Source organism: Microtus pennsylvanicus, chromosome X (genome assembly GCF_037038515.1).
Source record: "Microtus pennsylvanicus isolate mMicPen1 chromosome X, mMicPen1.hap1, whole genome shotgun sequence".
NCBI lineage: Eukaryota > Metazoa > Chordata > Mammalia > Rodentia > Cricetidae > Microtus > Microtus pennsylvanicus.
In genome coordinates, this window is record NC_134601.1 from 54,532,767 (window position 1) to 54,604,855 (window position 72,089).

General features: G+C 42.6%; 1 protein-coding gene and 1 long non-coding RNA gene across 2 annotated transcripts; both read right to left on the reverse strand.

Moving 5' to 3' along the window:
- Positions 1 to 13,308: 13,308 nt before the first annotated feature.
- Positions 13,309 to 19,068, reverse strand: LOC142841760 (uncharacterized). Its single transcript, XR_012909090.1, has 3 exons — positions 19,014 to 19,068; positions 18,337 to 18,416; positions 13,309 to 13,700 (listed from the first exon to the last, which is right to left on the reverse strand). It is a non-coding gene; the product is annotated as an uncharacterized LOC142841760 (long non-coding RNA).
- Positions 19,069 to 28,365: 9,297 nt separating this feature from the next.
- Positions 28,366 to 38,730, reverse strand: LOC142841819 (rhox homeobox family member 1-like). The gene is made up of 3 exons (XM_075958937.1): positions 38,315 to 38,730; positions 37,733 to 37,778; positions 28,366 to 28,461 (listed from the first exon to the last, which is right to left on the reverse strand). Exons 1-3 carry the CDS (start codon positions 38,728 to 38,730, stop codon positions 28,366 to 28,368), a joined length of 558 nt encoding a protein of 185 aa, XP_075815052.1.
- Between the last annotated feature and the right edge of the window lie 33,359 nt (positions 38,731 to 72,089).

Below are 72,089 nucleotides of genomic sequence, written 5' to 3' on the forward strand. Positions count from 1 at the left end.
AAGTTTACACAACCACTCCTCATGTTGAAAGAGTGTTGTAAATGCTTCTTGTACTCTTCCCAACAGTTGATGTAATATATGGATCATGGAAGTTGGGAGCACAGTAGGAATCAAATGATGCTGAACCAAACCACTCAAGTAAAACTAGCATTTTCCCTTTCTGCACAATGGGGTGATTGGATCTTGCTATTTGGTCAAACATAGTCAGGCACTTTTTCTCTAAGCAAGACAGTTCAAAATGACCTCAGAAGTTTCCCCTCTGAATATAATGTGGGCTTCCCAAGCTATTCCTATTCTCAAGGCATCTCACACTGTGCCTTTTTGGTGACTGGTTATCAGAAGATCCCTTTGATTAAAGTAGCTGTCAGGCCTTTCTGTTATTATAAATAACACCCAAGGCCATCCCTCTTTGTTTAAGGAAATTCATAAGAATAACTGATTTTTTAACTAAAGTTATCTCAGAATTTCCATTTTTCTCAAGGTGACCAAGATCAAAGTATCCTCAGATCACCCCCTATAAGCATGTGTGCCTCAGAATTATCCCCCGAATGGAGATCTTTCCCCTCTTACTACATCCACTATGAAAATACATGTGTGACCAAAGGGACTTTATCTTGCTCTGCATTCAGGTGACAGAGCCTGAGACTTAGGTCATCTTTGCTTCATTAAAGTCACCAGAATGAAGAGGTCTCATCCTTGATACACACACCAATGTAGCTGATGAGAACTGGAGCCTGCCAATCATGACTGATAGATGATGCTCAGATTACTGCCAGGCCTGCCACAGTGTGCCTGAAGATGTGAATCTTCTAAACGGTGATGAAGTCCTTCCTCCACTGCACAAGGTAGACTAGGATACTCCCTTTTGCCTAAGTGGTTTGTGACTTTGCTTCTCTCTTTAAGTCTGCCAAAGTCTTCCATTCCTAACCACCATCTATTTCTGTCAATTAGACTTCAAATGCACACTCTGTAACCAAGAGTGCCTGATATCTATCCTGAATGACTGAGGGGGCCAGGGAAGAGCTATACCTGCCCAAGGCCCCAAAACTTTCAAATTCCAATCAAAAAGGCCTTCAAAACTTACCCTCACTTAGTAAGGATCCAATCATTCCCTTTTGATGAAGGAGGGCTCAGACCTTCTCCCCCTTTATTTAAATATGCTTCACCTACAATACATCATCTGAAAGGATCATCATTATCCTTTTTTTGTCAGGGTCCTCAAATTCCTCCCCTCTGGCCAAAAGGTCTGAAAATGTCTTTCTTTCATAGAGGAGATTCATAGCATCATATTATAGCATCAGACACTCTTTGGAAATACTTGGCCTTTCCCTTCTATCCAGGGGGAAGTAAAACTTTCTCCCAAAGCCCAAGATGGCTTGTAATATGTTCTCTTTTGCCCAAGGATGACTCAGGCCTACCATATCTACTATGGGGCTTATAGATCTTGTTCTCTTGACTATGTATGTCTGCTATATTTCCAACTGTCTAGGATTGCTTCAAACTTTCTTCCTGCTACATATATGGGATTATCTTATCTGACCAATAACTACTTAGACTGAAAATGACTATCTAACTACTTGGAAAACATGCAATGATTACTTCCCGGCCTTTCACAAGCCCACAAAGGTATGGATATTCTCAATTCTGGAAAAGATTTGGAAGCTGACTAGGCCAAACCAGACCTTCCTCTGCTCCACAAGGGGTTTGCTTTATGCTTAATGGAAAATTGTGATTCCTATTTTATTGAACATTGCCATATACTTTACACCCCTGACAAATAAGTGTAGACCTTCACTTGTGTACAAAATGTCTCAGAAATTCCAGTTATGACCAGAGTGCATTAATATTTCTCATTATTCCCATGAATTTTGCCACATAACATTTTTGATGAAGGGTATAATAGTCCTTCTATTTCTGTCCCAAGTACCAAGGCCCTACCCCATCTTACATAGTGGATTTAGACATTCACATCAATAGAGTGCCTCAGGCCTGCCTTGGGTAATCAAGGAAATTTCACAGTTGATTCCATACCTATAACTTCTAATTTGGGTGGCCTGGGAAGTACTGTTCTGACTAAAGAGAACTGAGATCTCTCTGCACTGAGGTCCCTGAACACAAGAACATCAAGATGGGGATAACTCATAATACTGCCTTCACTCTAGTCCCTTAGACAGAGAATTCCTGTCCTACATGAAGAGGAATTTGTGGATGGACCTACACCAGATAAAGAAACTGAGTCACAGACTTCTGTCATGCAGCCTCTTAGAAGACTTCTAAGACTGCTGATATGCCTGACATGGACATTCAGAAAATGTGTATTCTAGATTGTGATTTCAAGTTTGGTGCCGATGAAGAAGTGAGTGTCTGGGACTTTCTATAATTCTCAGGTTATCATTCAAGTTTCAGCTTCTGTCCAATAGGTACACAGACATATGACCAAGGGAGGCTGAGATTATTCCACCTAGTCCTATGGAGCTCCTGACTCCTCCTGCTAGGTTAGAGGATTTTAGATCTTTCACCTGCTCCCAAAGTGGTAGCAAGAATTCTTCTTCTGCCCACAAAGGCTTTCTCTGCCTACCTAAGAGCTGCCTTGCTATAGGTCCAAAACAGTATCTTATTTATTAATGGTGATCACAGCACACAGAGGTGACTCCCTCATCATGCATATGCTCCACCTACCCTGAGAAGTCTGAGAGTATCCTCTCTTTCTTACTGAAGTGGCTTTTAGACTATCCCCTCTCCCAAGTATACCCCCAAGTTTTGTCTTCTGACCAAAGGGTTTCAGACCTGCCTGCTCTACTAGAGAGGTACATACAAGGGTTCTCAGATCTTCTGAACATGACCCTGTGGGAGTACAATTACTAGGACCATATAATTGGGCCACATACCATTCTGATGTGACCAAAGGAGTTTCAGTTTACTGCCTATGATTTACCAGACAGCCTCAGATCTACTCATTCTGCAAGTTGTCTTCAAATAGGCCCTTCGGTCCAAGGAGAGCCTCACACTCTTCTCCTCTGATTCAGTGGCCTCAGACATTCCCCCACCCAAACCTGAGACCATAGAATACTTTTCTTCACACAATGACTTCTCCAGACATGCCAGGCTTAAAGACTCCAAGTCCATGTATAGGAAGTAGAGTCTAGAACTGAAGCCCACTGCCTCAAAGCCAAAATCAATATAATGTGGTCCCCATCATTCAAACTTAGATCTGAGCAGCTGAACATATGCTTGAGAAGGAGAACAAGCTTGGGACTCTGATGCAGACTTTTCAAAAATACTCAGACTGCTGCCTCACCTACCACACATTCTCTACAGTGGACAGATATCCAAGTATCTGATGAAGATCTGGAAGCTGATAAGGCAGTTCCTGGAATGTGTTCCATTGTATGAGGTGGGCTGGGACTTTGATCTCATGTCAAGAAGTGGGTATGCAGATTTCCAGCTTTACCCAATCCAACATGCTATTCAATGTCTATAATAACCCCCAGATTTCCACACTCCTCATAAGATACCATTAAACATTTCCCCTCTGACCCTGGGGTCCTTGTATTTCTCCAGGGCTCTTGTTTCCTCCCTTCTTCCCCATGCACCTTGGCAAGCTTCTGACCTCTCATCGCTGACCCTTTGATCCCTATTTGTATATCTCTGACTTATGTGGGGGGCATTCAGGGTGTGAATATGAGGCCTTCAATAGTGTTCACATTGACCAAGGGTGTCTCACACATACACTTTTCCTTTAATGGTATATTCAAACTCCACATCTGGCCAAGAGAATTTCAGATCTTCCATTTCTGTAATGTATGGTGTCTATACTAACATGCTTATCCAAAGGGCCTCTAATTTTACCTTCTGACCAAGCAAGTGTCTGACATTCCCACTCTGCTCAAAGCAGACGTACATGAGGTAGACAGAAGTCTTGGGCACACTCCTTCTAATCAATAACATTCTTCCCCTCAAGATTGAGGCCTCAGAGTGCAAGAGTAACAAGGAGAGTCTGGAAAACAGCCATCAGTCTTCAGGGCATTCATCTGAACATCAGAAGTGGACTTCTTCCAACTTTAGTGCCCTGAACAGGATGACTGAACACCAACCTGTGAGGCTTAAAAAGGGACAGACACCAGCCCCGCTCTTGCAATAATGTTCAAATTACTGCATCCTTCTGAAGATGCCACAGATGATACTGTTACTTTGTTGTTGTTTTGATTGTTGTTCTCTTCTTGGTGTTATTGTTTACTTTTAAGTTTAGAAGAGGACATCTTGATATTTTCTTGGTATGTTAATTATCTACTGGCATTAAAATCCGGCAACCAATTGCATAAATGTTTCACATGTTCTAATCTATTTGGAAACCACAAAGTATGCACATCTTCCACATTTTTGTATCAAAGACATATTGCTATGTAATACTATTTTACAAATGTAGTCATTTTAGCCAACATTCATATGTGTGTGTGTTTTCAAAACTGTTTCCTGTGCTATGATTTATTTTTTAAAAATTAAATTCATTTATTTATTTACTTTACATCCCAGATGCAACCTCCACCCTCCCCTCCTTGTCCTATTCCATCCCCTTTGGTTCCCACCTCCAATCCACTCCTCCTCTGTTTCTGTTCAAGAAAGGGCAGGTAACCTATGGAAATCAACAAAACATAGCAAACAAAGTTGCAGTAAGACTAAGCACCTCCCAGGCACCAAGGCAGTGCATGGTGACCCAGAATGAGGAGTAGGTTTCCAAAGCCTGTAATAGAGCTGGAGATAGTACCTGTTCCCATAGTCAGGAGGCCCACAGTCGGATCAAGCCACACAACTTTAACACATATGCAGAGAAAATCTCATTTGATGCCATTTGGAAGATCCTTTCTTACATGTGCTGGCCTCTCCTCCTGCAATTTCACAGTGATTAGAAGGATGTTATAAGTACCATATTCAGAAATAAGCCCAATATAACCCGTACAGCATCATCTGACTAAGAAAATCTTTCTGATAAATGTCAGTCCTTTCTTGTGAACTGAGAGCAGCTTTCCTGTCTGGATTCAAGCATGGCTTTGTGCAAGGAAATTTGTTTTATGGTGAAACTGGTTTAAGCCTTCATGGGGGCACAATGAGCTTGTCATCTCTGAGACCGAGTAGAACAATAGTGACATAGAAGCACTGAGCAGAACCAAAAGAGAGAGAGAGAGGGTGAGCAGGAGGAACATTGCGTGGAGTAGAAAACTCTTGGATGACAGAAAGAGCAGGTTTGACCAGGGTCTTAGAGGGAATAAGCAGAACTTGCTGGGGCAAAGATACTGTGTGTAGCTATCATGAGGAGAAACCAAAGTATGATTTGATAATGAAGGTCATGGGAGGAGAGGGGTGAAGTAGCTCTCCAGGGCTGAGGGACTACTGGATGCTGTCCAGAAGAAAGGCTAGGAAGACTTTGTACCTATGGGGCTTCATTTGCATCCTGTCCTACAAAGAGCTCTATTGAAGTAGGCTTTTTTAAAGAAGTAACTCTAAAAACTTGTGTTCCTAATAAAGGTGCGCTTAGAACCAATGGAACCTCAAACTTTCCCATGTTAATAAAGGGTGATACAGAAATTCCACCTCTGTGCAATATAGCCTCTGTGGTTATCTCTGTGGCTATAAGAGCCCCATAGATCCTCCCAGGAGGTGATGGTCCTCAGGCATTCCCATTCTGCCCTAGGAAGCTTATTTTTTGCCAAGCGAATTTAAAAAATAACCCTGATAGCCAAGATTCCACAGATATTTTCCAGCTTTGCCTGAAGTGTTGTATATAATCCCTATGGCCAAGAAGGTCTATGATTTTCTTCCTGTAACCACTGATTTGGAATATTTTCATTGGAAAACACATTTTGGATCACACTGGTTAGAGGTCTTGGGTGTCAAGCTTACTTTCTGTGAATAATGAGAAATACAATCACATAATGAATTGTTCAAGAGTCTCCTTATTTCTGTGAATCCATTCTATGACCCCAGAAGGCAATTGACAACACAGGTTTGAACCCTATTAGACACAATTCTCCAATACTTACATCCTGATGCTAAACTTTAACTAATGATGTTGGTGCAATAGATGATTAGCAGACACTAACAATCCATAGAAGAATTATATTGTAAAAACATAAAATAAAAACTGTTCTATGTCACCTATAAGTATTCATTTTAATACAGTTAATACTATATTTTGTGCTTCGGATAAACTGAAACATGAAATAGTTTTTCCAACATAATGAAGAAGAAAGAAACATTTTTATGGATCCTGTGTATATTTTCTGTATGCTGCTTTTTCCCTTAAAATATCTCTAAATATGGCTTATTAAAGAGTCATGTGGCCTTCTAGATGCAAGATGACATTAAAAGGAGATTCTGGAGTGACACTCTAAACATGCAAGTTTATCTTTGAAAATCCATGCCCCTTTGACTTATTCCCCCATTCCTTCTGATTGAGCTTCATTAAGTTGTATAGTTTTTTATATTTTAAAGGCAGTTAAGTAGAATCCTTTCCACGATAAAACAGAAAACAGTCTCTGCTCAGGTGAGATGCATTTAGAGGGGTGACAGCAGCAGATGAACATGAGTGTGTCCTCCTTGGCAACACACTAATAATATCACCGCCACAGACAGGAGCTTTCTGATTTGTTGAGCACATTTCTCATGGAGGCAATGGCAAAGTAGGAGCTATAGATATTGCGGAAGTTACAGGAAGTCTAAATGAATAAGGGATTGTTGATTCTTGATCTGCATGGCTCCCCTTTCCAGTCCCCATATCCATCATCACCACTTCCTGGAGATCTCCCATCAGCATTTTGAGACTTTAAATTTGCACATTTCCCCCTGCCTCCACTACTAGTGCAGTCCAAAGGCTAAGGAAAGTGGATCTCAAGACACATGAATTCAACCCTGTCCCTAGACCAGCATATCATACACAAAGACCAGTGCTTTGGTCAGTGTTTTACTGCTGTGAAGAGACACCATGACCATAGCAACTCTTGGAAAGCATTTAATTGGGGCTCGATTATTGCTTCAGAGATTTAGTCCATTGTCATCATGGCAAAGAAGGAGCATGCGATGCATAGGCAGACATGGTGGCTGAGAGTTTTACATCCAGATCCAAAGACAGCACGAAGAGAAACACCAGGTTTGGAATGGTATCGAAAGTCAGCAGAGTCCAGCTCTGCTGACTTCCTCCCAGGGTTCTGTCAGGTTGCCTCAGCATAATGAAAACCATCTTAGGATAGCTCTAATTTGAGAGAAAAGGCTCATGCTTTCAGCTCCAGTCATGTCTCTTTATTGTTCAGTATTACTTCTAATTTTCTTGCCCTAAGTATCAATAATTTCTTAGCTTCAATTCTCTCTCAGTTCTAATTCCAATTCTCTATTACAAATTTCTGTTCCAATTCATTATTGTTATAATTACTCTACATTCTTTCTTCTTTTTCTTCTTCATTTTTATTGCATTCTTTACTCTTTCAATCTTATTTTTTCTGCTGCTGCAAATTCCCAAATGTGTGTGTGAGTGTGTATCCACTCATTAGCAATTTGTTAGTAATAAAAAAACTACAAGGAAAATTCTTAGAGACACATTCATTCTTTGAAGATATGTAACAAAACTTACCAGCTAGTTTGTAGCTAACTGCAGCTGCAGCTGTGTACAGATCTTTGTCCTCTCTTAAAAGCAACCTCTATAGGTTACAAAGAAAGAGAGCTAAACCATTGAGAGATCTAAGAAAGAGAAAAAGAGTACATGTAATATTTTACATTTCTTTATTTTTAATTGAGCTATATATTTTTCTCTGTCTCCCTCCATTCACCCTTCCCTTCTATCTGCTCCCATTATCCCCATGTTCCCAATTTACTCACATGATCTTGTCTTTTTCTACTTTCCATGTAGATTAGATCCACATATGTCTCTCTTAGGGTACTCTTTGTTGTCTAGGTCCTCTGGGATTGTGTATTGTAGGCTTTTTTTTTTAAATTTGATTTATGTCTAAAAGTCACTTATGTCTGAATACATGATATTTATCTTTCTGGGTCTGGGTTACCTCACTCAATATGGTGTTTTCTAGATCTATCCATTGGCCCACAAATTTCAAGATGTCATTATTTTTTCCACTCTATAGTACTCCATTGTGTAAATGTACCACATCTTCTTTATCCATTCTTCAGTCAAAGGGCATTTAGGTTATTTCCAGGTTCTGGTTATGACAAATAATGCTGCTATTAACATAGTTGAGCACATGTCCTTGTGGTACGATTGAGCATCCTTTGGTTTTATACCCAAAAGTAGCATATCTGGGTGTTGAGGTTGGTTGTTTCCTAATTTTCTGAGAAGTCATCATACAGATTTCCAAAGTGACTATATCAGCTACCACTCCCATCAGCATTGGAGGAGTATTCTCTTTACCCCATGACCTCTCCAGCATAAGTAGCCATCAGTGTTTTTTTTTAAATATATTTATTTATTTATTAAGTATACAATATTCTGTCTGTGTGTATGGCCAGAAGAGGGCACCAGATCCCATTACAGATGGTTGTGAGCCACCATGTGGTTGCTGGGAATTGAACTCAGGACCTTTGGAAGAGCAGGCAATGCTCTTAAACTCTGAGCCATCTCTTCAGCCCAGTCATCACTATTTTTGATCTTAGCCACTCTGACAGGTTTAAGATGGAATCTTATAGTTGTTTGATTTTCATTTCTCTGATGGCTAAGGATGTTGAGCATTTCTTTAGTGGCTGAAAAGCCATTTTAGATTTATGTTTTGAGAGTTCTGTGTTTAGGTCTATACCCCATTTTTATTACATTATCTGTTCTTTTCATGACCAATTTCTTGAGTTCTTTATATATTTTGGCGTTCAGTCCTTGTCTGGTATGAGTTGGGGGAAGATTGTTCCCATTCTGTAGGCTGCTGTTTTGTCTTTTGCTTTACAGAAGCTTCTCAGTCTCCCATGTTCTTGGATAGGTAGAATAAACATAATAAAAATGGCAATCTTACCAAAAGCAATCTACAGATTCAATGCAATGCCCAGCAGAATTCTTCACGGACCACAAAAGAACAATACTCAACCTCCTATAGAAAAGCAAAAAAAAAAAAAAAACCCAGGATAGCCAAAACAAATCTGTACAATAAAGGAACTTCTGAAAGCATCACATTCCCTGACTTCAAACTCTACTCTAAAGCTACAGTACTGAAAACACCCTGGTATTGGCATAAAAACAGACAGGAGGCCAATGGAATTGAATAAAAAAACATGGATATCAATCCACACACCCACCAACTCCTGATTTTTCACAAAGAAGCAAAAATACAAAATTGAAAAAAGAAAGCGTAGTCAGAAAATGATGCTGGTATAACTGGATATTAACATATAAAATAATGAAAATAGATCTATATCTACCACCATACACAAACTGAAGTTCAAATGGATCAAAGACCTCAACATAAAACCAACAACACTGAATCTCATAGAAGAGAAAGTAGGAAGTACACTTGGACACATTGACATGGAAAAACCACTTCCTAAATATAACCCCAGTAGCACAGACACTGAAAGCAACAATTAATAAATTGGATCTTCTAAAACTGAGAAACTTCCATTTTACATTTCTTAAATGTGATTAATAATATCTGGACATGGTTAGTCAGGTAAGTGCTGTTGATCTTTTGGAGGACTAAGATATAGAAAGGACAGATACCTGCAATACAGTTCTAATTCATCATAAACCTTTGAATGACGTAGATCTAGCAAGGCCAGACACCTGCAGTTTCTCTTTGTGAAAATTCCTCCTGTAATCATTCCACAAGGACTTCTGTCTGGCCAAAAAATCATACTCTCAGGGAGTTAATTATAGAGAACAGGCTTCTAAGGCAATTTTTTCTTTTTCTTTCTTTCTTTCTTTCTTTCTTTCTTTCTTTCTTTCTTTCTTTCCTCTCTCTCTCTCTCTCTCTCTCTCTCTCTCTCTCTCTCTCTCTCTCTCTCTCTCTGCAGTTTAGGACTAAAGGTTTGGCTGTCTTATTTTATTTGCCAGAATACACAGTTTGGGGAAAAAGTTATCCTACTTCCAAAATACAGGAAGACTCTGCCTGACATATGAGGAATACAATGGTTTAGAGTCCCAAAGCTAAGTTAGAGTGGGGGCATGTTATCTATCACACAAGAGAATTTGTAGAGACAGTATTTTTCATGGGTCATGCCTAAGTGAATTTAACCTCCATCAAATATGTCAATCTCTGATGGATTGGTCTTCTAAATGCCAGATGATCTACTGTGTAACCTTGCAGATCCCATGAGAATGGCTTCTTTGAAACTTCAAAGCACACCCCAATGACACACTTCTCCAATAAGGCCACGCCTTGTAATAATTTCAATAGTGACATTCCCTGGTGACCAAATATTCAAATCTATAAGCATATGGGGAACATTCTTATTTCAACCACCATTACCAGCATGTCTTGAACACCAATGTTTCTTTCCTCTAACAAGGTTCACGGCCTCCCCTTAACTTGGAAACTCTACTGCCTCAATAAGGGTGTCTCCACTCAAGTGGCACTGAGCATTTGCAGCAGCAGGCTGTCCTTGGGCAGTGACAATCTTGCTGGTGGGCCAGCTCCTGCAACTGCTCAGCTGGAGGATTCCCATTAGTACTAGGCTCCTGCCGTACTTTGTTTCTTAGCCTGCAAACTTGCAGGAGCACTTCAGTAACTAGCTGGGCTGCCATGAGACCCAGTGTATACTCTATTCAGGCATAGAGTCCACTGAACCCAGAATGGTATGAGGGCACAGCTTAACTGCTAATTTTTCAAGGCTAAAGTGAGCCTATGTGGTGGGGTAGTGATGAGAGTAATAGCCACCTCTAATTCCAGTAGGGCATGGAAACACACCTCACCTGTTATTATCTCATGTTGTATAGTGCCTGCTGGCTTGCTCAGTGACCCAAGCTGTAACACTCCTTTTCCAATCCGTACTCCCAGTCTATCTCTGACCAAAAAGCAGGGAATGAAGGCACATGGTGGAATATTCCAGATTCGCCACAAAGTTTACAGTTTATGTGTGGGGCCCACAAATTGATGTTCACCATGAGCTAATGTGAATGGCTAAAGTTCTGGCACATGCTCAGTGAGCCTAAGAGGTTGTACCCTCTGTCAAGAATGAGTCAAGTCAGATTACAAGATGATGTGAGGGACCATGGTGAAGTATTTCTGGCAACTGGTTCACAAGGTGGCCCCAACTCGTTGGCATCCACTCTGAGACAATATATGTAGCCCTAGTACTGATGTGTGTTCAGTAACCTCACCAGAGAGTTGCCTGTTGCATTGGCTCCTGTCTGCACTTCTAAAATAGAAGAATAGATGTCTGAGTCCATTCACTTCTTTGGCAACTGTGAAGGACTAAAAGTTTGGCAAATGAAAGCTGTTTGAGAAGTTTAAATACACACATTTAAAAAGGATAAAAATTAAAGAATGAGAAATATTTTTCTAGACATCAAATTACCAAGTAATCCAATAAAAAATGAGGTACAGATCTAAACAGAGAATTCTCAGCAGAAGAATTACAAATGGCAAAAAGACACTTAAGAAATTGCTTAACATCCCCAGCCATCAGGGAAATGCATATCAAAATAACTCTGAGATACCATCTTACACTAGTCAGAATGACTAAGACCAAAAACACCAAGAGAGTTTATGCTGGAGAGGATGCAGAGTAAGGGGAACACTCCTCCATTGCTGGTGGGAATGCAAACCTGTACAGACACTTCAGAAATCAGTGTGGCAGTTTCTTAGAAAATTGGAAATCTATCTTCTTCAAGACTCAGCAAAACCACTCTTTGACATATACCCAAAGGATGCAAACTCATATCACTAGGACATTTGCTCAACTGTGTTCAGAGCAGCACCTTATTTGTAATAGCCAGAACCTAGAAACAGCCTAGGTGTCTCTTGACTGAACAATAGATAAATAAAATGTGGTACATTTACACAATGGAGTACTATTCAGCTGGAAAATACAATGACATATTGAAATTTGGAGGCAAATGGATAGAACTTGAGAAAATCATCCTGAGTGAGCTAACCCAGACCCAGATAGACAAACATGATATGTTCTGACTCGTAAGTGTATATTAGACATAAAGCAAAAATAACCAGCCTACAGTCTCAGAGATCTAGGTAACAAGCAGAACCCTAACAGATACATTCATGGGTCCCTCTGGGAAAGGGACACAGACAAGATCTCCTGAAAAACTGGGAGTATGGAGGAAGAAAAGGGAGGGTGCAAAGGAAGGGGAGGGGCTAAGAGGAGAGAGGAGGAAAACATGAGGAAACACAATGCTCAAGAAGGGGAAGGACAGAGAGGGAGAACAAGGAAAGAGGTATCTTGATTGAGGGAACTATTAAAGCACTAGCAAGAAATGTGGCCCTAGGGAAATTCCCAGGAATCTACCAGGATGACTCCAGCAAAGACTCTAAGAAACAGTGGAGAGGACACCTAATCTGGCCTTCCCCCTGTTATCAGACTGATGACTACCTTAATTGTCCATCCAGCAACTGATGGAAGCATATACAGAGATCTACAGCAAAGCCCTGGACCGAGCTACCTGAGACCAATCCAAGAGAGAGAGGAGTGATGATATGAGCAAAGGGTTTAAGACCATGAAAGTGATAGCCATAGAATCAACTGACCTCAGCTAATGAGAGCTCAGACTCTAGACTGAAAAGTGGGGGAACCTGCATAGGACCAATCTAGGACCACTGAATGTGGAGGACAGTTTTGAGGCTTAGGAAGTCTATAGGGCCACTGGCAGTGGGACCAGGCGTAGTTATTACTAGTGTTTGAACTGGCATCTTGGAGCACATTCTGGCTGGAGGAATACCTTGCTCAGCCTAGATATAGCAGGGTGGACTTTGGTCTTGAATTGAAGTGAAGTGTCAGACTTTTTGTCTTCCCATGAGAAACTTTACCCTCTCTGAGGAGTGTATGGAGGATAGGCCAAGGGGAAGAGAAGGACTGGAAATGGGGATAGCTATAGCTATGCAAAATGAGAAAAGTTTGTATTAAAAATTCTTAATAAGAAGCAATATATATATATTATTTTTCTTTTTTTAATTGTGTCACTGAATTTTTTAATAGAGCAGTAGTGGGACAGGTCTCTTTGGATAGAGTTTTTTTTTCTTTCAACATTTATTTATTTATTTATTTACATTAAAAGTTTCTGCCTCCTCCCAGCCTCCCTTTTCCCTCCCCCTCTCCCCAGTCCCCATGCCTCACTCCCCTCCTCTTCCCTCTCCAGTCCCAAGAGCAGTCAGGGTTCCCTGCCCAGTGGGCAGTTCAAAGTCCTCCCCCCTCCATCCAGGTCTAGGAAGGTGAGAATCCAAACAGGCTAGGCTCCCACAAAGCCAGTACATGCAGTAGGATCAAAACTCAGTGCCATTGTTCTTGGCTTCTCAGCAGCCCTCATTGTCCACCATATTTAGAGAGTACGGTTTTATCACATGTTTTTTCAGTCCCCATCCAGTTGGCCTTGGTGAGCTCCCAATAGATCAGCCCCACGATCTCAGTGGGTGGGTGCCCCCCTCGCGGTCTTGACTTCCTTGCTCATGTTCTCCCTCCTTCTGTTCCTCATTTAGACTTTGGGAGCTCAGTCCATTGCTCAAATGTGGGTCTCTGTCTCTATCTCCATCCATCGCCAGATGAAGGTTCTATGGTGATATGCAAGATATTCATTAGTATGGTTATAGGATCGGGCCATTTCAGGCTCTCTCTCTTTAGCTGCCCAAGGACCTAGTTGGGGACATCTCTCTGGACCCCTGGAAACCCCTCTAAAGTCAAGGCTCTTGCCAACTCTAAAATGGCTCCCTTAATTAAGATATATACTTCCCTGCTCCAATATCCATCCTTCCATTATTTCAATAATCCCATTCCCCCAAGCTCTCCCCATCCTCCTCTTCTCACTTGTCTCTCCCCATCTCCCCTTTCCCCTATCACACCCCACAACCCAGTTCCCAATTTTTGCTCAGCAATCTTGTCTACATCCAATATCCAGGAGGATAACTATATGTTTTTCTTTGGGTTCACCTTCTTATTTAGCTTCTCTAATTATAGGCTCAATGTCCTTTATTTATGGCTAAAAACCAATTATGAGTGAGTACATCCCATGTTCATCTTTTTGGGTCTGGGTTACCTCACTCAGGATAGTGTTTTCTATCTCCATCCATTTGCATGCAAAATTCAGGAAGTCATTGTTTTTTACCGCTGAGTAGTACTCTAATGTGTATATATTCCACACTTTCTTCATCTATTCTTCCATTGAAGGGCATCTAGGTTGTTTCCAGAATCTGGCTATTACAAGTACTGCTGGTATGAACATAGTTGAACAAATACTTTTGTCGTATGTTAGGGTATCTCTTGGGTATATTCCCAAGAGTGGTGTTGCTGGGTTCTGGGTTAGGTTGATCCCAAATTTCTTGAGAAACCACCACACTGATTTCCAAAGTGGTTGCACAAGTTTGCATTCCCACCAGCAATGGATGAGGGTACCCCTTCCTCCACAGCCTCTCCAGCAAAGGCTATCATTGGAGTTTTTTATTTTAGCTATTCTGACAGGCGTAAGATGGTATCTCAAAGTTGTTTTGATTTGCATTTCCCTGATTGCTAAGGAGGTTGAGCATGACCTTAAGTGTCTTTTGGCCATCTGAACTTCTTCTGTTGAGAATTCTCTCTTCAGTTCAGTGCCCCATTTTTTAATTGGGTTGTTTAGCCTTTTATTGGGCTTGCTGGGCAGCAGATCACCCTGCCCGAGTTTTCCTGGATTGCCAGTGTTCTCTGTCCCTCACTGTGACTTTCACAGGTCTGAAGGATGCCTGGGACATGATTTTAGGAATATTTATTTATTTATTTATTTATTTATTTATTAAGGACTTCTGCCTCCTCCCCGCAACCGCCTCCCATTTCCCTCCCCCTCCCCCGATCAAGTCACCCTCCCTCATCTGCTCGAAGAGCAATCAGGGTTCCCTGACCTGTGGGAAGCCCAAGGACCGCCCACCTCTATCCAGGTCTCCTAAGGTGAGCATCCAAACTGCCTAGGCTCCCCCAAAGCCAGTACGTGCAGAAGGATCAAAAACCCACTGTGATTGTTCCTGAGTTCTCAGTATTCCTCATTGTCCTCTATGTTCAGCTAGTCCGGATTTATCCCATGCTTTTTCAGACCCAGGCCAGCTGGCCTTGGTGAGTTCCTGATAGAACATCCCCATTGTCTCAGTGTGTGGGTGCACCCCTCGCGGTCCTGAGGTCCTTGCTCGTGCTCCGTCTCCTTCTGCTCCTGATTTGGACCTTGAGATTTCTGTCCCGTGCTCCTCTGTCTCTGTCTCCTTTCATCGCCTGATGAAGGTTAATGTTCATGAGGATGCCTATGTGTTTGTCTTTGGGTTCACCTTCTTACTTAGCTTCTCAAGGAACATGCATTATAAGCTCATTGTCCTTTATTTATGGCTAGAAACCAAATATGAGTGAGAACATGCCATGTTCCTCTTTTTGGGTCTGGCTTACCTCACTCAGGATAGTGTTTTCTATTTCCATCCATTTGTATGCAAAATTCAAGAAGTCCTTGTTTTTTACTGCTGAGTAATACTCTAATATGTATATATTCCATACTTTCTTCATCCATTCTTCCATTGAAGGGCATCTAGGTTGTTTCCAGGTTTTGGCTATTACAAACAATACTGCCATGAACATAGTTGAGCATATACTTTTGTTGTATGATAGGGCCTCTCTTGGGTATATTCCCAAGAGTGGTATTGCTGGATCCAGGGGTAGGTTGATTCCGAATTTCCTGAGAAAGCGAAACACTGCTTTCCAGAGTGGTTGCACAAGTTTTCATTCCCACCAGCAATGGGTGAGTGTCCCCCTTTCTCCACAACCTCTCCAGCAAAGGCTATCATTGGTGTTTTTTATTTTAGCCATTCTGACCGGTGTAAGATGGTATCTTAAAGTTGTCTTGATTTGCATTTCCCTGATCACTAGGGAAGTTGAGCATGACCTTAAGTGTCTTTTGGCCATTTGAAGTTCTTCTGTTGAGAATTCTCTGTTCAGCTCAGTGCCCCATTTTATAATTGGATTGATTAGCCTTTTACTGTCTAGTTTCTTGATTTCTTTATATATTTTGGAGATCAGACCTTTGTCAGTTGCGGGGTTGGTGAAAATCTTCTCCCAGTAAGTGGGTTGCCTTTTTGTCTTAGTGACAGTGTCCTTTGCTTTACAGAAGCTTCTCAGCCTCAGGAGGTCCCATTTATTCAATGATGCCCTTAGTGTCTGTGCTGCTGGGGTTATACGTAGGAAGTGGTCTCCTGTGCCCATGTGATGTAGAGTACTTCCCACTTCCTCTTCTATCAGGTTCAGTGTGTTCGGACTGATATTGAGGTCTTTAATCAATTTGGACTTGAGTTTTGTGCATGGTGATAGATATGGATCTATTTTCATTCTTTTACAGATTGACATCCAGTTTTGCCAGCACAATTTGTTGAAAATGCTGTCTTTTTTCCATTGTATACTTTTAGCTCCTTTATCGAAAATCAGGTGCTCATAGGTTTGTGGGTTAAAGTCAGGGTCTTCTATTCGATTCCATTGGTCGACTTCTCTGTTTTTATGCCAATACCAGGCTGTTTTCAATACTGTAGCTCTATAATAGAGTTTGAAGTCAGGGATGGTAATGCCTCCAGACAATCCTTTATTGTATAAGATTGTTCTGGCTATCCTGGGTTTTTTGTTCCTCCATATAAAGTTGATTATTGTCTTCTCCAGATCTGTGAAGAATTTTGATGGGATTTTGATGGGGATTGCATTGAATCTATAGATTGCTTTTGGTAGAATTGCCATTTTTACACTAACTGATGGAAATCATGGGGGGGTAGCTCTAGCATTAGAAGCCCAAGTCCTTATCATTTTCTTTACATATGCAGAGTGCAAGCCAAAATTAAGAACAGCTTGCTTAATTTCTTTCATGTCATTCATTGCTATTGGCGTCCATATAGCTTCTTTAACTCCCTTTGAGTCTTTAGAAGTTGACGCTTTGTCAGAATTAAGTATAGGGTATGTCACTAGAACCCTGGGTAAGCCAGTTCTAATAGCTGGTGGAGGCATTATATCCTGTCCTTATGCCTCCTTACTCTGTTCACCAGCTCTAATAATTTCTCCAATCTTTTTAAATCTTTTTATCATTGTCTCTCTTAAATCCTGAATCTCCTGACCTGTATATGTTTCCACTGATTTCACTGAGGTATCAATTTTTTGGTCCCCATTCTGCACCTGTGATTAAAAGGCTTTAATTTTTTTCCTTCAAAGATAACATGTCCTTCTCATCCATTTCTATCAAGGTCCACATCAGGAGCAGAAAGAGAGAGAGCATGAGCATGGAACTCAGGACCGCGAGGGGTGCACCCACACATTGAGACAATGGGGATGTTCTATTGGGGACTCACCAAGGCCAGCTGGCCTGGGTCTGGAAAAGCCTAGGATAAAACCGGACTCTCTGAACATAGCGGACAATGAGGACTACTGAGAACTCAAGAACAATGGCAATGGGTTTCTGATCCTACTGCACGCACTGGCTTTGTGGGAGCCTAGGCAGTTTGGATGCTCAACTTACTAGACCTGGATGGAGGTGGGGGTTCCTTGGACTTCCCACAGGACAGGGAACCCTGAATGCTTTTCGGGCTGGGAGGGAGACTTAATTGGGGGAGGGGGAGGGAAATGGGAGGCGGTGGCGGGGAAGAGACAGAAATCTTTAATAAATAAATAAATTTAAAAAAAAAGATAACATGTCCTCCTTAAACTTTTCTTGTATATCATGTAGATTCCCATCTTGGAGGTACATTCTTTCTGTTACCTTATCAAAACTTTGTGATAAAGTCTGAACATCAAAGTCAACAGCCTGAACCCTCTCAGGTAACTTTCTAGTATCCATGGATATGGAGTCAATTTTGTCTGTCATAGTATCCACTTGTTCAGATAACCTCTGATTTTCAATAATTTTAATCCTGTCAATTAGTTGTTCATTATTAGTTCGTAAAGATTCTATCGTTCTTATGAGTGCCATATTCTTCTGTTCATTATTAGTTCATAAAGATTCTATCGTTCTTAGGAGAGCCATATTCTTCCTTAATGATAGAATATGGAAAAGAAAACTGAAACCTAGTAACAAGCAAATTAAGGTATCCCCATAATCATATAAACCTTGTATGACATAATCCATTGTATTAGTAAATATAAATGTACTAATCCATTGTATTAGTGAAAACAAAGCAGTAAAATTTGCGTTAGAAATGATAACTGCCATATTACCTATTATCCAGCAGGTGGCGCTGTTGCCAAGTCGCAATGAAAACGGGGTCCTGTTTCAGTGCCTTAGTAGATGTTAAAAACTGGAAAATGCAAGTTTCTCAACAAAGTAAATATAATTAAATCAATTCCAGTGACGGAACCAGAAACCCAGAATCCAGGGGTAGAGAAGAGCAAACTGGAAGCCACTTATGCCTCCACGTGACAGAGTCACCCTGAGGGGTTGCAGCTTTCAGCAACCACGTGCTCTGGTTCGCGCCACTTTAAGAGCTGTGCTTGCAAGGGAGATTTTAAAACGACTCAGAAAAGAGCAAACCACATGGGCAGAGACTATGCAGGCCTGTGGAGTTTAATTCCACGTGGGGAGGCAGATGATAGGCTGCTTGGGGACTTGAAGTCAATCTGAGTTGTCTAAAAGGAAAATATAAAGAACTGCAGCAAGAAAAGAAACTGCGTGATAATTTATATTAAACTGCTGGCTCAACGCACAAGGCACAGGCCGCAGCTGAGGAAGGGAGGGACTCGCACCAAGCCAAACTCGTGGCTGGCAGCCAAGCAGGGAAGGAGAGGTCCTAAAACTGAATATTGAGCGCCAGGTGATGGTGTAAGCTGCAAACAATTCCAAACCAGTTTGGATATGATTAATAGGGTGATATTTATATAAAGGGTAAAAAACTTACAGATAACCGTCCCAGACAACAGCCCTCTGCACAATCAGGAAGGAGTCTAGTCTCCGGAAACGAAGCAAGAAGTGAAGAGAGCAAGAAGGGAAGTAGACACTTTTTTAAAGGGAGAGAGACCATGCCCCAATGGGCTGGTATCTCAGCAGCTATAGGCTGGAGGAGCAGAAGGACCTCCCCCAAGATATATCCAGTGATCCGGTAAAGCCCAACCTTGTCAGATTGCCAAGACTTAATAGGGGATGGAGCAGCAAGCCTGGCTGAAGCCCTGACTAGTATCATGTAGCCAGGCATGAAAATGATGCCTTATCTTATGAATGGGGAAAATAAAACAGAGAGGTCAAGTGACGTTTCCAAAATCACACAGCAAGCTGAGAAGGAAACACAGCAGGAGGCCTGTAAGAAACCCTGTCTGAAAAGAATGTGGACTCTCAGAGAAGATGGCCAACACCAGGAGAACATGGCTCATTGAATCAACTAAGCATAGCTCACATGGGCTCACGGAGACCAAAACATCAAGCATAGGACTTGCAAGGGTCTGTACTAGATCCTCTGTATGAATGTTGTGGGTGTTAGCTTAGTGTTCTTGATGGGTGGAAAACTGTTTGACCTGCTTTTGGGAATGTTTTCCTCCTTTTGGGTTGTCTGTTCCATCATCTGTATGACGGCTTTTGCCTAGTCTTATTATATCTTGTTATATCCCGTCTTGCTCTTCTGTCATAGAGGCCTGCTCTTCTCTGAAGAGGAAACGGAGAAGAGGGGATCTGGGGGACACAGGACATCAACGAGTTAGGGAGTGGAGGAAGGAGAATCTGTGGTCAGGAGGTACTGTATGAGAGAAGAATCTATTTTCAATAAAACGTTTTCAAAGTACATTGCACCTGAAGCATGATACTAAAAGCTGCCCTTCCTCTCCACACCCATGAAGCATACACATACATGAACTCACACCAACAATGTGTATCCGTGCTCACGACCATGTGACTACACATAAAAATGATGTCTCCCATCCAATAATGTATTCAGTTTTCAAGTTCAGATTTCTTTCAGGTGCCTTCCAGCTTTTCACTATTTATAGTGGTGTTTGCTTCTCTAATGTACCCCCTGCCTGAATGGTCTTCTGGCTTCCTTTGCATAAGTAAAATTTCATGGAGTTCAGAGATTAAACAGCAGAGACTTGCTCCTCGGAAAAGGCCTCCCAGGAATTTTCTGTGTATCCTCTCTTCTGAACTTGACCAATCTCCATGGTGGACACTGTCCTGGAACATTTTTTCTGATCAGTCCCTCTTCTTGCCCTGAAGTTTCAATGGAGATTTAGAATATTTATTTCTGTTAATCAAGAGAAAAGAGCAGGGACAGGCAGGCGACAAGGAAACTATGGGAACAATAGGATGCAGGAGGAAAAGAGAACAAGATTCCTAAAATCATGTCCCAGGCGACCTTCAGACCTGAGAAAGTCACAGTGAGGGACAGAGAACACTGGCAATCCAGGGAAACTCGGGCAGGGTGATCTGCTGCCCAGCAAACCTTTGCCACAAGGCAGAAAGAAACTTGTCGGATGACTGTGACCCCTAACTGAAGCTGTTGGGACAAGGACCTGTATATCAGTATTGGCAGTCCCCCGACCATCTCCAAGCTGTTCTCCTTATAAAACTGGGTTCACTGCACTGGGGTACACCACTAGTGCACAGAGCTCCCGTCCCAACTACGATGACGATGAAGACACAGCATATTTGCTGTATTCCTGCCTCAGCTGTATCATTCCCTCTGCGTTGGCTTCTATTTCCTTCTAAACCCCTGGAATTAGGGGGTGGAGGATTTTTTAAAAGTGAGATGAGGAAGGATGTAAAAACTTAAGACCCTCTCCACCTTCTTCCTGACCCCTCAGCGCTGTTTTTTCTTCTCCACAAGGAGATGGGGTAAGGACACTGAGAGAAGAGGTACTCATGGGAAAGTATGGGACACACCCTCCCATGGATGATCACACCCTGAACTGCAGCAGGACAAAGATAGGAAAACTAGGCTTTGGAGTTCAGCAACACTGGCAGCTTCTCTTACTGTTCAGGCTTCCCATCCATGGAGTCAGAGGGGACGCCAAGGGCTCAGAGTCACTAGAAGTGGGAAAAGGCGCTGGACATTCAGAACCCGGCCCAGCCCAGGTACAGGATCTCCATTTAGTTCCACTCACCTGTAAGTACAGTCTCAGGCTGGCAGGCTCCAATGGGGGCTGCGGAAGGAATACTGCAGAGAGGCATCTGTTCTCTGATGCTGTACCTGAGGCCATCACTGTTTGCAGTATGGCTCAGGTAATGTGCCATATGACTGGGGAGGAAGGGCATGACTAAAACAGGAAACCTCCTGAGGCTGTCTGGACTCCAAGCAGGAGATTTGTCTTTGCCCCTCTTGGCCTTGTAGCACATCTAGTCCTTCAGGGAGAGACAAATAGCTCTTAGGCCTCCTTCTGTGGGTGCCATGCAGTCAGCTGTCTTGCTCCAGGCCCACTGCAGGTTTCTCCATGGTTTGGACTTCATGGGGCCGGCTTCTCTTGGAACTTATGTATAGACAAATTTATGCAGGCTTCTAGATTTCCAAGATCAAACCATTTCTGTGTTTCTATATACTAGGGTGTCACTGGGGTGTTCTTTGGGCAAACTGGTACAGGATAATGGTCCAGATGGGTCAGCTCTGTGTGGTTCTGAAGCCCAGACATCTCTATATACCCTCTCCATTCTTCCCTACCCTGGAATGCACACACCTCAGGAGAATTCCATGTGTAACCTCGAGCTACAGAAGGAGCGATTTTTCTATGGGTTCAGTTTGATGTTACAGAATGTTCTGGTCTCTGTGACAAGAGCAAGACGTCTTTTCCAGGATGCTAAGCCCAATACAAGAGCAAGTCCTGAGGTAAAAAAGTGGACATTTTTGTCCAGTCTGAGAATGTAAGTTTTCTCTTCACTCCAGAACTTACCATGTGCCCAAAGCAGAAAACCTCTGTAAACAGAAACATGATTATCCAGCAGGTTTTCCACCAGGTCTTGGGGCCTGGGGGCAGATTCTAGGTATGGGTGTAATTTAGCTGTGGGAAACCTTTGTCCTAGATCTGTCCATTCCCCATGCATCTCCTGAGGTCCTTGCTGAGGAATAGATCCCATCACCCTCAGCATAGCAACTGATGTCCCTGAAGGTGAAAAGGACGCAGGGCACAAAAGGCCGTGGACAGCACAAGTATTTCTACCTGTCTTTTGTGTGCTACCTGTGTGCATGCATATATGTATCAGTAGGGCTCGATGTGATTTTTTTTTCTTTTGAAACCCTCTTGAATCACAGGTAAGTATCCACAGACTAATTCCAAGTGGGACAATTGTTTAAGCTCTTGTAAATCAAATAATTACATCATTTTTACAATTGCAGCTCCACTAGAGAACCATTAAGGTATATGTAAAATAGAGGTAAACACGAAATGCATGGTGTTGAGTCTGAGCCTTGGGATTTAGCCCAGCGTGACCTTGTACTCTAGGCCAACTGCCTCGGGTTCTCCAATGTGGTGCCGCCAGCACATGCCAGTGTAGACACAAGTTCCTGTCTGATATGTATTCTCCATACAGTATTGGAGACATATTTTTGCTAAAAGAATTGTGTAGGGGGATGGAATGGTAACTTAGTTTCAAAGAGTATTGGCAGTTCTTCAAGAAGAGCTGGGGTCAGCACTCACGTGGTAGCTAGCATCAATCTGTAACTTCACTTCCTGAGGGACACACTACCCCTTCTGACTTTCATAGGTACTACACACACAGATGGCATACATACATGTGCGCAGGCAAGGCGTTCATACACATAAAATAAACATGAAAGCAACATTTAAAAGAATTTCTTTTAGCAGCAACAATTTGCCTCACTATCTAGCATGTCCTTGCAATGACTTATTGTTTTTCACACTTCAACATTTCAGGAACAGAAAAATGCATTTTTTCTATCAACTAGATTCTTCTCAATCTCTCTGCAGTTGTAGGCACACAAAGTAACAACTGTCAATGTTTAAGTAAAATAAAGGTGTTCACTAAAATCAAAAGCAGACAGAATAAATGCAACGCCATCATTCTGGGAAGAAATGGGCAAGGAAGAAGTCATATACATTCCCACCGCCATCTTCTTCATGAATTCTGCAGCCTAAAGGTAAAGGAGAATACACGCATACAGAGAGGGCACAGAATCATACAGAAAGGCCCCATGTCATTGAAACTCACGGTTGAATTTTAACTGAAGAAAATCCAAAAATGGGAATACAAGAGGTGATGGAGGAGGGTCATCTTTATATCTGTTGTTTTCATTGGTTAACTAATAAAGAAAACTGCTTGGCCTGATAGGACAGAAAATTAGGTAGGCGGAGTAGACAGAAGAGAATGCTGGGAGAAAGAAGCTGAGTCAGGCAGTCACCATGATTCTCCCACTCCAGACAGATGCAGGTTAAGATCTTCCCTGGTAAGCCACCTCATGGGCTGCACAGATTATTGGAAATAGGTGAGATCAATATGTAAGAGCTAGCCAATAAGAGACTGGAACTAATGGGGCAGGTATTGTTTAAAAGAATACAGTTTCCGTATAATTATTTCGGGACAAAAGCTAGCCACGCGGGCTGCCGGGTGCCGGGTATGCAGCCCCCCACTCCTCTTTACAACAAAGAGGGAGTGCAGAATTTGCACAAACAAGTACTTACTCACAGGAAGCATCTCTACTCTGGGCAGCCCTGACCTCACCAGTCAGTTATCTGAGGAGATGTTTTCCTGAGGTGCCCTCAAGGTACCTGCATGTGCTGTGTGACAAGTCTTTTCCTGGGGCGGTAAAACACACTCATCTCCTCATCCCAGATAGAGAGCCCATGATAGAACAAAGTACGGATGCCACCAAAGAACAACTTGGTGGGCCAGTGGGTTTTACTGGGGTGCAGGGATATGAGAGAGGGGTTACTTACGGGAGCAGAAATGACTCAAAAATAAGTGTGTCACCAAAGCCCATACCAGCACAGGTGACAGACAGCTCACAGGAGCCTGGAAACCTGGAGCAATCTGCACAGCCCACGGGCAGCTCAACAGGTTGGACCTGTCCTCTCCAGGTGGCTCAGTTGATCAGTTTGTCTAAACCCCTTCCAGGTAGCTAGCCTGGCCTTTGCTTCTTCCAGACACTTGGTCTGGTCTTAGTGTTGTTTGTCCTCTTTCTTCTCTGAGAGTTTTTTGTTGGTGTTGTTGTCTTCCAAGATAGGGTTACTCTGTATCTTTAAAACGAGTCCTGGAGCTTGCTCTTGAACCAGGCTGGTCTCGAACTCACAGAGATTCACCTGCCTCTGCCTGCCGAGTGCTGGAATTAAAGAAAGGCATGTGCCATCATGCCCAGCTCTCTGAGAGTCTTCTTAGCAATTCAGCTTTTGTTTCTCTGAGAGTGACTTTCTGCTTTCATTATTTGCTCTAGAAGGGATGGTGCTAGTGAATCTGGTAAGTTTGGGGAAGTTATTTTGAGTTATCACCCTGCTTAAGGAGCTTCCAAACCTGTATGGTGGACTGTTTCAATCTCAGGAGTAACTGCTGCAAATTTAGGTTAGGTTGGGCCAGAAAGAAGGTTCAGGCCAGCATTGCCCTGTAACCACAGTGACTCTCACTGGACAGTCTCCCATCTTGGACCCCTGTGTTAGCTGTGCTCAGTGCTCAAGAGATCACGTCTAGCTGGGAGAACAGAGGAAAGATGCCATCTCACTAAATCTGTGAGAGTCAAACTCTGAGCCCAACATCTAAGGAAAAAAGGATAGTGAGGCACTGTCTGAAGTGGCTTTTAGCTGGCCTAGATGAAATTGGAAGGAAGGTAACCTGCTGGAATTCTGATCTCTTGAATCCAGGCAGGCCCTATGCTTTGCTGCTGTGTGTGTCTTGACAATGCTTGGGGCTAGGGGCAGATACAGCCCCTGTGAACATCAGAAACATCGATACTTCCCAGTGTGGAGAGAAAAGGACAATATTCATGGGCTGATTTTTCCTCCACCGTGTAAATCCTGGGGATGAATTTCAGGTCTGCTATCTTGGTGACAGGCACCTTGACCTTCTGGGATAGTTTGCTTTAATTGTCATCTTTAGACAAAGTACCTGGGAAGTGTGTCTCAATGAGAGATTATCTACACTGGATGATCTGAGGAGGGTTGTCTTGAGTTAGTTGTTATAGGAGGATCTGCCCCACCTTGGAGACACCATTCCCTAGCTAGGGCATCTTGAACTGTATACAACTGAATAAATTTCCGTCAGCGAAGCCAAGTAGTAAGCATGAATGAACCCCCTCTCCACACCTGAATATGAAAGTAATGTGTCCAGCTATTTTAAAAATCCTGTTGCCTCAATTTCCTTGCTAGAATGGTCTGTGATGTGGAATTTTGAGCTGAAATAATACAAAAGAATTGAATTGCCTTCTGAACTTCCATAACAGCCGTGTCCCTGTCCAGATACATACATCAAAACCATGGTGCACTGGACACCTGCAGATGGTGGCAGGAGCTGGAAGGATCCTGGTACACAAAGACCCATGGATGAAAATCTGTTTCCTAGAATTGTCAATCAAGGCCTTCTTATTGAAATCTTATGTTATTTTTCATAATGTGCATGAGTCTTTAAATATATGCATGCAGGGGCCAGTATAGGCCAGAGGAGGGTGTCCTCTTCCCTGGAGCTGGAGTTACAGGAAGATGTGAGACAATATAGGTTCTAAAAATATACCATGAAAGAGCATGATTGGTCCATATGTGTTGAAATAAGGCTGCTTGTATGTCTTCTGACTGCTCAGCCCAGAAATAACCATACAGAAACCATATTATTTGCACTGCCATGTGACCAATAGCCTAAGCATATTTGTGGCTAACTCATATTCTTATCTAACCCATCTCTATTAATCTGTGTATCTCCATGTGGCTTTGGATTAACAGCTAAATTTCTGGCATGAATCAATGGAGGAGTAACATAGCTTCTCTCTGGCTTTGCTCTTCTTTATCCCAGCATTCAGTTTAGTTTTCCAAACCTAGCTCTGTTTCCATATAACTTACTATAGGCCCATACAGTTCCTTTTTAACAACATAGAGAGGGGAATCCCACATCATCACATATTCACCGATAGAAAGATATGTGCCATCTTTCTATGCCCTTATTCTGGGAATTGTTTGGCCACAAGAGATGTGTGTTGGTTTGGAATGTTTGGTTGTGGGAATGACAGTCATGGGATAAGAACACAGATCTTAATGGGGTCATCTCCTCATGCGTATATTAGACTCATATGTGCCCCCCTCTCCTGGAATGTGAAGCTGCAGTTGCTCTCTGTGGCCCCACAACAGGAACTAATTAGGAGCAATGGGCCCCCTCCTCACTGTTCTTAAGTCTCTACAGCAGAATCTTCCTTTGCATTTGTAGGGCTCTGATCCACAGGCCTACTTTGTGTAGCCAGGCACTGTAAGTTTCTCAGGACTATACTAAGAGCCTGACTGAAATCTGTGGTAGTATCCCAGGCAGTCTTTCTCACCAGCTCCAACTCACACACACCCCAATGAATCTACCTTCCTTCTAGGTCCTGTATATCTCCCTAATACAGCATCTACCTTGGTGCTTATAATCCTAGCACCAGAGTTCCCAGTTCCTCTTTGAGTGGAAGGATGTTGTCTCAAGGTTTCTGTCACTTTGACAAAACACCATGAAAATGGAAGTTGGGGAAGAAGGGTTTTATTTTATGTACACTTCAGCATTGCTGTTAATCACTCAAGGAAGTCAGAACAGCAACTCAAACAGGGAAGGTTCACAGAAGCAGGACCTTACGAGGAGGCCATGGAGGAGAGCTGCTTACTGGCTTGCTTTCCATGGCTTACTCAGCCTGCTTTCAATAGAACCCAGGACCACCAGCCCAGGAAGGGCACCTTACACTGTAAGCTGGGCTCTTGCCTTTTGATGAATAATTGAGAAAATGACTTTGAGTTGGACCTCATGAAGGCATTTCCTCAACCGGAGGCTTCTTCCTCTCTGATGACTCTAGCCTGTGTCAAGATGACACACAAAACCACCCAGTACTCATTATCTGTCCTCTGGAAACTCTTGCTATAGGGATTCACATCCTCCATCTCTCTGCAGTGCCTCTACAATCAACAAAACTTCCTAATACAAGGCTATACTGCAACCAGTCTATCTGCCCGTCCTCTTTCACACCAAATTTCTAGATGTGTTTCCTCTGTACACAGCCCTGTTTACCCATCTTCTCTATTGCAAAGTCCAGATTCCCCCCTTACCGGTATTCAGTTTGGAAAGAGGCTTTAACACATCCTGCTGCACCCCCTTTTCTAGAGTCTGCCATATCTACAAGGTGTCACAGCATCAAAAGCAGCTCACACCTTGGCCACTTTCTCACAGGTAATGTACTGAACACCATGACATACACCACCATGCTAATGCCACCCTGATGTGTCCTCCCTGCCGGAACTCAGGCATAACCCTCTTTATAGGCTTTCCACACTGCCTCTCCTCCAATCACCCTTGGGCTAACACAGCCCATTGCTCCCTACATGCTCTGAAGTCTGCATCCTATGTCTTCCACTAACCTGGCCTCGTGCATCTACTGAGAATCCTTTGCCTCTCCTGCCTGACCTGGGAGGATCGATCAATATGCCTCTTGTGCATCTTGGTCTAGGTGGGGGAGCAAAGAAGTAGCCTCTTTCTAATGGGCATGGGATGGGCTCTTGTGTTTCCTTTGAAACAGTAGGACCTGTGTCAGGAGAACTCCTAGTACCATAACTGTGCCATTGAAAGGAGGGACAGTGAACAGACCTGGGGGCAGCCTAGGTCACTGGTCACACTCCCCTCTGATAAATGCTCAGAAAGTAGTCTTTTTGTATTTATTGCATTACAAGAGTGAACTTGTAGATTTGGGGGAAACTCTGATTTTGTCGTGAACAAACTTCTCACAGGGGACTTGTCCTGTTCCTGTTCTTAGGTGTTTGTTCCCACAGGGTCGAGTTAAGGTGAGGATGGTACAATGTGACAACAGAGAAGAATATATGTCTGTGTGAGGATTGCCATCGGTCTTGAGAAACTTTTGTGACTTGTGGAGTAGTAAAGGTGACTCAGGGTTTGTTCCCTTTCTTTTATCTTCTGTTAAATATTTTCTCAATAATGGACATCCACACCTTACAGACCTCCAAAAAGGACCTGAAATATTTTGAATACACAACTCTTTATTCCTGAAGGGATAAGGTGTCACAGCCATCAGAAGGTGTCAGTGACACCTGAAGATCCTGTCTTCATCTGGGGCCTGGACAGGATGATGCTTCAGGACTCCTACAAAAGCTTTACTGAAATGTGTCCTGGCCATCAGCAGATTCACACTGGAGAATCTGAGACTGCTGATGTTGCCTGTATTGGGCTCTTCTTTTCTTAAACCAGCTCTGCAATAACATGGTGAAAGAGATGGCTTTAGTGTATTCAAGTCAGTATCACATGTGGAAAACACAAATCTGTATAACATTAAATGCCAGTGAGGCTTTAGATTGACCAGACTTTTCTAACCAAGGAGGCACAAAACCCTCAGCAACCACAGCCCTGGAAGTCAGAATTCAGAACAACCGGAAATGGGAAATTCGTTAGCTAGTACCTTTCCTCTCTTATGTCCTTTCAAGGAAATGGGAAAATATGACTCTAAGAAAGAGATTGGGGATCAGTAAATCAGGGTATGGAGAAGACCAGATATCAAAAGGTTTTCAGGGATTACCATCTATACACTCTCTGCCAAGGACAATGTACCTCATCATGCCCTTGAATTATCTGGCTTACTTGAACTACAGCTTAGAATAATTATATGTTCTTCAACTCCCTAGAAAGTCACACCCCACTGCATCCATTCTTGTCTATGTAATTCTCATGATATATGCCTATAATAGAAAGGATGGGAGAGTTCATATTGGCCTTGAATCAATGTTAACAAAGGCTAAACGGGTCCCAATTCTGGTTCTGTTTAAATAGGTGCAGGAACAGCTGAAACAACTGCCATAGATTATTCAAATTTGATTTTTTAAGATGATCCCAAGATTTCTGACCTAAGTTGAAGAGCCAGAAAGCTGAATATATTACTTATTTCTTTTTCTGTCTGACCGTGTACTGTTTTATCCATGAAAGATCTACAAAAATGCAGGGCCCTTGCTGGGTGACTGCGGAGGTTTCTGTGTCCTCCCATAGAGGCCTCTTATCTCCTATGCACAAGAAAGGAAGCTGCTGGGAAGTGATGGGCCAATGCCTGGGCCAAGTCTGGTTTTCAGCAGGCTTCCTGAAAATTCAGCAGCCTATTGGTCTAAGAGAGAAGAATGAAGATGAGGTGGTAGGAATGGTCTGCCAGTGCCCTGGAGTGCATGCATGAGTAACTGCTTTTTAAATAAGTAGAGGAGTGATGTGGGAGTATCATATATCAATCTGTTGATTTCATTGGTTAAGTAATAAACAAACGACTTGGCCTCATAGCTTAGAACATAGGTGGTTGGAGCAAACAGAACAGAATGCTGGGAGAAAGAGGAAATGAGCTCAGAGACTCGACAGCTCTCCTCTCGGGAGCTGACGCCTCAGCAGAGACGCCATGCTCCCGGCTCCTGAGCAGACAGACACGATGAAGCTCCGACCCAGGATGGACATAGGCTAGAATCTAACCGGTAAGCACACCTAGCTGTGGTACATAGAATATTAGAAATGGGCTAGTCCAGGTGCGAGAGTTAGCCTAGAAGCGGCTAGATAGAAATGGGCCAAGCAGTGATTAAAGAATACAGTGTCCGTGTAATTATTTCGGGGCATAAGCTAGCCATGTGGATGGCTGGGGTGCTGGGGACGCAGCCCCGCCGCTCCTATTACTACAGATGGTGTCTAGACGTGATGGACTAAATCCACTTAAAAACCTGAGACGGCTTAAAAATAAGTGAGACAGAGTTTAACACAGATTTTTGCTGTTTGTTGGTGGCGTGCTATAGAGAGATTTCCTGATTCGGCAACAGCAGCATAAAAAACACTGCGTTATTTTAAAGCGTGGCTTCCTGGGGCTGTGCTGCCAGCGTGAACTCTGGCTTTAAAGCATTTCAATGGATTTTATGGGACTGGATGTTTGTGTTCCCACTTGGGATCGAAAGGAGAGTGTTCTGAGACTGTGCTGATGGCTCAGCACTCCTCGCCTGCACCTGGGCAGACTGCAAAATCAGGCTTAGGCAGGCAGAAGAGCATGGCGGATTCCCGCTGACATACAGAGACCTGTTTTCACACTACACAGTGCTCTGCATGTCAGATTTGGTTGTAACTTGGATAAAAAGAGTTTCTGTGCTGCACGCTCAGTCTCAGAATTAAACTGCTGAGTGCGGCTCCAATGTAGACTTGCTGTGTGCTGGAACTCTGCGCAGCTCAGAGGCACCAAATGGATCTGAGGCAGGAGCGACTGACTGCTCCATGCTGAACTGTGCTGGTCAGAACTACCATAATTATTGTGATAACAGCGCAGTTAAGGTTTCGAATGGGCAGGACACAGGCAGTACCGTATTACCTGTACATGGTGCAAATTAAGTTTTTAAGAACTGCTTAACATTTTAAGAAATGCTCCTGGATAGTAAAAAAATGTTACAGATTCACAATAAAACAGATTCAGACATAAAAGACCACACTGTTGGATGAATGTACGTAGGCTTGAGAGAGAGAAGAAAAAGAATATAAAGAATAAAGTTAATGTCTTAAAAAGAAAAGGGTAAAGTCTTTAAAGAGACAGAGTACAGATAGTTAAGAGATTAAAAGAAATAAAGAAAAATAAGCCACGTAAAAATGGAAAATTCACAAAGAGTCTGGATTGTGTACATTGTGCTTTCTTTAAAATTTTTGACTGTAAAGGAGCTAAGTACAGAGAGACATTTCATTACATGGGCTGCCAAGCTAAACCAGAATGGATATAAGGGTATTACGATTTCAAAATTTGGGTCTAAGAATATGATGCTTCGGAGAGGGTCTTCTTTTCTTTTCACAGAGGACCAGACCCTGTGGATTTCTTCTATTCCAATTTGGTATGATAGACCATGCCCTCCTGAAAGGTTGTTGTGAACATCTTCAGAAAATTGCTTCGCTCAACTGCCAACTGAGATGAAACTAGCACACAGGTTATACCATTAAAGACCAAATTAACGATGCCCCCACTCAGCAGGAAGCAGTTTGGAGAGAAAAAAACTGTGCCCATGTTCCCAAATTATTGTTTATAAATGTTCTTTTACATTTAAAGGGGGATATGATATAGGTATGAATAATTTGCATTGGTATGGATTTTAAGGTCAATTTTGCTATATGTATATGTATTTCTGCTCTTGATTAAGGTATTGTGATTGTGTAATTCATTTTAAAAGTATAATGTATAATTAGAAAATATAGGTTGTTAATGGATAATCATCAATAATAGTAAAGCTTGTAGTCATGTTAGTTAGATTTTCTAGATATATAGAGATGTATTTCAATTAGATAGACATTCTTCAACTCCATCAAAGACTCCAGAAGGATATAATACTACCTAAGTAAATAAGAAAAAAGAAAACTCTAGAAATGACAGAGACATCTCGCTGCCTGTACAGTCACCCAAAGTTCTTTTGTACAGTTGGGGCATCCATCTTCAGCCTTCAGGCCCATAGTATCCAGCTGACATTTCCATGAAGCAGGGAATTTCAAAGGCAGTTCAGTCACTATCTGCTGTGTCCTGCAGAATGTCTTGCAAACTCTTTCATGAATCAGGAACCCCGAAAGACCATCTCACCTCTAGGCAAGTTCAGTAGTCCTCTCTCTGTGGGTTCTCTGTGTCCAGTTTATGCAATAGTCCAGGCAAGAGCAGTTTCTTGCCCAAATGGCTATCAAACTCCATAATGATCCTCTTCAATGCCCATCTTCTTCTTGAAGTAGATTGGTGCTGCCAGGAGCAGACATGTCTCATTGTCATGAAAAACCCTAAGTTATTAAAACATTTAAAATGCCATATTCTATAAGTTTTGAAAGATATGAAGAATGCCTATCTAAAATATATATATGTACGTCTGGAAAATATTAACTAAAGCTAGCCATGAGGGCGGCCGGGTGCCTGGAACGCAGCCCCGCCACTCGTATTTCTACAGAGGAGAAAGGACTGGGGGATGATGAGGAAAGGAAAGTGGAAAGGGTACGTGAGGGGACAAGAATAGTCGATAGAAAGAAGAAAGAAAGCAGAAGATAAGAGAATGGGAAGAGGAAAAGGAAGGGAGAGAGAAAAGCTCAAAGGAAGGAAAGAAAGAAGACATGGATCAGGATATTGTTATCAATCTCTGCTGACCAGATCTCAATAGCTTAGTGTCACCATTAACTGGACCGTTGATTCTTGTCCTGATCAGACTAACGGTGGAACCCTGCATCTTCACCTGCATGGCCAACGGCCTCAAACAGAAAATAAACTCATTCAAGTTACTGGTTTCTAGAAACAACTATGCCCTCCTAGAACGGGAAGAATCAATGATTTGACTCATGCCTTCTAATCTAGTGGGAAATGTGACAGGTTAAGCCAGGGAAGAGGTTACTCCATCTTCTATTGTCATTGAGGCCATTTCAGGTAGAAATAGAATTTGATCTCTGTAAATGAAAATCCCACAGGAAGTTAATTAAATCTATTCTAGAGACCAAAGATCAGGGATATTCTAATTAACTTAGCTGTGGTTAAAGTACCTGTTTGTATGAACCCTTCCGCCAGGTAACTGCTTATCTTAACTTCGGTAAACAGCTTGATTCAAACTGCTTACTTCTGCACAGGCATCTGCATCTGCTGAGCTAGATGTTAGGACATCTAGGTTTTAAGATGCCCTCACAACCCCCTTGTTCTGGACACCTGGTGCCATGCCTACATGCCCAGATACCTGGGTGTCATCCTTTTCAGCTGGAATAAAGACTTTCCATTAGCTATAGACTGTGTGAGTGGCCATCTCTGCTCACAACTATGGAGTGCCCTATCCTAAATGGAATGTGTTCATAACCTCCTCCCTTCAAGGCTCAGGGATCAAAGCAGAAGAGGAAGAAGAAAAACTAAAATATCCAAATTTGGTAGATGACTCTAAAAGAACAAAAATCTATTTTCTGTACAAAAGGTCAAAAACCAAAATGAACTCAGCGCACTTCAACAATACATGTGCTTGTACTGCATTGTATGGAACCTCAATCCTAACTCCCAGTGGGGCTCCATACAAGGGGCCCATGTCAGGAAGGACAAGGGGTGCTCTGAGATTCACCACTTAGGATAGTGGGATACCTGCTTCCTACCTCCCCTTAACTGTCAGAAAACAATCTACTTCTTTCCCAGGCTCCTCCTCCTCCTCCTCCTTCATTCCCCTCTCCTCTTTCTCCCTCCAGCATCTTCTTCTTCTGTTCCAGTGTTTCTGGATCTACTCTGGCATATTTTTCTTTATTAAAACACATAATTTCTCTGCGGTAAACCACTTTACTCCCATGATTTCAGGTCACAATTTATAGATGGACAGCTTCTTATTGCTCCAGCACCTTAAGCAGGTGGGGTGATTACAAGAAATCACACTTGCCAAAAGAGTGTGCAAAGTAACATCCTATCACCAGCTCAAACAAACAAACAAACAAACAAACAAACAAACACTCTTCCCAAATTGACTTGGGAGAGCTAACACTACTCCAAGGGAGGCCTGCACAGAGATGTACTTTTGGGATCTATAGGAATAGGGAAATGAGCCAATTCAGACAAATCATTCAGATATCTTGGGACTCCCTGCTTCCATTGTGTAGGTTATAGGGGTAGGTCACTGTCACTTATGGACTTTTGCCCTCCCCCTATTCCATGCCTTCTAAAGTTTTCTGGGCTCAGGATAAAGGCAATGTTCTCAATGAGAGTTGTAGCTTGATAATTATGCCCTACTTTTGCCCAACATGAAGGGCATCCTGGGCTCTGTTCTTCTACAAGGAGATCAAAGTTTTTAGGATGTACCTCCACTCAGGAATGTGATCTGCAACAATGTGGAGAACAGTTTAAAAAAACTGTCTCCTCCTTAATACATAGCCAGCCATGGAAATACAGTCACAGTTACCTGTTAGATCTCACCATCCTCTGAGACTCCTAGGGAATAAGAGTCCATTATATTGGGAAGTTCTCAAACTGCACATCTTTGAGTCCATGTCCTTTCTCCCCTGCCTGCCCCTCCTATTATGTGGATGTATAGTCTAAAGAAGACCAACTAAAGGACCAGAAGGCATGAGGGGAACTCAAAACTACCAACAAGATGCCTCCATGAAATCAATCAAAGCCCCAGTGTGATGGGAGGATGCTGCTTGTTGGTTCCCAGCCCCCCAGTTAGCTTACCCCCAAAATAATCACACAGGAACTATATTAATTAAGTCACTGTTGGCATATTAGCTCTAGCATATTATTGGCTAACTCATATATTAATTTAACCCACTTTTATTAATCTGTGTTTCTCCATGTGACAGTGGCTTATGAGCAAATTTCGCCATGTCTGCCTCTAGCATTGGGTCCATGGCTTTTCGCTCCGACTCTGCCCTTCTTTCTCCCAGTATTCAGCCTCGCTTTCCCTACCTACCTAAGTTCTGCCTTGCTATAGGTCCAAAGCAGTTTCTTTCTTCATTAATGGTAATCATTGTACACAGAGGGGACTCCCACATCACCAGTGGCAAACTCATGTGTGTACACATTAGGTCAGAGTCCCCCATGTTTTATTACTAAAGCCTATCTATTATGTTTATAAGAGGAAAGGGGAAATAAGAAGGCTTTGGGAATGTCACACTGAAGAATATACAAACAAAAGAACAGGAGTGTTTTCTCTTTTCTTGTATGCTGTGTCCATGCTCTCTAGAGCTGCAGTGCATCGGCCTCTGGAGCTGTAGTGCATCAGCCTCTCTGAAGCTGCAGTGCATCAGCCTCTCTGAAGCTGCAGTGCATCATCAGCCCCTCTAGAGCTGCAGTACATAGGGCTCTGCAGTATATCAGTCTCTCTGGAGCTACGATTCATCAGCATCTCTAGAGCTGCAGGGCATCTGTGTCTCCAGAGCTGCTTCACATCAGTCTCTGGGACTGCAGCACTTCTGTCTCTCTGGAGCTGAAGTACAGGGTCCTGTCAGCTCGAGAGGGGGAGAATGCCTCACTCCTTCAGCTTTTCTTTTCCAATTGCTCTTCCTCTCCACCCTGGAGAAAACTCCCTCTCCTCTCCCAGTTTTTCCCACCTGAGCCTCGTCGTACTCTAGTTTACACCTCATGGGGTTTGGATGCCAGCACTCAGGGGCTGCTAGGCAGGACTGCTATTCTGCACAAGCTACTGCTGCAGGTAGGGAGTTTGCCTACATCAAGACTGCCCGATTCTTGCTGAAGGAAGTTAGCATGAATAGCACTCTGCACTGCCTTTCTCCTTTCTCATTTGCTATGGAGCAGTCAGTTTCTCTGGGCTCATGGCCTCAGCTTTTATCCCATGATCTAAACATTAGTCTTTACTGTCTGGAGGAAAGAAATTCATTTGAAAATAAGATAGCTACAGCTCTTCCTAAAAGTGAGCTCTATCTTTTCCCACATTCCAAAAATCCCACATGTTCAACATAGTCTCCTTTAAAGGAAAAGAATACTTTCAGTTTTCAAGTTAGTCAACAGAAGACACACTTGACCGTGGCTTGCCACTTTTGCTATTTATGTATTTGCAAACACATAAAAACTGGCAAAGGTGTGTGATCTGCATGTGTATCTATGTGCAAATGCACACTCGTGCATGCAGAGGACCAAGGTCAGATTCATGCATCTTCCTAGCTTGCTCCCCACATGATTTACACTGGCAGGGTTGTCCATGAATCTCAGCTACTGAGCTAATCTAGATCTCCCTAAGGATCCGCAGTCTCTGCCTCCTTAATAAGAGATTCTGACTACAGGTGAGCTGACACCTGCTAAACTTTATGCTGAGGGTCCCAACTCAGATCCTCAGTCTCATGTGGCAAGACCTTTATCCTTCGGGCCCTCTCCTCAGTACCAACCTGCATTTTGACTTTCAATAACATCCCCTGATCCCTTTCTCTTTACTCGATTAAATTAAATGGGCTCAATGTTATTCTTTTTGTTTAATTATAACAAAATTAACCCTTTAAAGCTGTCAGCCACATACATATCATAACACTGACATGACAATTTTGCATTGTTTTTAGATAACCAAAACACAGCATGGGGGAACATGAAGGTTCAACTTTGCTGCTTTCTACATTGGCTTTCCACAAACTTACAAAGGTGAAGGCCAACCATGTGCACTTGTGAGTGTCTTCCCACATGACTCTTGGACAAATTAAACACAGGTTAGCTATGAAACACTAATTTCTCTCTGGTCTCACTTAATCCACACTTATCACTAAGTGTTTATTTGTTGAAACAGAGCCCTGTTTTTCCCCTACTACTTGCTACATCAATTAGAATGTCCCCAAGGTCACTTAGAGTCCTACTACAACAGTACACATAAGTTCCCTGAAATGACCTGAGTGTCCGGACTTCAGTATTAATCACTGTACACATACCAGTAAACATTAATGTTTTCATATGTGCATGACCATATAATACTCAATGCTGTCTATATATATGATGTTCCCATACTGATTATAAGTGTTCTGTGAATCTCAAATCCCTGAAAGACATTTGAGGAAATGTTCAACATCCTTAGTCATCTGAGAATTGCAAATCAAAACAACTCTGTGTCCCATCTTACACCTGCAAGAATGGCCATGATCAAAACACAGATGACAACTTATGCTGGGGAGGATGTGGGGTAAAGGGAACACTCCTGTATTGCTGGTGGGAGTGTAAACTTTACAGCCACTTTGGAAGTAAGTATGGCGATTTCTCAGAAAATTAGGAAACAATTCACCTCCAGACCCAGCAATACCACTGTTGGTTATATACCCCCAAACACTCAATCACACCACAAGAACATCAGCTCAATTATGTTCATAGCAGCATTATTCATAAGAGCCAGAACCTGGAAAGAACCTAGATGGCCCTCAACTAAAGAATGGATGAAAGAAAAATATACATTTGCACAACAGTAAAAAAAATGACATCTTGAAATTTGCAGCCAAATGGATGGATCTAGAAAACACCATATTGGATGATGTAACTCAGACCCACAAACACAAATTTAATATGAATCACTAATAAGTGGTTTTTAGTCATAAAGCAAAGAAAACCAGCAATCCCAGGGAACTGATAAAACAAAGAGGACCCTGTGAGAGGCATAAATGGATCTACATAGGAATTAAAAAAAGACAAGATCTCCTGAGTAAAGTGGGAGTGTGGGGGTTACAGGAGAGTGTAGTCGGGAAGAAGGGAAAGGGAAGGAGGAGCAGAGAAAAATTATAGCTCAATAAAGAAAATCAAATATGATAAAAATGATAAAAATTAGAAATGAGCTTTTTAAAATTTTTTTCAGTCAAGAGACTCTGCTGTTTCAAATAATGGGAAAGAACAGTTAATGGGTACCCGTTCCATTTTTAACTCTGGACAACTTCAAGACTCAGTGCTCAGTTACTATTATAACCCAGACAAGGACACCTCTCACCCACGCATGCTTTTCATAATGGGTACAAGAACATGGACCATGTCCTGAAGCAGAATGCCCTGCCCAAAGTCTTTTTGGATTTACTGACCCGCACTCTGGATTCTCCCAGGAACAAGCGCTTTGCAAGGTCCTTCCTGTGAGAAGAAGATGGAAGGTGAAGCTGTTAGTGAAATACAGCATTTCAGCTTGGCAAGATGAAAGTCATTTCTGGAGATGAATCACACCCAACACAAAACCATGTAGAAATGGTGAGCTCTAAAGTATGAAAGTGGCTTTCCATTGATCTTTATTTTATTGCAAAAATAACCACATTAATTTACACAAGGTGGATATGCTGTACTAGTACAGGGATTGCTTAGAAACCAAAAGATCTTGAGTTCAGTTTCCATTATAAAACATGGGTCACAAAGAAGAAGAGAATAAAAAAAGAAAACTTACAAAGAAATTGAGAGGCACCAAACATTTTATAGAATCAACACTGTGTGTGTGTGTGTGTGTGTCTGTGTGTGTATTGATTTTACCACACAAAACATCCTTCCCATACCCAGCAACTAAACAAAGACCTCGTGCTTGGGCTCAAAGCAGATAGGGCCCATAGTGTGAAGAACATACCTCCTAATGAGATGCTGATGGATGGGAGCTGGAACAGCTACTGAAACAAGTCACATACCTTATGATCTCATCAGGGTACTTAGTTTTTTCAAAAACATCTTCCAACTCATTCAGCTGCCTGGGTGTGAGACCAAACTGGATCCGTGGCCTTGTGCGCCGGACCTGTGGCACTCTGGCAGCAGCCACGTTCTCCTGCTCCCTCAACTGTGGGTTTCTGTACCCTTGGTGGTTCCCATGGCTCTCATGCCTGATGTCATCACCAAGGTAGTTGAAGTTAGCAACGTGGGTCACATCATCCTTGCGGTGTGGGATGAACTGGTTCTTTGGTTTCCCTGAACCATTTTGAGACCCTTCTCCAAAGAAGACACTTTCTGTTGCTGCAGTGGCCTCGTGTTCAAAATCAAGGCTCACCTCAATCTCATTTACATCCAGTTTGTAGAAATTGGGCTCCACATGTTGGGATTGGAAAGCCATGATGAGACCTAAAAGAGAGTAGTGTCATCTCCATAAATGCTTGGTGGATTGAAATGACTTTGCAGCATGTGGGTTTTAGCAAGATTCACATCTGTCCTCTTTCCATCCCACAATCCCTATAGGAGATACATGCCATGTGAAAGAAGCTCTAGGGAGCATGTGCTGAATGTAACCAAATTGGAATCCAACCAAGTCCACCAAAGCCTTGAGGAATGATGTGAGGAGCAAGAAAGCTGTTGCACTTGCACAAGTAGGGATGAGGAAACGCATTTACACCGAGCACATGGCCTCTGCGTGAACCTCTGGAGAACTCTAGCTTCTGTATCTCAATGGGTGCACACTGCAAGATCTGGGAATTAAGTGGACATGGTTATGTCAGCTAGTGTTTGTCCCAGTTTCCTTGAGAGGACATTGAAAACACACCAACACTGTCCTCTACCTGAAGGAGTGTCATGCTTGTGAAGTGGAGTTTATGTAGCATTCTGGGGGGACAAGTCACTGCAAAACACTGGACGTCACCAATGAAACAATGAAAATGCTCCAGATGGTTTATTGGGAATCTCCATCAGAGTTACTGTACGATGTCCTGCCCAGTACTTCTCATGTCTGACTGGGGTGACACTGTGTGGGTCTCTGCCCTTTTCACAGTGTCAGCAAACTCCTGAAGCTTGAAAGTGCTCTCAACAGTACTTAAGCTGAGAAATCACCATATATACAGTAAGTATACAAAAGTGAAATAACCTCGGGCTAGCTTTCATTCAAACAATTAATATTCTCAAAAAATTTCCTCAGTGGGCTGAGATGTTGGAAAATATCAAGAGGATCTCATTAAGAAACTGCAATCCTTCACCCAGCGACTGATGGAAACAGATGCAGAACTACAAACACTGGTGAACCTCAGAGAATCCTGTGGAAGAGGTGGAGAAAGGATTGTGGGAAACAGAGAGGCCAAGGGCACCAACAGAGAAACCACAGAATTTACTAACCTAGGTCCAGAGAGGATCACAGAGACTCGGCTGCAATTCAGGGAGCTTGCAAGGGACTGACCTAGGCCCTCTACCCATGTTTTATAGTTGTGTAAATTATAGTCTTGGTCTTCTGATGGGGCTCCTAACAGTAGGGATGTCTCTGATCCTGTGATCTGCTTTGGGAACCTTATCCTCCTACTGGATTGTATTATTCAACCTTAACAGGAGATGACGTGCCTAGTCAACTTGATATGCCACAGATGGCTGATATACATGGGAGACCTGCTCTTTTCTGAAAAGAGAAGAAGTAGATGGGGGGAAAAGGGAGGTTAGTAGAAGTGTCTGGGAAGAGAGAAAGATCGGAGAGGAAATGTGATTGGGAAAATAATTAATAAAAAGAAAACTAGAGTTTACATTGCTTTTAAAATTAATATTAAGGGGATTGGTTAAATGTTAAGGGCACTACATGTTCTTCTAGATGTCCTGAGTTCAATTCCCATGAACCACATGGTGGATCACAACCATCTATAATGAGATCTGGTGCCCTCTTCTGGCGTGAAGGCATGCATGCAGGTAGAACACTGTACACATGAAAAATAAACCAATCTAAAAATTAATATTAAATTTATTGAAGTTACAGGTTAAGAAATCACAAATTGTGATTGTCAGATTTTTTAAAAATCTTTTTTAAATACAAGGTCATTATTAGTTGGTATGCTTGTACTTATGCATGCCTACAGGGGGCACTGGATCTCCTGAAGCTCTACTTAGAGATAGATGGTTACCGAGGTGGATCCTGGGAACTGTACTCTGGTCCTCTGAAAGAACAACAAAATCTCTTAGCCATTTAGTCGTCTGTCCACTCTCCTCACACAAATGCATCCTTTTTCTTTCTTCCTTTTAATTGTAGAATCCTAGAGCGCTGTGATATCAGGAAAGCTAGTAAGATTCCTAAGGAAGTTCTAGTGCAATTATTTTGACTTATAAATGTGAAAATCAATGTCCGTAAACAGGAAATCATTGTCAAATACCCGTAGAGTTAGTAGCTAAGTCAATTAGGATTGCTGAATTTATTTGTTATGTGAGTATGGACCTATACCATTTTGTGCATGTCACAGCACATGTTTGAATGACAGAAGACAACTTGGGAAAATCAGCTCTCTCTTTCAATCATGCACATCCCAGAGATCAGGCTCATGTTATCTGTGGGGCAGGAGATCCTTCTGTTTATGTGCTCCTTTCATACGTAAAGGAATAAAGAAACTCCCTTGGCATTTTGATAGGACAGTACTTAGGTAGGCAAGGAAGACAGAACTGAATGCTGGGAGGAAGAAAGCAGAGTCAGAGAAACACCATGGAACTGCCACCAGAAATAGATGTGCTGTAACCTTGCTGGTAGGGCAAGACCTCATGGAGTTATACAGATTAATAGAAATGGATTAAATTAATATAGGACTTAGCCAATAATGCTGGCTATTTGTGGCATACACCTTTCATCCCAGCACTCGGAAGTCAGAGGCAGACAGATCTCTGTGAGTTCAAGACCAGCCTGGTCTACTACAGCTCTATCCAGGACAGTCTCCAAAGCCACAGAGAAACCCTGCCTTGAAAAAGAAAGGTAGCCAATAAGAAGTTAGAGCTAATGGGCCATGCAGTAATTTAATTATTACAGTTTCTGTGTGGTTATTTCATGGATAATCTAGCTGGGTGCCTGGGACAAACGAGCAGTCCCACTCTGAAACTATTGGTGCTCCAACATGGTCATCTAAATCCATTTAAAACCTCAAAGTTGAAAAAAGAATTATAGACTAAAGAAATATAGAGTTTAACATAACTTCTTTGTGTTTGCTGGAGGTGTGCCACAGCTCCTTTAATAGAGATTTGCTTGACTCAGCAGAAGCAGCAGAATAAGAGCCCTGCCCTTTTAAAATGCAGCTTCCTGGGCCATGTTACCAGTACAGCCTCTGGCTATGGAGCATTTCAATGGCATTTATGGGCCCAGGTGTTTGCGTGCCCCCTCGGGCACTATACCCACAGCTCAGCTTTCCCCACCTGGGCAGACAGAGGGATCAGATACACTAGGCTTACAAGGCCTGAGGGCATGGTGGTTTCCTGCTGAAGTACACATAAATATTTCAAGGCCATCTAGTGCACTGCATGGCACATTTAATTTTTACTCAGAAAAAAGGGTTTATATGCTGCATAGTGCTACCCAGAGTTTAGGTGGTGAGGACGGCTTCCACACAGCAGTCTTAGAGCTGAGGTGAACTATCTTCACCATATTTAAAGCCTGAGAGAGGTGGAGTCAGCACCCAGAACCACTGAGACCGTGCTGCTTAGCATTTTCAGAAACAGTTCTGATCAGAAAAGAATTAGATACACAGTAGGACAGAATAAAAAAAGAACTATATAAATGGGTCATAGTGTTGGATAAATGTATGTAGGCTTGGAAGAGAAAAGAAAAAAGACTATAGAGAGTCATAAAATAAAGCTTTTAAATGGGGGGGGGTAAAGTCTTTAAAGAGACCAAGTACAGATAGTCACAGATTCAATAGAGAAAAATGAGCCATGTAAAAAGGAAAATTCACAAAGACTCTAGATTATGTATAGTATTATGTTTTCTTTGAATTCTTTTGACTGTGAAGGAGCTAAGTACAGAAAGACATTTCATTGTATGGGCTGCTAAGCTAAATAACATTTATATTATAAAGGTATCTTGACTTCAAAATTTGAGTCTAAGGATATGGTGCTTTGGAAAAGAGGTTCTTTTCACAGAAGATGAGAACCTGTGGATTGCTTCCAGACCAATATGGTTTGATGCATCAAGGCCCCCTAAAAGGTCACAATTAATACCCAAAAATACCTTCAAAAATTAATCATAAGTTCAGAGTCCATGCCCAGTCTCAAAGAACTCAGGAGAGTCTGGATGTCAGGCTTTTTTCCTCAATGACCTCAAGATTGATAGCAGTGAGACAAAAGAACACTGTGTCGTAAAATTGAAGGAACATTCCAGTGAGTCTGAGGTGATAGACATGGCTGCATAGACAGGACTGTGAGGGAGAGCAGTGGGAGCGGGACACATCCTGAGAGAGAGAGAGGAAGCTGAGAATGTTCAGGAGTAGGGTGGAGAAAGGGCTGCACCCTCATGGAGTGAAGGGAGGTAAGGAATGTGTCAGGAGGCAGAGGGAGACAAATATCAAGACTCAGATGTGTGATGTCAGAAGCATGAAATGAGCCAAGGAGTGGGGAATAAGGTCTGAGCTCATCCCTTGCTCAGGCCATGAGCATGGTGCGTATCCCACAAACATAAGGACAAGGAACATTAGGAATATTAGGGCAATATTCTCCCAGCCCTGGAATCACAAGCTGAAAGCATGAAGTCCCAGGGATTCTAGACTGACACCAGGTTACCTGTGCTCCTGGCCACTTCCTCTTTCCATTATGTTCCATTGCTACAGCTACTATGGCAGGGCTCTTTGTTCCTGACAGGATTTACACTCATGGTCTCCCCGGTCATCCACAAACAGTTCATCATACAGAAAATGAACACATTGCCGGGCAGTGGTGGCACATGCATTTAATCCCAGCACTCAGGAGGCAGAGGCAGGCTGATTTCTGTGAGTTCAAGGCCAGTCTGTTCTACAAGACCTAGTTCCATTACAGGTACCAAAAGCTACATAAAAAGCCTATCTCAAAAATACATAAAAAAGAAAAAGTAAAGAAAATGAACACAACACATGCACACACTGACACACACACAAAATCACACAAATACACACACACATACACACACACTGGCTGTGGAAGGTATTGGAACCCTGGGTCCCAGAGTGCATGATGGGAAACCAAAAGTTGCAGATTTAGAACAGGAGAAGAACACTGAGCTATCCCCAGAGAAATGTAGTATCTGGGAGTTAATTGGGACCCCTGCCATCATCCTGGCTCTGACCACAAAGCACCTCCATGTCCTCTTTCATGCTCAGATGGACATCCATGCGTCAGCTCTCACTTAATTGTGCAGACTCCATGGCCTGAATGTGGTGAACAAAGCATTTGCCTCCGCAAAGCATGTCCTTTGGTCCTCTGCTATTGTCATGTGGGTTGAGGGGTTTTGTCCTTAGTAGAATCTGCCCCTCTAGACATGTCTGTTTCTGGTGTCAGCATTTTTGCTACAGGTTACAAATATATTTACTATCCCTAGATGAAGAGACGGTGTTTCTGTGACTAGGAACTGATGCTTCCATGGGCGAGAAGAAAGCCTTCGTGAACTAACAATGCGGTTCATGAACATGGATGGGGGATCTGGTCTCTGGTCATTCCAACTGTTATCAGGAATTTAATTGCAATTCTAATTTTCATATATAAACTCAGGTCTAATATTTTATATTTCTATAAGAAACAGTCAACAATGTTGTGCATGGTATCACATACCTATAATCCCAGCATTAAGAAAGTAAATGCAACAATACCACCACATATTTGAGGCTCTGCTGTTCAATGTAGAAACTTCCAGGTCAGAAAGCAATCCATAATGAGATCTTTTCTCAAACAAACAAACAGAATTTAAAAATCCTTGTGTAATATAAATGAATACAATACAGATAAACTACATTCTTGACTGTCTTGCCGGCTAGTTTTATGTCAGCCTGACACAAGCTAGAGTCATTTTGGAAAAGGAAACTTGAACTGAGAGAGTACCCTCACCAGATTGGCCTATAGTACATTATCGTTCCTTGTAATGAAATAAAATAAAATATGCTAAAAAGGTTTATCACATCGAAGTTGGACAAAGCAAACTAAGAGAAGGAAAAGAGCCCAGGAGTCAGATACCATTGGTTCTCACACTCAGGAGTCCCAAAAAACACTAAACTGAAAGCTATAGTTAATAAGTAGAGAACTAGCAGAGACACTGTAGTCCCTGAGCTTGCTGTCGCAGTCTCTGAGAGTTCCTATGAGCTGTTCTCAATCCACTTAGAGGGACTTGTTATCCTGGTGTCCTCCATCCCCTCTGGCTCTCACACCCCTCCTACCTCCTCTTCAATGGTGTTCCCTGAGCTCTGACGGGAGGGATTTGGTGGAGACATCCCATTAGTGCTGAGTATGAGGGACAATGAATTGGTAAAGTCACTTTGATTGGGCTATTTACAGTACTACAGAAGTCAGCAGCTTTCAGGCTGACGAGAGCTCTGAAAGTATTATCCTAGTGCTGAGACTGTCATTCAGGTAAGGTACTCTGATTGGGAGCAATGTCTGCCACTCTGCAGTGCACGTGTGGACCTCAGCATGGTGCTTCATGCATCCACCAATACCCACACTGCATGAGCTCTGTGTCCCACAGCATATGACCTGATCTCTGTTCCATTAGGGCACTTCCGGTTGTAGGCTGACTCCCAAAGCTTGGGGGGGGGTTACCTGAGCAGGGCTCCTGCAACAGAACTGGCTGACTTTCAATGCTTCCTCTGCCTTGTCCTTCTATCTAGCTGCTCTAGGTGTGAGCACTGCCAGTAACTCTGCCAGGAAGTCATCTCTTTGACACACTTGGTACAGTTGCTTTTGTGGCCTACTACATGTTTTATTATATCCATGAAAATGATGAGGCCGAACTCCGTTGCAAATATTAAGTGCCTCTCCCAAGCACAAGCCAAAGACAAACATCATAAGGTGTAATAAGGTGCAGCAACAGGGCTGAATCCATAGGGCCATCCTCCACCATTGTTGAATGGAAGGAGGTGCAAGGAAGAAAAGGTCCAAGCCAGAAAATGGAAGCTAATATAAAATCTATCTAGGTGGTGAGTTATTATGCTTTGTGGAAGACATCAAGAGCTTTGAGGATGTGCTTCCCAGGGGAAGGAAACTGTAGTTGCTGGTACACTGGTTTGTGAAGCTGAAGTAAAAGGATGCCAAAATTCTGCAAGTAATTCATGAACCCGGATGGTATCCCGGTCCTGTGCCATTGATGTCATCCCCATTCATGGTTTAGGAAGCTGTGAATGAAGCATTTCATTCAGGGTCCCAAGATATGTAGAGCTCAGTCTTTGGGATTTAGCTTCCTATTAGACAAAGCTGGCACTGCCCATCCCATTTTCTTTTTCTTATGCTGCTTCTTTCTTTGCCATCTACTCTCTTCTTCCTCTGAAGTTATAATCCAGAGGTCTCCTAGAAAGTGCTTGGTAGTCAGGGAGAGGGGGAAACTGTTCTGATGCCCATGTATAAATGTCAAGTATCATCCCATGATTCCATGTCAACAGAAAGATTCAGCTTCCTGCACTGGCATACTGCAGGCTCAGGGTCCCTGTCTCTTCATCTACACTGCCAAATCTACAAACAGTCAAGTAATCAACTTGTATAAACACACAAAATAAGGCATATGACACCTTTTCGGGAAAATAATCGGTGCCTGAGCTAACCACGGGGGGAAATGGGGAAGGGTCACTACCCTTCTTCCTGACAGATTCCCTAGGGTTTTCCCAGTTCTTGGAAGATTCAGCTCATTTTTAGATATAGTTTAGGTTTTATTTATGTGTATGTGTGTGTGCTTTCATGAGTAAGTATTTGTACATGTTTGTGGGTGTCTGCAGTGTCCAGAAAAGGACATTGTATACCCTGGAGCTAGAGTAATAGGTGGTTGTCAGCTTTCTTATGTGGGCTCTGGGAGCCGAACTCGGGTCCTTTATTAGAGCAGCAAGGGCTCTTGATCACTGAACCATCTATCTATCCAGTCCCCCATTGTGCGTTTTTAGAAAAACTTTGTTGTAATTGATTTAAAGACTTCCATCTTTGCACTTACTCAAAAGAAAACTCTTTCAAAAATCTAATGATTCACAGAGATTCCCAATAGAAAAAACATGAAATGATTCAAAGACATCTGCAGACAGGCACTGTGTTGAGCTCTGGGCGTCCCCCTGAGGAAGGGGAAGGGATTGTATGATCCAGGAGGTTCAAGGTCATGATGGAGGAACCAAAGGCACAGCTGATCTAAGCTTGTGGGACCACATGGGCTCTGGACCCACAGTTAGGGAGCTTGCATGGACCCGTCCTAGGCCCTCTATGTGTGGGACTATTGTGTAGCTTGCTCTGTTTGTAAGGTTCCTAGCTATGAGATCAGGACCTGTCCCTGGTGCTTAGCTGACTTTCTGGAACCTATTCCCCATGCTGGATTACCTTACCCAGCCTTTATACAGGGTTAAGAGCTTGGTCGTCCCTCAACTTGATGTGCCCTGCTATGTTCAAGTCCACGGGAGGCCTGCCCCTTTCGGGATGGAGACCTAGGAACAGTTGGTAGAAGGGAAGGGGTATAGATGGGAGTCAGGGAGTATGAGAGGTTGAGAGGAGAGGAAGGGAAAAAAACTGTGATCCCTATGTAAAATAAAGGGAAATGTTAATTTAAAAAGAGATTTTAGCCTCTTCCCCTGTATAAAGGACTGCAAGCCGTAATAAAGACATTAATGCTAAAAAAAAAATAAAGAGAAAAAAAAAAATTAAATGATTCCCTATTCTATATCTGTAAACAGATTTAGCCATTCATTTTATATCTATATTGTGTATACAGTGTAAAAGGATATGACTACTGATCCCAAAAATTCTTTTTTTATTAATTAATTTATTTATTAAAGATTTCTGTCTCTTCCCCGCCACCGCCTCCCATTTCCCTCCCCCTCCCCCAATTAAGTCTCCCCCCAGCCCGAAAAGCAATCAGGGTTCCCTGTCCTGTGGGAAGTCCAAGGAACCCCCACCTCCATCCAGGTCTAGTAAGTTGAGCATCCAAACTGCCTAGGCTCCCACAAAGCCAGTGCGTGCAGTAGGATCAGAAACCCATTGCCATTGTTCTTGAGTTCTCAGTAGTCCTCATTGTCCGCTATGTTCAGAGAGTCCGGTTTTATCCCAGGCTTTTCCATACCCAGGCCAGCTGGCCTTGGTGAGTTCCCAGTAGAACATCCCCATTGTCTCAGTGTGTGGGTGCAAAAATTCTAAGAGCAAGGAAAACCCTAAAGAATCGGTCAGGAAGAATGGACTGAACCTCCCCAACTTCCAACCTTGAATAACTCTGACACGTATTCTTTTGTTAAAAACGTGTCACATGCTATATGTCATAGGCCAAGTATTATTCTAAATATTGCCTGAATATTTGTGTGTTTACCTTCAGTCAAAGAGGAGTAAGGGACTGACCAAATCAATACCTCGGTGTTAAGAGCTGATGCAATTATTACACCTGAAATTTAACAGAAATTATTAAATATCTGAGGTGATTATAATTATTATTATTATTATGGCTTTTTGAGACATGATTTCTTTGTGTAACAGTCCTAGATGTCCTGGAACTAGCTCTTTTTTTTTGAATATTCAAGACAGGGTTTCTCTGTAGCTTTTGGTTCCTGTCCTGGAACTAGCTCTTGTAGACCAGGCTGGCCTCGAACTCACAGAGATCCGCCTGCCTCTGCCTCCCGAGTGCTGGGATTAAAGGCATGTGCCACCACCGCCGGGACAACTAGCTCTTTTTTTTGTTTTGTATTGTTATGTTTTTTTGACACTGGGTTTCTCCGTAGCTTTGAAGCCTGTCCTGGAACTAGCTTTTGTAGCCCAAGCTAGCCTAGAACTCACAGAGATCTGTTTGTCTCAGCCACTATTGCCCAGCCATGTAATAACTTCTTAAGCAGATCATTTTCCTTTTGGATGAGCACACCATTTGTTTTAATTGGACAGTGTCGTTAGCTAGAATTGTATTCCAACCCAGTCCCAAAACCTTGATGTTGTACTTGAAAAGCAATGTCTGGCTAGCATTCATTGTGCTAACAGGCACTCCTGAACTAGCAGCCACTAAAGCTGACTACGTCCACTTAGTTCTACACCCATTCTCTGAGCTGCTAGTGCTGGGTGGCAGGTGAGGGTCACAGAAATTTTTACATGTTCACTCGAGCATCCTGGAGTCAAGCGTGTGCCTCTCTCCCATGCTCCATTCCGATTGATCTTGCACTTCCACACAATCCACCCATCATCTCCTCCCTAAAACCTAGAAGGAACGGGCAGCATGCTGATACACATTAAAGCTCATTCTGGAAGCATGCCCTAGGAACAAGATTTAACTCCATGCTACCTTTTCTCACCCCCATCAGTCTCCCTCAGTTTCTCCTCATTTGGGCCACAACCATCATTTGTGAGCTAAAACAGACAGCACTTACCTCAGCAAGTGGGCACAAGGGCCAGTGCAGTCAGTCAGGACAGCAGTCAGTGACGGGCTCGCGAGTGTACAGCTTCTTCCTGCAAGCAAGTGCCTGGACGTCGTGCGTGAGGACCCTGGAGAACTGGGGAGCATGCGCGGACCTGCGCATTGACGCATTCACGTCATCCTTTGCTTCCGTCCTCTGGTTGTTTGGTCGGTAGCCCTGCCGAGATTCTAGACCTAGAGGTCAGTCATACCCGGAACGCGAGTGCTGTTTGAGGTCCACAGTTGTAGTTATGGAGCATAAATATTATACTCGGAAAGATTATGAGGAGGAAATAGTTTGTGAAAACGGAGTTGTGGCCTCCACGTCATCTGCGGCCATGGAGGCAGATGGTGGCCATAGCCACCCGGATTCTTCTTTGGAGCTTGACCTGGAAGAATTGAACACCTCACAGGCTGGTGTGGCAAGGATTCCTCAGCAGCACCAGGGTCATCAAAACCTCTTCCATTGCACACCGCGCCAGATCAGAAAAATGGAACGCGTCTTTAAAAAATCCCAGGACCCAGATTTGGCTGCCAGGTATGTGGTTTGGACCAAGAGCTCCGCAACCTCCCTGGCCTCTGGCTCATGTTGAGGTGCCTTTGGTTCTTTGAGGCCCTGTATTCCTTATCGTCCCTCTCCAAGTCACAGGGTTCTTCTCCTTTGGTGGTGGGCACGGGAGGATGCCCCATGTGGGGCCCGAGCTCAGTACCAACATGTAGTGCTGGCATGAAGCAAATGTCCATAGTCAACATCTCTCATTCCAGGTCATATTTTAATTTCTGTGAAATATAGAGACCAGAGTTTGTGGACCCAAACAACTTACTAGCATCAAGTTCACGAGTGCTAGGAGTTTATAGTTTCTTGTGTGACCTCCTCATCTTTTCAGGGACTGTGTACCTAGCCATCATCTCCTATTGGTTTCTTCTTCCGTTACCCTAGTGCTGTTTTTAATTTAGCATACTTTGCTCAGCATAGACTTTGACATTTATTTTTAATTTTCAATAGTTGGTTAAAATTGTTTGTCTCTATCATTTAGAAACTTTTGCAGGAGATGAATTTATTTCAAAAGTGAGACTGCCTCTGAGAATAAATGTTAATGCCAAGTGTGAGGGAGGACGGTGATATTTTAAAAGGCATAGAATTCATGTATGACATTGTATTGCATGTAAAACCCTGCATGATAAACATCCATGGTTGTCTTTACACAGGAAAGAACTTGCAAGAGCTCTGAAAGTGCCTGAAGCAAAACTGAAGGTCAGTGAATCCAAGCAAATCAATTGGACAGACAATCTATAGCCTTCCTTAGGCATTACCTAGCCTTGTCCTAGGCACTTTTCAATTAATCGATTTCATTTCCTTTTTTTCCCTGTTTGAATGTTGGTTTTTGGCACAGGGTTTCTCTGTGTAACCCTTGCGGTCCTTGAACTCATGGTTCTTTTGCCTCCAACTCCACCCCCCAAGTGCTGAGATTACAGCACTTGACAAACTGAGCGGTCTTTAACTCTATTTTAACCTTAGTTGAAACAGCTCTACATAAAAGGGACATCATTTCTAGGTGGGCAATATCCATAGCACATGGTTTTCATTGTGATGCAGTTTTGGACCCCCAGTTGGCCACACACTTAGCCTCCTATGGAAATACTCCTTGCCCCTTTAACTCTTTAATTGTCCCTGTCTTTCTATTTTGTGTCTGGGATATCAGGGTTAAAAGTGCTACACTGCATAAAGAAAAAAATGATCCTAAATAGGGACGATGGTAATTAATAGTGACAACCCTTAATGTTAATTTTTCTGGGATTCTGTGTGTGGCTAGGCAAACACATTGCCAAATAGTTATATTAGGGTTGAGAAGAGGCATGGAGTGATAGGTATGGAAGAACAACACTTACAACACAGAGATTAATATTGTGCAGGGCAGGATTCTGGAAATCTCGCTGAAGCAGAGATAGTATTCTTCATCCTGATGCTGGAGAACTTTGTATAACATGAAAGAATATGCTGGTCAGATTTACCATGGGTGGAAGTCCCCACTGAAGTGTATATACTGCGGGAAAAAGACAAAATCATGGTCCTGTTTGCAGAGGTTGACACACAGCCGGGGCTTGCTTTTGTGAGCTGAGTAGGAAGTCCCATGTTAGATGCCTTAAAGTGATGTCTCTCCCTCGGCTCTGGGTGTGGAAGCCAATGCTAAAACAATCTTGTCTCCCTCTGATTTTAGGTGTGGTTCGCCAACCGAAGAGCCAAAGAGAGGAGGGAAACACTTGTACTTTTAGGAAACACACCTCCTGTTGAAGACATCATCATACTTAGGGACTTTAAGGAAGATTCTTCCTAGAATGGCATCATCCTTCGTTCAGGAGCAAAATGGCTAATTGGTGACCCATGTGCCCATTGCCAAGATTAACTAAAATTGAACACTCATGTTAACAATAAACACATAAGCTCCGCATGCTTTCTGGTATTTTGTAGTATAAGATGTACACTTTTCAGGAAATCCCATTTAAACAGAATGACAAAGTCTAGTTACATAGATTAGCATTTTAAGTCATGAGTGTTGCATGCATAGATGAATATTCCCAATACATGGTGATTGGGGGAAAGTTGGTCACATGAGCCTTCTTGATTCAGGCTTAGTAGATCATCTGAGCAAGTGATTCAGAAGTAATCCTGCAAACAAGAATCTAAGGAGAAGTTGACACAGACGATATTAATGGTGATGAAAACTTTTATTTTGGGCAGTATACCAATACTTTTTTATTCTTAAAGAAATTAGATTTTTTGTCATACCTGTTTATGGTTTTCCTTCCTCCCAGTTCCTCCCCACTTACCCTCCCATCTGGATACATTCCCCTTTCTGCCTCTCTTTGAAAACAGCTCAGGTGGGTGGAAGCCGCACATAGGCCTTCCTGGACCTGCTGAAGACATTCATGGGCAGGAGACGGTCACTGTGATGAGCAAATGTGTGGTGGAGAAATTGGAGGGAACGTATCAGAATGATTCATGTGCTGTAGAAAGAGGGAGAACAGAAGGAACGAAGGGGGTGAGGAGCAGGCTGCTGTGGGCATCCTGCTAACCACCCAGGGTTGAGGTGGTACCCAGACCTGGCCGGGCTGCTACCAAGGTTCTGTGTGACCATGGTCCTACTGCGGGCAGGGACTGTGTGGACATGCATGGGTTGTGCCATCATCAAAGACCACTGGACGGCCTATGTCTTTGTTTTCACCTGTTGGTGGAACATGCCACTTCAGGGGCTGTACTGATCTGAGTGTCCTGCACTGCCACCAGTGCCATTGTGAAATCAGGGACTGAGATGCTGCTGAAGGACATGTCTGAGAGAGTGGCCAGGGTCTCTGTGTTGATGTCCATGGCTCCTGCTACCACTGAAGGCTATGTGTATGCCTGGCGTCTGGGCTCCCACCTGAGGCCATGTTGGTGTCCTGGGTCACGCTGCTGATGGAACCATGCCAATTTGAGTACCTCTGCTTCTACCTAGGTTCTTAGTGGCATCCACTTGTGCCTCCTGCCGAGGACCACTCTGGGTCCACGTCAGAACTGCAGCCAGGGTCTGTGTTGAGGTCCATGTCCTGTGTTGTCACCAAAGGCCACAGGGATGCTCAGGGCCTGGGCTGTAATCTGGGACCTTGTTGGTGTGCAAGCTTCCAGAGCCATGCTGATCTGAGTAATCTGTGCTCCCACCCAGGTCCTTGGTGTCATACACGTCCAAGTAGCTGCTTAGTGCCATGTGTGTGTCTGTGTCCCCATGGCAGGCAGGGTCTGAGTTGATATCCATGGCTCCTGTTACCACCAAGGGCCATGAAGTAGTCTGGGGTCTGGTCCTCCACCTGAGTCCATGATGGTTTCCCAGGGTGAAGTTGCTGCCAGCAACTGGTCTGAGTGACCTTTGTCACCACCTGAGGCTCTGGTGATGTCAAGGCCTAAGCTTCAGCCTAGGGATATCTCTGGGTCCGTGGTCCTACAGCAGCCAGGGTCTGAGTCAATGCCCATGGTTTCTGTTGCCACCAAGGGTCGTGCTGATGCCTAGGGTCTGGTTAGCTATCTCAAACCATGTTGGCATTTGAGAGCCATGCTGCTGCTGGGGTCATACTGATCTGAGTGACCTGAGCTGCCACAGGTGCCATGGTGACATCTGAGCCAGAGATGATGCAGAAGGCCATGTCTGGATCCATGGTTTTACCGCATCTGGGCTCTGTCATGATGTCTTTGGTCTCTGCTACCATAGAAGGGCATGCATGATGAAACACAAGGGCCATGCTGAGCCAGGCCTGCCCTTCACTAGCCCTGGCAAACTTGATCCTGAAACTTCCTGTGGCAAGAGAGCTAACACTGACACTCACAGGCGAGCTGGTCCTAGTGGCCCAGACGTGGAGGCCTGGTTTCTACACTCAGGGATCCACCCCTCACCACAGGCATGCAACAGCTGACCCTGATGGAATGGGTTTAGGAGAGCTGGCTCCCCTTATCACCTGAGGGGGCACCTCCAGGTTCCAGGACCAACGAGGTTGCCTACCACCCTGGACCAAATCAGGGCTTTGAGTTGCCCACCAGAGCATCTTCCCATCTAGGACCTGCTGCACTTGGGAAGGGACTGGTTCTGAAGGATCTCCACGACCTGGGGCAGCTGTGGGATATTGCAGAGGAGTTTCAGTGAGGGTCCAGATACCAGAGACCTTTAATCAGACCAATAACTCATCACAATGAACGTTTTTGGGTGGTTCTGATTGGACAAAAAGGTTTCCTACATGACACACCAGGGCTCCCAAGGCCACTAAAACAATTGGAGTGGCAGGAAAGACAGAGGAGTGATGTTGGGTTTTTGTCTGTTTATTTCGTTCATTGGTTGGTTTGGTATTTTTTTGATTTTCTTTTCCGGTAGCACACCACATGGGTAAAGGGAGGATATAGAGGGACTAGGAAATGAGCAGAATTGGAATGCATGTCGTGAAATTCCCAAAGAATCAATAAAGTAATTACATATATTATATATTATATGTATAATGTATACAAATATACAGGAGTCTAAGGAGTAATAATAAAAGAAAATATAATAAGTAAAATGGAAGCTAGTATGTTAATATTGAACAAAATGTTGTGGGTCTGGGATCACTCAGAGATTCACCGTGTCCGTGAATAAATTTTAATAAGAAGAGTGTTTATCAAATAAATACTAGTGCTGTATGCTCATGACCCCAGGACTACAACTGAGAGCCCTCCCTAGTTGTAGTCCCTGGACAGAGTATCCAAGGCTTATAGAGTCAAACCACAAGATTACAATGTATTCTACTGCATGTAGGCAGGGTCTAATTGTAACTGTATGTCTTACAGCTGCAGAATCTTAGAGAGTTAAATTAAACCAATAGCTCAGTTTCTTGACTGTTCTGCTTTGCCTTCCTTCCCCTGTCATGAAATCAGGTGGATCACCTAACACCTGATGGAGAGGAATGTTTGTTCGTTTTTTAAGTATGCTTAGGTCTAGAGCCATAAGTCAACTCCAGAGCCAGCTCATCAGTAAAGTAGACCAGCATAAAATAATATTACAGTATTATTAATATCTAAACAATATTCAGATACCTGTAAAATGGAATCCAGTATCCAGGGAGAGACCTGTGTTGCGGGAGGTCCTCCCGCTTCTTCAACCAATAGCCGCTGAGATACCAGCCCATTGGGGCGTGGTCTCTCTCCCTTTAAAAAAGCAGCACTTCCCTCTCCTCTCTCTCTTTACTTCCTGCTCCGCTGGCGACTAGACTCCTGGTTGCATTGCGTAGAGGGCTGTTGCCTGGGACAGTGATCTGTAAGTTTTTTCCCCTTTAAATAAATATCACCCTATTAATCATAATCCCAAATTGGTGTGGCATTGTTTGTGACTTACACCTTCATTTTGGCACCCAACGTTTGGTTTTAGAACCTCTCCCGGCTCGCAGCCACGAGTTCGGCTTGGCGGCCGCAAGTTTGGCTTGGCGGCCGCAAGTTCGGCTTGGCAGGAGCCCTTGCTTCCTCAGCCGCTGCCTGTGCCTTGCAGCGGCGGCCTTGGCCTCCCGTGGTTTGCTCTTTTCTGAGTTGTTTTTAAATCTCCCTTGCAAGCACAGCTCTTAAAGTGGCGCGAACCAGAGCATGCGGTTGCTGAAAGCTGCAACCCCTCAGGGTGACTCTGTCACGTGGAGGCATAAGCAGCTTCCAGATTGCTCTTCTCTACCCCTGGATTCAGGGTTTCTGGTTCCATCTCTGAAATTGATTTAATTACATTTACTTTGTTGAGAAAACTTGCGTTTTCCAGTTTTTAACATCTACTAAGGCACTGAAACAGGACCATGTTTTCATCGCGATTCTGCCACAGTGCCACCTGCTGGATAATAGGTAATATAACAATTTTCGTTTCTAATGCAAATTTTACTGCTTTGTTTTCACTAATACAATGGATTAGTAATTTTATATTTACTAATACAATGAATTACATCATACAAGGTTTATATGATTATGGGAATACCTTAATTTGCTTGTTACTAGGCTTCAGTTTTCTTTTCCATATTCAATCATTAAGGAAGAATATGGCACTCCTAAGAATGATAGAATCTTTACGAACTAATAATGAACAACTAATTGACAGGATTAAAATTATTGAAAATCAGAGGTTATCTGAACAAGTGGATACTATGACAGACAAAATTGATTCCATATCCAAGGGTATTAGAAAGTTACCTGAAAGGGTTCAGGCTGTTGAATTTGACCTTCAGACTTTATCACAAAGTTTTGATAAGGTAACAGACAGAATGTACCTCCAAGATGGGAATCTACATGATATACAAGAAAAGTTTAAGGAGGACGTGTTATCTTTGAAGGAAAAAATTAAAGCTTTGGAATCACAGGTGCAGAATGGGGACCAAAAAATTGATACCTCAGTGAAATCACTGGAAATATATACAGGTCAGGAGATTCAGGATTTAAGAGAGACAATGATAAAAAGATTTGAAAAGATTGGAGAAATTATTGCAGCTGGTGAACAGAGTAAGGAGGCACAAGGACAGGATACAATGCCTCCACCAGCTATTATAACTGGCTTACCTAGGGTTCTAGTGACATACCCTATACTTAATTCTGACAAAGCGTCAACTTCTAAAGGCTCAAAGGGAGTCAGAGAAGCTAGATGGACTTCAATAGCAATGAATGATCTGAAAGAAATTAAGCAAGCTGTTGTTAATTTTGGCTTGTACAATGCATATGAAAAGGAAATTATAAAGACTTGGGCTTCTAATGCTAGAGCTACCCCCCATGATTTACATCAGTTAGTGTCTGCAGTTTTAGATAATGGACCTTCCTTGATGTTTGGAATTTATTTCAGAGAAGAATCCAAACATATGGAACAGCAAGGAAGAGCAAAAGGTATTGAGGTTTCCCAAGATCAAATTCTTGGTGCAGGAGAATATGCTGATCCACAGGTCCAAGCTATTTATGACGATGAAGTACTGTGTCTTTGTCACCAAGCAGCTTTAAATGCTTGGAATAGGATACAAGATCCAGCAAAAAGGGTTGAATCAAATACCAGAATTAGGCAGGGACAGAGAGAACCCTTTATTGACTTTTTGCAAAGATTAATTAAGGCTCTGGACATAGGGGTAACAGACCCAGAAGCTAGACGAGTACTTCTTGAATCTCTAGCTTTTGAGAATGCAAACATAGAATGCAAAAATATAATTGGGCCTTTAAAGTCTAGATCAGCACCTATGGATGAATGGATTCAGCATATGATGAATGTTGAGACGTTTAGCTATAATGATGAATCTTGGGTAGGAGAAGTGATTTCCAAAGCAATGAGGAGACATCAAACTGCCAGGTGTTTTAATTGTGGTAAATTAGGACATTTACAAAGGGATTGCAGGCAAAGAATTTCTAGGAATAATATCTCTTCTGGGAATAACAAAAATAGGAGACCTCGGCCTTCAGGTATATGTAGGAGATGCGGTAAAGGCAGGCATTGGTCCAACGAATGTAGGTCAACAACAGATAGACGGGGCAATCCGATATCATCGGGAAACTCCTTGGGGGGCCTCACGCAGGCCCCCAAGCCAACAGTGGCCCTGTCATTCCCAGTCACAGTGGAGAACGTGCCTCACCAAGAAAATTAAAAGCTCCAATTTCTGCTGTAAAAAGTAATAATGGTCTAAATGATGAATTACGTGTGGAGGATGAGTCAAAAAACCCAGTAGGACAGAGTAAACGTATATTTTGGCAGACTTCTATTAATGATCAAAGACCAAAGCTAAGAGTCTGTATAAATGGCACTTTTATTGAAGGCTTATTAGACACAGGTTCAGATGTAAGTATCATTACCCCAGAATCTTGGCATCCAAATTGGCCTCTTCAAGAGGTAGATGTTCAGTTCCTAGGAATTGGAACCCTATCTCGTGTAAAACAAAGCACAAGATGGGTTGAATGCATAGGGCTCGAAGGACAAATAGGAAGACTAAGACCATATATAGCCAATATTGCCATAAATTTATGGGGCTGTGACCTGCTACAGCAATGGAATACCCAGATTAACATTCCTGTATTTCCAGGAATTCATAATTCTGGGAAGGATATGATGAGGTATTATGGAAAAAGGTCACCAGTCATTCAGGCTGTACAAGAACATACAGCAAATACCAAACCTTTAGAGGTACCAATAGCCCTACCTTTAAAATGGCTAACTGAGAAGCCAATATGGATCAAACAGTGGCCTCTAGCTGAAGATAAACTACAGGCATTGGAACAGCTGGTGCAAGAGCAACTAGATGCTCACCATATTGAAGAATCAACCAGCCCTTGGAATTCTCCTGTGTTTGTTGTAAAAAAGAAATCTGGTAAATGGAGAATGGTGACAGATCTAAGAGCTGTCAACAAAGTAATTCAACCTATGGGCCCACTACAGTCTGGAATTCCTTTGCCTTCTCTGTTACCGAAAGGATGGCCTCTTATAGTTATTGATTTGAAAGATTGTTTTTTCACTATACCGTTACAAGAAAAGGATAGAGAAAAATTTGCCTTCACAGTACCTACTTATAATAATTCTCAGCCTAATAGGAGTTATCAATGGACTATCCTCCCACAGGGTATGCTCAATAGTCCTACACTGTGCCAATATTTTGTAAGTAAGCCATTGGAAATAATTCGTAAACAATTCCCCAAGTCCATAATTTATCATTACATGGATGACATCTTGTTATCTGATTCAAATAAAGATACTTTAGAAAGGATGTTTGAAGAAGTAAAGAAAGTCTTGCCTATTGTTTAAATTTATTCCTATCCTGGAAAGTCTTTATAGAGGTGGGCGGTCCTTGGGCTTCCCACAGGTCAGGGAACCCTGATTGCTCTTCGAGGAGATGAGGGAGGGTGACTTGATCGGGGGAGGGGGAGGGAAATGGGAGGCGGTTGCGGGGAGGAGGCAGAAATCCTTAATAAATAAATAAATTTAAAAAAATAAATAAAAAACAAACAAACAAACAAAAAGAAAGTCTTGCCTAGGTGGGGATTACAAATTGCCCCTGAAAAGTTTCAAAGAGGAAATTCTATTAATTACCTGGGTTACAGAATAGGGTTAGAGAAAATTAAAACGCAAATTGCACAAATTAGGAGAGACCAGTTAAAGACTCTTAATGACTTCCAAAGATTGTTAGGAGACATTTCCAGTCTATGACCAGCTGTTGGGATAGCACCTGATCTAATAGTTCATTTAAACAAAACCTTAGATGGTTATAAAGAAAACTGACAGCTGAAGCAGAAAAGGAACTGACAATGATTGAGGAGGCACATGTGGACAGGGTGAACCCAAATCTTAGCTGCATCCTAGTCATATTGCCTTCCAGAATTTCTCCTACAGGGATTCTAATGCAGAGGGAAGATATTATTTTAGAGTGGATATTTATACAAGTAAAAAATTAAAAACTTATGTGGAAAAAGTCTCTGAATTAATTATAAAAGTTAAGCTGAGACTTTGTCAACTAGCAGGTATAAACCCAGCAGAAATTATAGTGCCTTTTTCTACTGAAGAAATAAAAAAGTTATGGGAAGACAATGAACTGTGCCAAAGAGTTCGTGCTAATTTTTTTTGGAGAAATTAATAGTAACTATCCCAAAAGTGGTAGACTTAACCTCATAAAAAGAACTTCTTGGATTCTTCCTAGAATTGTACGTGATGCTCCAATAACTGGAGCCCGTACGTTCTATACTGATGCAAATAAATCAGGGAAAGTAGGTTACAAGTCAGATGAATTGAGTAAGGTGGAACAAAGCCCTTATAATTCTGTCCAGAAGGCATAATTATATGCCAGTCTTATGGTGCTAAGGGATTTTAAAGAACCTCTTAATATAGTTACAGATTCACAATATGCAGAAAGAGTTATCTTGCATATTGAAACTGTTGAATTTATACCAGATGAAACAGAGTTGACTTCATTGTTTATCCAGGTACAAGACATAATCAGGAACAGGCTTTGTCCGATGTACATAACACACATCCGGTCCCATACAGGTCTGCCTGGTCCTCTAGCCCAAGGCAATGCTGAGAATGATAAATTATTGATTGGAAGTTTGTTGCAAGCCTCAGAATTTCATAAGAAGCATCATGTCAATAGAAAAGGCCTAAAGAAAGAATTTTCCATTACTTGGCAACAAGCTAAGGACATTATAAAGAGATGTCCTACTTGTTCTTTCTATAATCAAACACCGTTGCCTGCAGGGAGTAACTCAAAGGGTACTAAGAGAAATGAAATCTGGCAGATGGATGTGTTCCACTTTATGGAATTTGGTAAATTAAAATATGTACACCACACCATAGACATGTATTCAGGTTTTCAATGGGCTACTGCCCTGAGCTCAGAAATGGCTGATTCAGTAATCACATATTTATTGGACGTTATGGCCATCCTGGGTATACCTGCACAAGTAAAGACAGATAATGGTCCAGCATATGCATCTAAGAAAATGAAACGCTTTTTTGATTATTATAATATAAAACACATTACAGGTATACCAAATAATCCTACAGGTCAGGCAGTTATAGAAAGATCAAATCGTACTATAAAGGATATGCTGAACAAACAGAAAGGGACCGAAAATACCCCCAGAAATAGATTACATAATGCTTTATTAACCTTGAATTTTCTTAACGCTAATGAGAAAGGAACGACAGCAGCAGAAAGACATTGGATAATGGAAAAGTCTGCTGAACTAAATCAACCGATTTATTTCAAAGATGTGCTGACCTCCCAATAGAAGCCAGGAGATGTGCTACGTTGGGGAAGGGGTTTTGCTCTTGTTTCCACAGGAGAAGAAAAATTCTGGATACGATCAAAATTTATAAAGTTTCGATTTGAAGAAGAGAAACCTCTTGGAAAGGAGAAATGACAACTCATCCACAAAGATGATATTCATACAGGTGGTAAGAAAAACATAAAATGGGGGCAGGGTTCTGTTCTTATCTCCACAGGAAAACACTCATCTTTGAAAAGTTCAAGGGACCCTGGATGTTTGGATACTGACAGATGGAAAAATACCTGCCCAACAGGAAATATCAAGAAAACTGAATGTGTTGTGTAAGTAAAATATATTAAACCATATTTCTAAATTTATAAAGCTGGTTTTGAAGTTGGACTCTGGCTCAGTCCCTCTCCAATTGCAAGTCTGTTAGTAAGAGAAAAACCCAGAGTTTCTGGAGTTTCTGTCTCATGTCAAGAGCCATGATATGGGACAGAAAGAAATATGAGTTTAGAAATCATCTTTGCTTTTTTCATATCTATCATACTTTTCATTGAATATAGCTATCATGCCTTTCAGTGAATATATATATATATATATATATATATATATATATATATATATATATACACACATATATATATGTGTGTGTGTGTGTGTGTGTCTATTTATGTCTATATGATTAATGTTTATGTTTTTCACAACGAACAATGAGTTTTTCCTGAAGTGACATTTGAAGTTTCCAGGAAGAAGATGGGGCCCCATAACAACAACTCCACCTGGTTGATATGATGTCATGATACTGATAGCGCTACTACAAGACCTGCTTTGGGTACCAGCTGCACAAGACAGTTCCAACTTGGTTAGCTGAAATGGTGCACATCTTATACAACATTTTGGCCAGACCTGCACAAAATACTCACAGACTATTTGCAATTTTAAAAGACATTGATCTTGAAATTTAACCATCATTTTACTTTCACAGGATCCCCCAGAAAGAACGTCACCCCCATGACAGCTGGAAGTAATTCTAGAGGACGACGTCCCTCTCCCAGTAAAGTTTGCCCTTGGGTTTAGGGACATCGTTTAGGGGTTGATTATAATTAGTATATGATTGAGGGTTGGGGGAGGAATTTTAGAAGCTCAGGGATTATTTTGAAAAAAAAAAGAGGGATGATGGGATAATAGATTTATAATTGTGAGTTACTGTTTTTAGACAAATATATTGATATAGATTCTTGTATATTGTTACAAAGTTAAATTATATTGACTATTGTATGCATGGATGTTTCTGCCTCTGATTAAAATATTTTTTATGTATTGATATATATTGTATTGATATATATATATTGTATATATTTACCATATTGCAGTGTACATTTCTACCTCTGATTAAGATACTTATATAATGTATGTGTATTGCTATATATTTACCATACTGCAATGTATATTTGTACAGTGTTTATATTTGGAGGTCATTGTCCTCATTTGTTTCACAGTCGTTTATTGTCTTAGTCTTTAAGTTAGATAGATATTGAAAATTATATAGATTAATAGTCATCTAAGTTTGTCATTTATAATTAGACTAATCAGGTTCCTTAGATATATAGAGATTATACTCAATATAGATAGATAATCTTCAACTTCTTCAAAGAGCTGTAGAAAATGGCCTTTAATCCAACTCAGAGTTTTGTGGTAGTAAGACACAATTGCTCCTGGCAATTAGGCTCTATTCCCGAGAGAATGTTGAGCACCAAAGACACTCTACCTGGAGTCTTTCTTTTTGGGAGAACTGGCCTTTGGGCAAAGAAATGCCCATACCTCAACCACTGACAGAGATACAGAGTGTGCATCAATGGATAAAACAGGACTGTCATATCCTGCCAAGACAGGGTAAGATAGTTTTGAAAAGTTGCTTGCCTTTGAAAATTGTATGTCAGTTATGGTAAGCCTTAGCCAAAGTTGGTTGCTTCAACACTGCTAACGTGACTTTGGGTGATTACCAAGGTAGCTAGTTGTCTCTGTGATTTGTTGCATGTTTTGAAGTTGTTTTACTGAACTTCCTAATTACCCAGGTAACATTATTTCCCTTCTCAGATCTTCGATGGGGTTGAAGACTATATAAATGTAGTTACTATTCTTTCATGACTTGGCCAAGTTATTTATTATACAAGACCTAAGCTAGTTAGAATAGGATATTTGTATTTATTGTATATAATTTCATAGCAGATTTAGAACTCTCTTACTTAAACAAAAGGAGGAGGTTTTGCTGGAGGTCCTTCCGCTCCTCTAGCCTATAGCCGCTGAGATACCAGCCCACTGGGGCATGGTCTCTCTCCCTTTAAAAAAGCGGCCAATTCCCTCTCCTCTCTCTCTTCACTTCCTGCTCCGCCTGTGACTAGACTCCCTTCCAGGTTGCGCAGAGGTCTGTTGTCTGGGACGGTGATCTCTAAGTTTTTTCACCTTTAAATAAATACCACCCTATTAATCATAATTCCAAACTGGTGTGGCATTGTTTGTGACTTATGCCTTCAAGGAAACAACACATATTTACTACTGCAGAAAGGAATCCTGCCCCAGACAGGAGGAACAACAATAAAGAGTCCACCTGGAGAACAAATTGCATTTACCAGACTTCCTTACAGGAATATGGGTGAGGGGTTGCTTACAGGAGAGAAATGGTGCCAAATCAGCTTTGTCACGAAAGCCTACCAAGGTAGGACTGATGGCTCACCAAATCTGGAAACCTGAGCTACACTGGGCAGTCCACAAACAGGACAGCAGGCTGCAGTCTTTCCAGACAGATCAGCTCCTCTAGCCTCTTCCAGGCATCTCATCTAGTCTCTGCTCCTGCTGAGCAGTTCCGCTGGTCCCTTCCAGACTGCTCTGATGGTTTGAGAATGACTCCCAGCAGTCTCTACTATTTATCTACTCTGGGGAGTACGGACACTACTGGATCCTTTCAGTTTGGGGCTCTCCCTGAAGTTACTCACAATTGGTTACTCCTTAAAGAGCTTTTTTGCTGGACTGAATGCTTTAACACTAGAGGACACTGCTAAGGAACTGCATAACAAGAGACAATGACAGAAATATGCACTTGAGCCTGTCATGATCCTCATGACACTCTCCCCATGAAGTCACATGATGCTTGGAAATCCATATGGCCTTATACCTTTCATGTACCTGGGGACAGAGCAGAGCAGGCCACAAAGGAACTCCTGTCATCTTCTTTAAACATACATGTTTCTGGCACATTTTGGATATAAGAGAGTATGTTGTTGTTCCTGGGCAACTAATCAGGTCATATTTACAGAACAAGACAGTTGGGGAGCAGAAGAATGCACAGGGGTAGGGATACACTTCCCCGAGTTCACAAAAGGATCCCAGGACACAGACCACTTAAACATGTGGAGAGGCCAATGTTGGCCAATGATCCAGAATGTCCCAAGGACTTCATTTGAGGAATTTGCAGGCAGAATTGTTGTAGACATTGACTGCAATGCCACTAAGTCCATCTGACCTGGCACAGAGAGAACAGCTTTCTATATGATTCTAAAGCAGTGGTTCTCAACCTTCCTGATGGTTCAACCCATTATACAGTTACCCATGTGGTGGTTGACCTACAAACATAAAATTTTTTCTTGCTACTTCATGACATATTTTGTTATTGTTATGAATTATCATGTAAATATCTGACATGTAGGACATCTGAGAAGCAACCCCAAGTGTGTCACAACTTGTTGAGAACCACTATTCTAAGCAAAGTCAGATTTCATCTGAGTTGTATGTACCTGGTTTTCCTCAAGCTAACCTCAGGGAATTTGGGTGCATCTGGCACCTACGACACCACAGTCCACTTCAAAGTTCCATGTCCCTAATAAAATACATATTTGATGCTGCCTATTTGTGCTCATGGCACATTCACAACAAGTTTAGGAGCCAGAAGTACAATTATTGTTTCAGAAGAAGCCAGTAGTTTTCTGGGTACAGACGACAGGCTCCAGTTCAAATATTTTCTAATACCCACCTAGTTAGCTATCCTTAAGTTCTCATTGCAAGACACAGAAAAATGTGTACTTGAGAAAAATATAGTTTGCTTTCCTTTTTTCTGTGAGATGTGTGTATATTTAATTTATGTAAGGGCTTATTTATTTCTAAGCCAATGTAAGTGGAAATCCTTTAAGAGAGTTGGTGCACTCAATAAACACTGGCCACCACATATAGGAACTATCTAGTATGTATCATGTATGTGCTGCTAAACAAACATATAACTGGGGAGACAGATCATATAGTTGTCCTTCTAAGTGTTAACTCATACATAAATACATAAACAAAAGCCAATGGTACACTAGCACTCCTTTACACACACAGATGCTCACACACACACACACACACACACACACACACACACACACACACAATGAATATGTGTGGAAAAACCTATTCAGATTTCCTTGGATGCTAATATGAAATTTTCTGTAATCTGTAGACTATATATTAGGTGAGGGATCAAGGCTGTATTTGAATGTCTTCTAAGCCCATCTGAGGGTATGAAATACTCTGTAATTGATCAGTGGAATTTCTTCCATTAGAGGTTTATGCTTTTGTTATAGACAATATGAATCCCTTTAGTGAAAAGAGGGCCTACATGGCCAGGGACTGTAGACAGCACAGGATCTGATGTGGGAAGGAAATAGTATGGAAGGGTAGGGCATATGGAGAAGGGAAGGCTTTACAAGGAGCACTGATGGGGTAAAGAACGGAAAAGAAATGGATTGAGGATGACCAGCTGGGGAAAGGGGACAGAAACAGAGAACAGAACCTGGTATATCCAATGTGGCGACTTCTGTATCTCAATTTCTGCAATGAATGTTCAAGTTGCCTTCAACAAATCCTGCCAGAAAGTATTTCCATGTCATTAGGGGCTCAAAAATAGAGTTCCATTTAGATGAGATCTCTCCTACAATGTCATGGAACAAAAAGACCCCTTTATCACCAAAAAAGACTTCCAAGAACAAGGAATCTGGGACTGATGCCCACACAAGGTAAAGCTACAAGAGGAAAAAGTTTGCACCTAGGAGGAGTCTATTAAAAAAATCTTAGCATTCTAGCCCATCCTCTGAGAGCCAGCCTCCCAGGTGTCTTAAGACTCCAGAGTTAAGTCCACCCTGACCAGCTTCACAGAAGCTGCCTGAAGCAAGGTTTCTGGAATAGGATTCATGATCGATGTCAAGTATATAGGTCAGGAGTGAAGGCTCATCGTGGAAGTATGAGTACCTGGGGTACAGAGGAGAGGCCTAGGACCTCAGGGATGGTGAAGTTCCAACATCACAACTATGAAAGGAAAACATTGACTGAATTATCCAGCGGAAGAAAAGAGGCTTTTCCCGGATCGGGCGGGGGTGGGGAGGGTCATCCAGACAGAAATAGGGAAAGGAGCTTAGATCAGGTTCAGGGTGGGGCAAAGTCAACACAGCTTGTAGTCAATTGTCCTTTTGGTCTAAACACCAAACTATCAGGGCTCTGACCCCGACTGTGGAGGAGAAAGAGAAGCTTAGCTTCCTCTTCAGTTATGTCATGCATTTAGGGATAGAACTGGGGTCACTGTCACTACAATGAAGCCTGGTTGGGACTAGAGAGATGACACAGTGCTTAACAGTACTTGGTGCTCTTGCAGAAGACCCAGGTTCAGTTACTGTTACCAACATGGTGGGCCACAGCTGTCTAGAGCCCCATTTCCAGGGTATCCACTAACTTCTTCTGAGCTCCACGGACATTAGAAAGGAACGTAGTACACATACATAAAGGCAGCCCAAACAGTCACACACATAAACTAACAGAAATAGATCTAAGAACAATGGCAACCTGGGGATGTGGGAATTCACAGTTTAAGAGAGGGTTAGAGTAGTGTCTGGAAACTCTATTCACAGAAATCCTTTCAATAAGGAAGAATTCGGTTGACTAAAGATAATAAGACTTTGATGAAGTAAGGCCAGGCTGTGCAGACTTCTGTTGGGTGTGCACAAGGATGTGTATGCAGAGCACACATAGGCAGTGCTAGGCTATGTGGGACTGCTCAACTGACGAGTGTGAGCTTTGCTAAACCTGCAGCAGGCAGACACAAACTCATAAGTTCAGAGTCCATGCCCAGTCTCAAAGAACTCAGGAGAGTCTGGATGTCAGGCTTTTTTCCTCAATGACCTCAAGATTGATAGCAGTGAGACAAAAGAACACTGGAGTGAAATTGGAGGAACATTCCAGTGAGTCTGAGGTGATAGACATGGCTGCATAGACAGAACTGTGAGGGAGAGCAGTGGGAGCGGGACACATCCTGAGAGAGAGAGAGGAAGCTGAGAATGTTCAGGAGTAGAGTGGAGAAAGGGCTGCACTCATGGAGTAAAGGGAGGTAAGGAATGTGTCAGGAGGCAGGGGGAGACAAATATCAAGACTCAGAAGTGTGATGTCAGAAGCATGAAATGAGCCAAGGAGTGGGAAATAAGGTCTGAGCCCAGCCCTTACTCAGGCCATGAGCATGGTGCTTAACCCACAAACATAAGGACAAGGAACATTAGGAATATTAGGGAAATATTCTCCCAGCCCTGGAATCACAAGCTGAAAGCATGAAGTCCCAGTGCTTCTGAACTGACCCCAGGTTACCTGTGCTCCTGGCCACTTCCTCTTTCCATTATGTTCCATTGCTACAGCTACTATGGGAGGGCTCTCTGTTCCTGACAGGGTTTACACTCATGGTCTCTCTGGTCATCCACGAACAGTTCATCATACAGAAAATGAACACATCGCCGGCAGTGGTGGCACATGCATTTAATCCCAGCACTCAGGAGGCAGAGGCAGGCTGATCTATGTGAGTTCAAGGCCAGTTTGTTCTACAAGTTCTAGTTACATTACAGGTACCAAGAGCTACATAAAAAGCCTGTCTCAAAAATCCATAAAAAAAAAAAAAGAAAATGAACACAACACATGCACACGCACACACACACACACACACACACACACACACACAGACACACACACACTGCCTGTGGGAAGTATTGGAGCCCTGGGTCCCAGAGTTGGTGATGAGAAACCAAATTTGCAGATTTATAACAGGAGAAGAACAATGAGCTATCCTCAGAGAAATGTAGTATCTGGGAGTTAATTGGGACACCTGCCATCATCCTGGCTCTGACCACAAAGCACCTCCATGTCCTCTTTCATGCTCAGATGGACATCCATGCGTCAGCTCTCACTTAACTCTGCAGACTCCATAGCCTGAATGTGGTGAACAAAGCATTTGCCTCCGCAAAGCATGTCCTTTGGACCTCTGCCATTGTCATGTGGGCCGAGGGGTTTTGTCCTTAGTAGAATCTGTCCCTCTAGACATGTCTGTTTCTGGTGTCAGCATTTCTGCTACAGGTTCCAAATATATTTACTATCCCTAGATGAAGGGACTGCCTTTCCGTGACGAGGACCTGATGCTTCCATGGGCGAGAAGAAAGCCTTCGTGAACTAACAATGCCGTTCATGAACACGGATGGGGGATCTGGTCTCTGGTCATTCCAACTGTATCAGGAATTTAATTGTAATTCTAATTTTCATATATAAACTCAGGTCTAATATTTTATATTTCTATAAGAAACAGTCAACAATGTTGTGCATGGTATCACATACCTATAATCCCAGCATTAAGAAAGCAAATGCAACAATACCACCACATATTTGGGGCTCTGCTGGTCAATGTAGGAAATTCCAGGTCAGAAAGCAATCCATAATGAGATCTTTTCTCAAACAAACAAACAGAATTTAAAAATCCTTGTGTAATATAAATGAATACAATACAGATAAACTACATTCTTGACTATCTTGCCAGCTAGTTTTGTGTCAGCCTGACACAAGCTAGAGTCATTTTGGAAAAGGAAACTTGAACTGAGAGAGTACCCTCACCAGATTGGCCTATAGTAAATTATCGTTCCTTTTTAATGAAATAAAATAAAATATGCTAAAATGGTTTATCACATCGAAGTTGGACAAGGCAAACTAAGAGAAGGAAAAGAGCCCAGGAGTCAGATACCATTTGTTTCCACACTCAGGAGTCCCATAAAAACACTAAACTGAAAGCTATAGTTTATATGTAGAGGACTAGCAGAGACAGTGTAGGCCCTGAGCTTGCTGTCACAGTCTCTGAGAGTTCCTATAAGCTGTGCTCAGTCCACTTAGAGGGACTTGTTATCCTGGTGTCCTCCATCCCCTCTGGCTCTCTCACCCCTCCTACCTCCTCTTCCATGGTGTTCCCTGAGGTCTGTCGGGAGGGATTTGGTGGAGACATCCCATTAGTGCTGAGTATGAGGGACAATGAATTGGTAAAGTCACTTTGATTGGGCTATTTACAGTACTACAGAAGTCAGCAGCTTCCAGGCTGACGAGAGCTCTGAAAGTATTATCCTAGTGCTGAGACTGTCATTCAGGTAAGGTACTCTGATTGGGAGCAATGTCTGCCACTCTGCAGTGCACGTGTGGACCTCAGCATGGTGCTTCATGCATCCACCAATACCCACACTGCATGAGCTCTGTGTCCCACAGCATATGACCTGATCTGTGTTCCATTAGGGCACTTCCGGTTGTAGGCTGACTCCCAAAGCTCGTGGGGTTACCTGAGCAGGGCTCCTGCAACAGAACTGGCTGACTTTCAATGCTTCCTCTGCATTGTCCTTCTATCTAGCTGCTCTAGGTGTGAGCACTGCCAGTAACTCTGCCAGGAAGTCATCTCTTTGACACACTTGGTACAGTTGCTTTTGTGGCCTACTATATGTTTTATTATATCCATGAAAATGATGAGGCTGAACTCCGTTGCAAATATTAAGTGCCTCTCCCGAGCACAAGCCAAAGACAAACATCGTAAGGTGTAATAAGGTGCAGCAACAGGGCTGAATCCATAGGCCCATCCTCCACCACTGTTGAATGGAAGGAGGTGCAAGGAAGAAAAGGTCCAAGCCAGAAAACGGAAGCTAATATAAAATCTATCTAGGTGGTGAGTTACTAGGCTTTGTGGAAGACATCAAGAGCTTTGAGGATGTGCTTCCCAGGGAAAGGAAACTGTAGTTGCTGGTACACTGGTTTGTGAAGATGAAGTAAAAGGATGCCTGCAGCACGCTGCTACTGCCAGCAGAAGAGATGACTGCAACACTTGAGGTTTGAAAGAGGCAAGAAGACCCCGTCCCAGTGGTAAGGTGCCAGACAAAGCCCTGACATGTCATCAACCCAATGGCTCAGGCCAGAATGGAGCGATAAACGTGCTAAATAATGATTGGCCAGATCGGATGGCCAGATTGAAAGACTCCCCGCGCTGGAGGGGGGAGCTCGCGGGCATGCGCACAAGTTCTCTCAAGTTTGACGTGGAACAGCAAAAGGCACCCAGGCTCCGTTCCCACGACATGACAGCTCCATGGTGCGCACTACAGATGCCAAAATTCTGCAAGTAATTCATGAACCCGGGTGGTATCCCGGTCCTGTGCCATTGATGTCATCCCCATTCATGGTTTTGGAAGCTGTGAATGAAGCATTTCATTCAGGGTCCCAAGATATGTAGAGCTCAGTCTTTGGGATTTAGCTTCCTATTAGACAAAGCTGGCACTGCCCATCCCATTTTCTTTTTCTTATGCTGCTTCTTTCTTTGCCATCTACTCTCTTCTTCCTCTGAAGGTATAATCCAGAGGTCTCCTAGAAAGTGCTTGGTAGTCAGTGAGAGGGGGAAACTGTTCTGAGGCCCAAGTATAAAGTCAAGTATCATCCCCTGATTCCATGTCATCAGAAAGACCCCAGCTTCCTGCACTGGCATACTGCAGACTCAGGGTCCCTGTCTCTTCATCTACACTGCCAAATCCACAGTCAAGTAATCAACTTGTATAAACACACAAAATAAGGCATGTGACACCTTTTCGGGAAAATAATCGGTGCCTGAGCTAACCACGGTGGGAAATAGGGAAGGGTCACTACCCTTCTTCCTGACAGATTCCCTGGATGCCCTGGAGCTAGAGTTATAGGTGGTTGTAAGCTTTCTTATGTAAGCTCTGGGAGCCTAACTCTGGTCCTCTACTAGAGCAGCAAGGGCTCTTGATCACTGAACCATCTATCTATCCAGTCCCCCATTGTGTGTTTTTAGCAAAATTTTGGTGTAGTCAATTAAAGACTACCATTGTTGCACTTACTCAAAAGAAACCTCTCTCAAAAATCTAATGATTTACAGAGATTCATTAGAGAAAAAAATCAAATGATTCAAAGACATTTGCAGCCAGGCACTAGACTGAGCTCTGGGAGTCCTCATGAGGACTGGAGAAGGGATTTTATGAGCCAGGTGGATCAAGGTCATGATGGAGGAACCAAAGGCACAGCTGATCTAAGCTTGTGGGACCACATGGTCTCTGGTCCAATAGTTAGGGAGCTTGCATGGACCCGACCTAAGCCCTCTGCATGTGTGGGAAAATTGTGTAGCTTGCTCTGTTTGTAAGGTTCCTAGCTATGAGATCAGGACCTGTCTCTGGTCCTTAGCTGACGTTTTGGAACCTATTCCCCATGCTGGATACCTTACCCAGCCTTTATACAGGGAGAAGACCTTGTTCCTCCCTCAACTTGATGTGCCCTGCTATGTTCAAGTCCACGGGAGGCCCGCCCCTTTCTAGATGGAGACCCAGGAACAGTGGGTAGAAGGGAAGGGGAATAGATGGGAGTTAGGGAAGGGGAGAGGTTGAGAAGAGAGGAAGGAAAAAAACTGTGATTCATATGTAGAATAAAGAGAAATGTTAATTTAAAAAGAGATTTTAGCCTCTTCCCTTTATAAAGTACTGCATTATGCCATAATGAAGACACCAATGTTTAAAAAAGAGAAAGAAAAAAATCAAATGATTCCCTATTTAATAACTGTAAACAGATTTAGCCATTCATTTTTTATCTATATTGTGTATACAGTGTAAATGTATATGACTACTGATCCCAAAAATTCAAAAAGCAAGAAAAACCCTATGGAATCTGTCAGGAAGAATGGACTGAACCTCCCCTACTTCCAACCTTGAATAACTCTGACACCTATTCTTTTGTTGAAAATGTGTCATATGCTATATTATTATTATTCTAAATGTTGCCTGCATATTTGTGTATTTACCATCAGTCGATCAAGGAGTAAGGGACCGACCACATCAATACTCTCAGTGATAAGAGCTGATGCAAATATTACCCCTGATATTTAACAGAAAATATAAAATGTATCAGGTGATTATTATCATTATTATTATTTTGGCTTTTTGAAACATGATTTATTTGTGTAAGAATTCTAGATGTCCTGGAACTAGCTCTTTTTTCCCTTTTTTTGTTTTTCTGTTTTTTTCTTCATATGGCAATGGATCAAGGTAGAGACAGAGACCCAAAGTGGAGCACCGGACTGAGCTCTTAAGATCCAAATGAGGAGCAGAAGGAGGGAGAACATGAGCAAGGAAGTCAGGACTACGAGAGGTGCACCCACCCACTGTGACAGTGGAACTGATCTATTCAGAGCTCACCAAGGCCAGCGGGACTGGGTCTGAATAAGCATGGGATGAAACCGGACTTTCTGAACGTGGCGGACAATGAAGGCTGATGAGAAGCCAAGGACAATGGCACTAGGTATAGATCCTAATACATGAACTGGCTTTGTGGGAGCCTAGCCTGTTTGGATGCTCACCTTCCTGGTCCTGGATAGAAGTGGGAGGACCTTGGACTTCCCACAGGGCAGGGAATCTGCACTGCTCTTCATTCTCGAGAGGGAGGGGTAATGGAGTGGGGGGGGGAGGGGGAGGGTTTCTCCTTAGCTTTGAAGCCTGTCCTGGAACCAGCTCTTATAGCCCAGGCTAGCCTAGAACTCAAAGAGATCTGCTTGCCTCAGCCACTATTGCCCGGTGATGTAATTACTTCTTAA

Bases quoted from the DNA above. Each gene is read 5' to 3' on its own strand.
- LOC142841819 (XM_075958937.1), bottom strand. From the start codon at position 38,730: ATGGCTTTCCAATCCCAACATGTGGAGCCCAATTTCTACAAACTGGAT. The intron at 37,779-38,314 runs GTATGTGACTTG...TTCTTCTCACAG, and splicing joins TACCCTGATGAGATCATAAG to GAAGGACCTTGCAAAGCGCT. The intron at 28,462-37,732 runs GTCAGTAAATCC...ATGTTATTGCAG, and splicing joins TGGGAGAATCCAGAGTGCGG to AGCTGGTTTAAGAAAAGAAG.